The sequence below is a fragment of the Scomber scombrus genome, chromosome 13, assembly GCF_963691925.1.
Source record: "Scomber scombrus chromosome 13, fScoSco1.1, whole genome shotgun sequence".
Taxonomy (NCBI): domain Eukaryota; kingdom Metazoa; phylum Chordata; class Actinopteri; order Scombriformes; family Scombridae; genus Scomber; species Scomber scombrus.
Window position 1 is genome coordinate 12226344 of NC_084982.1, and position 72089 is coordinate 12298432.

The following is a 72089-nucleotide window of genomic DNA, read 5'->3' on the forward strand; positions in this document are numbered from 1 at the left end:
TTTTTTTTTTTTTTTTTACTGTTTTTGCTGTGCATTGATATTGGTCCCTATATAATAGCTTTCTTTGGGGGATATAAGTATGTTGACTCTTTTTTACTTTTAAATTATGAAAATATGTCAAACGGCTTAATGTTAAATAATTTGTAATACTTTTCAAGTGACAACATGTGGAGATACCAGGTTTCTGCCCGACATCGACATGTTGTACTGTAATACTGGGAAATACACACAATATACAACATAAAATATGAATGTAATCTAAATTTAAAAAAAATCTGACTAATCAAAAAACTTTTTTTGGTGTTGGTGAAAAGGTCACTCTTGACCTTAGTATTTCTAAAATCCTTGCCACAGAGTTAAGGCATTTAGCTGTAATGACTGCATGACTTAGCTCCAGTGCATGTATCTATGTCCATGCATTCTCTGCATGCAAATGCAAACGGAATGATTTTTTTTTTAAATTGACAATAACCCAACTGAGTGTCCACAAACTGCTTCATTCACAGTGCTGCCAGAAACAACATGTGACAAGTTGTTACTAAATGCTGGTGAATGTAACCATATTGCTGCATTAACAAAAACATGATAACAAACAATAACTGCACAAAAGAATACTTGTCAGAATTGATGTACAACAAAATAAAAAGACTTACCAGAGTCTTTCAGAGAATCCATGCTGATGACTTCAAACATCTCAATTTTCCTGACCAACAATCCAAAACCCAAAGATCTTCAATGTACAATAATAATTCAGTCAGGAAAGCCAACAAAAATGAAACTAAAATAATGATGATATGATATTTATGATTGTTAAAAGTCTTTGGTGTTTAGACTCAACAGAGAGATTTTGAGTTGATGGACAACAAACCCTAACCCTGAGCAGCAGCAGCATAAATTGCTCCATGGAGTCCAGAGGCTGGAGGTGACTGATGACCTCTGATAAGACTGATCAGGTTAATAAAGTGATGCACTGATAGGGAGGGGTGGGCACTGAAAACAGCACCATGAAAGCATTAAAGGCAGAGAGGGAGAAAACATATTTTAAAAAAATACAGCTGCAATTCAATTATCAAAATCATTGCTGATTAATTTCTGAGTCATCAATTAATGTACTACTTTTTCCCTACTACTTTTAAATAATGTGTTTCATTGTCCCATGTGTGAACTCAGTCTCTTATAATAATGTGCCTGAAACAGCTGGAAACAGTCTGGAGTGAGGTGTCCTAACTGGTCACAATTCTGTCTCAGCAGAAAGCTCAGGACCACAGCACCAAATCACAGTCTAGTCCCAGACCAGTTTCCTCCTCAGTCGGGGGGAGAGGTAAGAACAACTTTACACAATCAGGTTTCTTCTCCCTTTTCTTTTCTTTTCTTTTCTTTTCTTTCTGCACTGAACTTTATTTTTGCTTTCTATCTCTATAGGTGGTCCTTCCTCAAACGCAAGATGGTGTGGACCGTAGAACAAGCAACAATCAGAGGAGTCAGTACGAAGAGAGGCTCAATTCGATCTATGGTCTCTACTGAGTTGACAATAACATGAAATGTTTAAGAACAACTTCATTTTACCAGTTTTTATTAATAGTTTAATGTCTTAATGTACTCTGAGATTAAAACATAGAACAAATAAACAATAGGCGTCCGTGCAATGAAGTAGTAACTTGTAAGCAGATGTAACCAATTTTCCAGTTAGTTTAAATTGTCCAGCAGATGGTGACAAAGGCTCAGCCAAAAGATCTGACTGAAGGTACATGATGTTATTATGGAGAAGTGCATTAAGTTAAAGCCCCAATCAATTACTACTGCACATCATGGAATAGCTATGAGAATAGCTTTTTCTTTTTTTTTTGTGACTTTTGTTTATGTTCTTATTAAAATACTTTCTTAATTGTTTAAATGGTTTATATTTAATTTTAGAAAATCATCTGAAGTGCTCTTTCTCCAATTATTGAAAGACAATAAAAGATCATAAAGACAATGATAAAATAATAAAGATTTTAAAAAAGGAGTCTTATAAATTGTCCACAATCATTTATGATTACAAGATACTCTTAAAAATTACATATTCTGATGTAGACCGTGGTTCATGTTGAAACCAGCATGAACAACAAGCTATGAGGGGAAAGTGTGGATTTGATAGAGAGATCTTAACAGTATGAATGCATATAAACCTGGGTGTAACTTCATCATTTAAAGAAAAACACATTTTTCCCCCTTTGTGTCACAGTTCTGCTCTTACTTTCCTGCAACTCTGGTAAATTTCCATTCAGCCCACCCCTGCTCCACTCCTGCCAGTTTACCTGGGCACTCAGCTGCAACCAACCTGTAATCAAGTCAGCATATATACTCCTGTTGTTCATTCACTCCTTGCCGGATTGTTCTTCTACTACGCCAGACCTTCCAGCACTTTCTTATGGACTGATTTCCTGGGGTCGACTCTGCTTGCCTTTGACCTCGTCTCTGCCCTGGTGAACGCAACAGCCTTCTGTCCCTGACCGCAAGTATTGCCTGTTTGCTCCCTGGACCCTGTCTAGTCAGGAGAGCCCAGAGACCCCAGCTTGGTTGAACACCTAATCTCTGAGTGCTACTGGCAGTATCTTACCTGCTGTCTACTCTGTGTCGTTGGTGACCCTGAGCCCAGTCTGTCCCCCTATGCATCCTGCCAAATACCTGTTCTGTTACCTTGCTGACTATATAATAAAGATCACTTCAAACTGCTCCTGGGTGTTCTGTGCTGCATTCGGGTCTTACCCACCTCCACACCCCATTACACTGTGTACATTTAGTCTAGATGTTGACACCCACAGTGTCACATGATTGGCTATAAACCCGTCTTGAGAAGTAACTGTAGATTTATCCTACTCAAGTACATTTTGGACTTCATATTTTCCATTTATATAGAATCTAACAGTTGAGAAGGAAATAATTATTTGGTAGCTATGGTTACAATTAAGTTTTCATCCAAAACATGTGGTCAGGTTATTGAACAAGATGCAGTTTTAGAGAGAAAATGGCCCAACAATATATCAGATAATTAAAATGGCCTCTATCATATAATGGGTTCAAATTCCCCCAGTGCAACACAACACTGAGAAATGTTTCACCTCCCTCATTTGAACACTGGGAGATGAGATTATGTTCAAACCCCAGACCCTCAGCAGCTCAAAGGGTTGTGGCAAGTGTCTTGTTTAAAAAATATGTTTGAGTGTGCTTCACTACAGTAAGAACTAAAATGGTAAATGCCCTAACATGGCATATTTATTTTGTTCACCTGACTTTGAAACTGATTGTTTGGAAAGATCCTGGAAACAATTTACAGCTTTAATTGTGTGTAGGTTCTTTGTTGTTTGCCAGCTGACTGTCATCACCAAAGACCTGGTGCATTAACCTTACATTCAGACAAAAAAACAAAATCCTGTCCTGCACACACAAACACATGCAGTAACATCATGCACTCAATAAAGCAGAAAGAGTGGGAGTTGCATGCAAACCAGCATTTCTGGCTCAACAGACATCTATAAAGCACTGACATGCCTTCACACAAACATACTAAACACACTAAGACACACTGAACAGTGTTTCTACTACTGAAAAATATATTAAAGTAGCTTGCTTTTTTCTCTTTTGAACACCATGGCCTCTGCACACTTCTTGTCAAGCTTTAAATAGATTGTCAACTTAGTCAAATTTTGCTCCATCAGCTCTGCTATAAGAGAGAATGAGAGAGAGAAATAAAAGAAGACCAGATGGAAAGCAAAAAAGCTGTCTGCAGGGCAGCTACTGCACACTGGCCTTCATTAACTGACTGTATACTTGACAGAACTCTATGCGTCTTTAGCAATGCTAATATTATAACTGCAGTTTTCAAAATGCCATCACACAACCACTCCTTTCATATGTTGACCTAGTACTTTTCTGCTGTGAGAAGTAGTAGGAAGTAGATAAAAGAAGCCCCTTCTGGGGGTACAATTAAAGGACTTCCTGATTATTCAACATGTGCTCTTTTGCTGGCATCAACTGTGTCCCTCTTCCTATACACAGTGAACTCTGCTTTAAAAAAACTTGGAAAATGCATGAACTGGTCTTTATGAAGTCATATAGAGCGTTTCCTGGACAAGCAAAGTGACAGACACTGTAATTACTAATCAATCTGAATAGAAGAGCAAACCTGATCAAAGCCAAAGCGTAGAGTGATGTTATCATTTGTGATATATTTGTTATCCAGCTAGTGGCGATAAAAAGTAATGTTTTCTCTTTTTCTTTTGTTTAAATGTATTGTTCAATATGTGGCAACTGTTTGCCTCTGACACTCTTGTAAACTGTGAATTTCCTGTTGCTGTTTTGTTTTTTTGTGGCCACAAACAAAGGAAGTGAGATTCATGTAGTGTCATCATATGCATTGTATATGACTGTTTGTCCGTTAGGCTGCAGGCTAATGTAACCCCAGTTTTAAAACCAGAAACAAATCCTGTACAGGTTAATAGATCATGTGATGTCAGTGAAAATGAGTTAATTATTATATAAAATGTTGCTTGCAATAATAGATATTTGTCAATATTACACAGATAGGATAAGCTTTCTTCAACTTTTTGATTAAATGTTCCTAATTATGACCTTCAAGCTAATGCTGAGCAAAGCAAAGCTACAAGGTCTCATGTTCCACAGCAGGAAGAAAGAATGATAGTCACATGATGCTCGTCATTATTTTCTCCATCATCTTTATTTCAGTTTTGGTAATTATTCTGTTATATAGTGAAACACAGCACCTCACTTCTCCTTTTAGCCATAAATGTACTGACTTGCAGTTGGTTTAAAGTGTGGTTCAATATTGGTTTTGAGGCCAATTTGATATATTGGCCAAACAGTGTAATTGCAAAATTGGGTCAAAAATACTTTTTCTCACAGACTTAACCAGAGAGCTAACCTGGAAGTTAGCAGCCCTGACTGTAGTCTCTAGTGATCCATGAAGTGAGCATGCTTTAAAGAGCTAAGCACCCATTCACACGCTGATGGCAGGGACTGACTTGCAAAGTATCAAACTGCTCATCAGGAGGATATGTGGGCAAAATGTGTTCAGCACAATGCAGAGGTGGTTCTCACTGAACATGCATAATATAGTCATGCTACTGTATATGTTTATTACATGACTAACTACAGTGAAAAATGATCACTAATAATTTTCATGCTTGAACTCAATTTGAATTGTATTCTTGTATACTACTACTACTACTAATAATAATAATAATAAATAATAATCATTTGTACCACACTTTTGCACCACAAAGTTGCTGCAGATCATAACATGTGATTTACTTCATGTTCCACGACATAAAGTGATACACACCATGTTTTTGAGAATAGCCTAACAACAACTAACCACTTCCTTTTCTGTGCGCCTCCACTGTGAAGATGATATAAGCTCCAGTCTTTTCTTTTCATTCTGAAGGTTATCATGTTCAGGCCAGAACAAGCAGCTCTGCTCTCCTTCCAGCTATTAATAATGGGCCACGTCTTTGCAGGTACAGTGTGGACATTTGTGTTTGTGATGCACTGTTTTGTCTCTTGATTTCATTGCGGATTTAATTTTTAATTGATTGTTTCCTTCAGTGTTGGGGTCTCATACAGATGAATACAGGAACATACTGGTGTCCAGGGGAAATGACACCGTTTTAACTTTCAACTTAACAATGAAAAATACAACGCAAATCTTCTGGAAAAAAAGCAAAACACTTTTTTCTTTTAAAGACAATATGACATTATCACATTTCACCTCTCACAGACTGAGCATAGACCTAAACTTTCCTGCAAAGCTGAATATGTTTAATGCTCAGCAAGAAGATGCAGGACTTTACACGTGTGAGGTAATTGACAAAGACGGTGTAAGGACTATTCAGTGGAATTTAACTGTGTTGGAGAACCTTGAAAGTAAAGGTAAGGTAGAGCTTAAAGCAGGGCAAATCATTCCTTCACCAGGCACAGCACAAAGCACAAACTTCATGCTACTTAAATCATTTACATCTGATTTTATACAGAAATTGGTTCATCGATTCACTATCTATACATACTGACACCTGCAATTGGATTGCTTCTTTGTGGCCTCAGTTCAGCACTTTGTCTCTGCAGGTGAGTAACAGCTTTTAGATTTCAGGTTTGACATTTGTTTAACTTTTATTTGCTCTGGTGCAGAACCGGTCAACACTAGGAACTATCAATGATTTACCGTAAAAATCGGTGTAGCCTATAGGACGCACCTTTAACGCAATATTTTTTAATTTAAGTGTTGTGCGTCTTATACACCGGTGTGTCATATACAGCAGTAAAATGCAAACAGAGGTTGGATCTGCATATGATTATAGGTATGTAAAAGGCTGTCCACACTAAGAACGTTAACTATAACTATAACTTTAAACATAATGATGTGAGCGTCCACACTTATGAACTATAACGTCCTATAAACAGCGGTATCAATCACGCCCTAGGCACTCCAGCTGTGTCAGCAGCTAATGAAAATAGACCCGTTACTGCTGTAGGCTATGTTGTACGGAGAAATGATTGTGTGTTCATCAGAAGTATTTTGGGACACTGGTTGCTGTTGATTGTGTTTCAAATAAAGGTAAAATGAGAAAGTTTTGGAGTATAAATGTGTGTGTTTATAAATGAATACCTACTGGTGCATTCAAAGAAACCAGTCTTTAATAGAAATGTGTTTTTCCCAGCATGACACCCCCAAAAATAGAGTGCGACTTGTACCGGTTTTTACGTAAATATAAAGCTCAGTGACAACACACGTCTAAATTTAAATGGTCACTTTACAATTCAAACAAACTAATTACTAATTGACTCCTCGAGGTATGTAGCCATGCAGATAGCCTTTTGGTTTTGAAATTCTCAGAGTTCTGAGTGTATCCCTCCAGTGAAGGAAAGAGAAATCACATTTCAGTGTCTTGAAAACTTTGCATAATCCTTAAATCTATAAATTAAAATGTGCCTGTTTTCATGGTGGCTTTTTCTTCAATTGTATTGTAGTTCCATTCAAATCAGTTAACAGTGAAACATTTTAATTGTCCAAAGTAACCAGGATGTTTCTACAAAGACAAATGTTTTTAATGTCATGAAACACCTGGAAACAGTCTGAAGCGAGGTGTGTAATTGTCACAATTCTGTTTCAGCAGAAACCTCAGGACAACAACACCAAACCAGAGTCCAATCCTAGACCAGTTTCCTCCCCAGTCGGAGGGAGAGGTAAGAACATCTTCACACAATCACGTTTATTCTGCTTTTCTTTATACCTCTACAGGTGGTGCTTCCTCAGGCCAGTCGCAAGAATAAAACATCAGCATTGAACATTTCTGCAAACCATGGATAAAATAAATCTCTACATTTCAATCCGTTTAATATCAACATTTAAAGTGACAGTTCAGATGACTATATATATATATATATATATCTTCTAAGAGATGACTTTTCTGACTAGAAACTCAGTTAGAAAACTGATAAGCCATCAAAGCAGCAGAGAACACTGTTCAAGACCCTCTTAAAACCACTGCCCACTTCCTGTTTCAACTGAAAGGAAAAAAGTGTTTTTAGCAAGACATCTGCAGCCATTTTTATTTGTCATATACTTAAACATAAATGTTCAACTTATGAAATGTAGATATTCAATGTTTCCATGGTTTCCTGAAACATACAATACCAATGTTGTATTCTGCCAATTGGGTTGCTGGGAAACAACAGATCAAGAAAAGATCTTTCTAATAAATGATGAAAGCTATTTTTGTCAATCAGAGCAACAATTAACAGATTTTTAACTAGATATTGAGTCAGAAAACACATATAATATAAAATTTTGCAGTGTTATTGTGTATGCTCGCTCATGGCTCCTAACAGATTCTTCCTCGCTCCCCACTTCAAAATGGAAGACTAGAATAACATCTGGTTCAAGTGAGGATCAAGGAGCAATGAAATATCAAATAAGAGTCTTAAGATCTACCCACACTCTTTGTCCCTTTGTTTGTGTTCTTCTCTGGGACTTTGTTTTGCGACAGGTCAGCACGGTGTGTGTCTACAAACTTGCTGTTGGAGATGTCTGTATAAATCCTGATCAGCAGAGTCACAGAGAGTATGTATGCTACACCATAATGAGACATCTGCTTTGCTATGTCCTCTATATTTATTCCTAAAAATATAGGAATATATTTTGTACTTTTTTTTGGTACTTTTTTTTTGTACATTTCATGCCTCATACAAGTGGTAATTGCCCAAAAACTTCAGAATAAATAGATTTTGTTTTTGACCAGATATCATGACACAAAATAACCCTAATCCTACCAAACGGTTAAAATACTGAAAGTCCTCTTAGCCTTTTTGTTCTTCATCTTTGATTAAGGTTCCATACTGCAAGTTCGACAATAAACTGAGAGCAGGTCCCATGTGTGAACTCAGTCTCTTACAATAATGTCCCTGAAACACCTGGATATAGTCTGGAGCAAGGTGTTATAATTGATCACAATTCTGTCTCAGCAGAAAACTCAAGACCACAACACCAAACCAGGGTCCAGTCCCAGACCAGTTTCCTCCTCAGTCAGGGGGAGAGGTAATCATTTTCACACTATCACAATTTTCAGTTTTTCTTTTCTTTTCTTTCTGCACTGAACTTTATTTTCACTTTCTATTTTGAATGGTGGGGCTTCCTCGGTCCAGTCACCATAATAAAATGTTTTCATTGTACACTTCTGTAAACTTCTGGACACACTGAATCTCTACATTTCAATATGTAGCAGATCAACATTTAAATTACAAGACATATATGTATAATAGCACCTCTACGCATTTAAAAGTCCCCCCATTTTTATTTTTATTTTTCTCTATTTCTTCTTTTAAGACCCTAACTAACACTATCAAACTAGCTAGAGGATGAATTTGTTGCCCGTTCCTTTTCTGGATATTGACAGAGGATTAGTGGCCCCTAACCTTACTAAGTGGTGTTATGGAGATTTCCTTAATTAAGGGTGACAGAGAAAATCATGAGTCCAGTAAACAAATTTTAATCACAAACTAGTATTTTAATATATCTTGTACAAGATGAGTTCTGCACACTGCACATATAAGGTATTGTAAAGAGAACAGAACTGCCTGTATAAAGAAACAGAACCAAAGTTATAATCTCTTTTGGGCTCATCCCACACTTCTCTGAGAATCATCCCATTCTTCTAAGACATAACAAGGCCTCACAGGTGGTGTCTTATCAGTGCCTTAGTGGGAGCCCAGTCCACAGCACTTTCACACACACTATGAGAGAGATACACAAGGACATGCTAACAAGGCCTAACACAGGTTAACAGAATACTAAAATGCATATGTATATAATGAATATTATTTCTCCACTACAGTGGTTTTTGTGTCAAAACCTAACCAGACCGTAACCACAGCATTGTCACGTGATTAAATATAATTATACAACTAATAATGGCCAGCACTGAAACATAGAGATTCAACTTGTTAAATGTGTATATTCAACATATCTGTGGTTTGCAGAAACATACAATGCAGCAGTTTCTGCTGATTGGGTTGTGCAACTGGAAACAGATCATGAAAAGAAAAATCTTTCTGATAAAAGAAGAAAGTTGTATATGTTTCTTCTGTTGATCAGACTGAGAATTTGACTGAACATATTTTTATATTGAATGTGTTTTCACTCTGGTATGAAACTGCAGTGGGCATGTTGGCTGGTAAAAGCTACTCAGGCTCATCACAGATTCCTCCTCGCTCCTGATCAAATAAGAGACTGGAGATCTACCCAAACTCTTTATCCCTGCGTTTGTGTTCTTTCTTTAGCAACAGGTCAGCACGGTGTGTGTCTACAAGCTTGCTGTTTGAGATGCCTGTCCTGATCATCAGAGACACAGAGAGTATGTATGCTACATCTGTATGTATGAAACATCTGTATGTATCTGTCCTCTGTATTTATTCCTATTACCCGTTTTGGGAGAGTGTACAGTCTGTACACTGTATGTCGAAGCAATTTCACCACTTTTGTTTAGCTTGATACATTTAGTCAAAGTCAAAATAGGCCTATTTTTTAAAGTCATTCATGAAGTGGGGGAAGCCGGGTAGAGTATCTTTCATACATGTGAAAATGATATTTACCTAATAATACTATTCATCTATCTGTGAATTTAAATGATAACCCAGCGTATAAATCAACCAAGAGTTTCTGTGTTTTATCAATTTGCATATGTTTTCCTGAAGCTGCCACTATACACTTACCCCCTTTTCCCCAAAACTTTCTTTCTTTACAACAAAAAGGTTCAACAATTGTTCTTAATCTTCAATTAGGGTGCCATACTGCCTGAGTTCAACAACTTCACACTACCAGGTTTTTTCTGCTTTTCTTTTCTTTCTTTCTGCACTGAACTTAATTTTCACTTTCTATCTCTATAGGTAGTCCTTCCTCAACTGCAAGGTGGTGTGGACCGTGGAACAAATAACACTCAGAGGAGTCAGTACCATGGTTTAATATAGTTTTGAAATTTTTATTTTTGTTTAGTTTTTTATTTCAGTTTAGTTTTTCAGTTTTTAAAAGTTCACTTTAGTTTTTGTTAGTTTAACAAGTGTTTTATTTCTATTTTGAGGAATTGATCTGGTTTCAGTTTTTTAGGTATTAGGGCGAAAGCCTTGATTTGTAGAAGCTGAAAAGGATGAAAGAATGCATGACACCAAATATGGTTTACCATTGCATTGTTTTTTAAAGGTACCGTATTGTGCAAAGACATTTTATTCTTTAGTCAAAACAAAGCTGATTTGATCTGCAATTTTGTTTATTTTAGTTCATTTTGTAATGTTCATTGTAGATTTCACTAGTATTTGTTTTAAAAAACAACTATCACTTTTATTTTTACTTCAGTTAACAAAATGAATTTTTTCACTGCTAGTTTTAGTATTCACTGCTAGTTTTAGTTTTCATTAACTATAATTATCCTGGTCAGAGAGGCTCAATTAAACATATGGTCTCTACTGAGCTGACATTCACATGAAGGTGACCCCATTTTACCAGTTTTTATTAATAGTTTAATGTCTTAATGTACTCTGAGATTAAAACCTAGAACAAATAAACAACTGGTGTCCGTGCAATAAAGTATAAATTGTAGGCAGATATTGTCCAATTTTCCAGTTGGTTTAAATTGTCCAGCAGATGGTGATACAGCCAAACTATCTGACTGAAGATACACAATGTTATTATGAAGTGCAATTATTAAAGTCCCAATCAACTACTGCTGCACATCAGGGAATAGTATATGTAATATATAATAGCTATTTTGCATGTTCTTCTTAAAACACCTGCTTATTATTATATCAAGTGCAATTTTCTACTTATTTACTGTACATGTTTAACTGTAAAAAAAAAAATAAAAAAAAGATAATAAAAGACAATAAGAGGATAAAAAAGAAAATAATGGTAAATAAAATAAGTAAATTGTCTAAAATCATTTATAATTAGAAGATGCTGTTAGAAATTACATAATCTGATGAAGTGGGTGAACAACAAGTTTTCATCCAAGACATGTGGTCAGATTTTTAAAAATGCATTTTACAGAGAAGTTGGCCCAATTGTTAAAATATTATAACTAGTGGGGTAATGAGTTCAAAACCCCCTAACCTTGATAAACGTCTATTGTGTAATATTTAACTGCAAAAGGGAAGGAAATTACTTTTATCAATAAGTTCAGGTGGGTTTGTCTCAGTGTACGTCACAACTGTAAGAACTAAAATGGTAGGCCTACATGCCCTTACATGGCTCTTTTCCCAGAATTTAGGTTTCCTGCAGCAATAAATGCAATTATGTTGTTCATGATCATCTGACCTTCAAACTGATTGTTTGGTTTGGTGATTATATGAAAGGATCCTGAAAATAATTTAATAATTTAAACACATGTTTGTAGGTAGGTTATTTCTGTTATGTTTTTAACATTAGCAAAGGGTACCTTTAAAGGAGGAGGAGCACAACTTGGAGCAGCAGTAGCAGTAGATCCATGCAGCAGGATCCATGCAGCAAATGGCGACAGACGAATGAGCTGTGCCTAGAAAGAGGTGGATGGATGGAGACACAGTTTTTGTTCCCGTCCTCCTCCGGGACTTACTGCAGGTCATCAACACGGTGTGTCTTTAGAAGTTACAACCTGCTGGCTGTGATGTATGTAGGCCTAATTATCCTGATCATCAGAGAAACAGCAGGTACGTATAACTGGAGTATGATGATTCATTTCACTACTACGGAAATGACCACGAACTTTGCGAAAGCATCTATTTTTGAGTTCTGTAGCCTATTTGCAGCGATATCCGAAAACTGTAGGCTACGCATACATTTATCGGTGATATTTCTGGATTTTTTTAATTTTATTTTTGTGTGTGTGGTTTTTTTTTGTTTGTTTTTTATCCATACAGTAACTGACTGCGGTCAAGTGAGCCGGCGTTCGTCTTTTCGTGGTCAAGCCAGCCGCACCAGAATTTCAAGTGCGCTCGTGTTCCATAATGCAGGCAGATCACTGATACGGAGCGAGAAAACTTCCGGTTTTCAAAATAAAACGTCTCAGGACCATCCTGACTGTTCACTCACTCAGTATCAAGCATATTTACTGTATCATTTTTGAGAAACTCAGCTTCAAAGTTACTTCTTTTGCATTGAAAAAAGGCCTTATGCTCTATATTTACGCTACTGTAAAATCCCTTTGATCCATAATTTCTGACAAAGGTTCATACACGTGATCTCAGGACCATCCTGACTGTTCACTCACTCAGTATCAAGCATATTTACTGTATCATTTTTGAGAAATTCAGCCTCAAAGTTCCTTTTTTTGCATTGAAAAAGGCACTATGTGCAATATTTATTCTACTGTAAAATCCCTTTGATCCATAATTTCTAACAAAGGTTAATACACTTGACCCCAGGACCATCCTTACTGTTCACTCACTCTGTATCAAGCATATTTACTGTATCGTTTTTGAGAAATTCAGCCTCAAAGTTCCTTTTTTTGCATTGAAAAAGGCACTATGTGCAATATTTACTCTACTGTAAAATCCCTTTGATCCATAATTTCTGACAAAGGTTAATACACTTGAGTAGTAAACGCAGTCTTGAGGTGCAAAATGTCAAAAATTGGTATGAAAGCATCAAGCCTTTTCATAAGAAAATATTAGCATTTTAGTTCGATAGCTTCTAGACCAGTGGTCTCCAAACCTGCTCCTGGAGAGCTACTGCCCTGCATGTTTTAGGTATCTCCTCACTCTAACACACCTGATTCTAATAATCAACTCGTTATCAAGCCCTTTGACGAGCCTCAGCTGCTTGATAACGAGTTAGAGTGAGGAGATACCTAAAACATGCAGGGCAGTAGCTCTCCAGGAGCAGGGTTGGAGACCACTGGTCTAGAAGCTATCGAACTAAAATGCTAATATTTTCTTATGAAAAGGCTTGATGCTTTCACAGGCCTATCACATTGGCAATTTTGCTCGCTCCGTATCAGTGAACTGCCTGCATTTGCCATACATTATGTAATACGAGCGCACTTGAAATTTTGGTGCGGCTGGTTTGACCACGAAAAGACGAACGCCGGCTCACTTGACCGCAGTAAAAAACTGGGGGGGGAAAGTCTAAAAAAAAACTATGTTCAAGCTCTATGAGTCCATTAAATACATGAATTGTAAGACATTTAAGAGTTAAAATAAAATTAATCTCCTTTTAAAGTAGTGAGGGTCTCGTCAGCTTCTTTGTTCTTCACATCTTTGAAGGTGCCACGCAAGTTCAACAATAACCGATGACAGGGCTTGGAAACAAGCACAATATGCTCTATATTTAGCTTAAATATTTCCAACATTTCTTTTATCATGTTAAAGAAATGTTGAAACGTGTTTATGGGTTATGTGTCTACGTTTTATTTAATGTGAGTTTTAACATCTGCCTACCGGCTCATGGGAACAGCATCGAAAATAATAGGATTTTCTTTAGGTATAACAGGTACTATTTTCGATGTAATTCCGTATATCACAGTAACACCATTTTTATTAGCCATTGTGAGTGGGACTTTATCCATGGAAAAAATTATAATCCACTTAATCTTAAAAACAAAAAAAGAACAAATGATAGCTTCAGCACACCTTGTTCTTTACTGCCTCAAGTAATATTTTTTTAAGATAATGTTTTTTATGCTCCAAATATAATCATAAAACATTTGATCAAACTCCTAACATTTTTCAGAATATTTAGTGACAATGAGACAGACTGGTTTAGATATCCCTTCTGTTTATGATAACAAAACCTTACCATACATAGAAATATCTCTTATCCAAAATTCAATTTCATATTTTTTCAATAATACAGAGTACAACAGCATATTAACATTACCTTGCCATGCAATTGAGTACAGGATTATTCCAGGACATGAATTTAAGTAGTGTCCTAAATGAAACCTCTCCCTGAGGTTGAAAAAGGAGCCCATGATCTGGAAGACATCCTGTATAGTTCATGTGCCCAAGAAGGAACATCCCAGCTTTCCCAACGTCTCAACCGGTGGCTCTAACATCACACGTCATGAAAACCCTCAAGAGGCTTCAAGAGAGGAAAACCCCAGGCCCCTGATACTCGACTGCCTGGACCCGCCGCAGTTTGCATATCAGGCTGACATCAGTGTGGAGGAGGCCATCATCTAGGCTGCGTATCAGACATGGGAACCAGGGAACTGTACTGTCACCGTTTCTGTTCACTATATACACCTCTGACTTCTGCTTCAACTCCAGGATGTGCCAGCTGCAGAAGTTCTCAGATGACGCCTCCATTGTTGGCTGCATCACAGATAATACGGAGGAGGAGTACAGAGACCTAGTTGAGAACTTTGTAGGATGGTGCGACAGGAACCACCTACAGCTCCACATCACCTAAAATAAAACATACCTAATCTAACTTCACAAGAAAGAAATAAGAAATAACTACATTCTTATGAAATATGTTATTAGGACTCAGCTTCAGGAGTACTCAAGCTATTTGGTATTGCACTCCCATTAAAGTTGGAGGACTCACAAGAGACTAGAGAGAGAGAACATGTTTGTTTTTGTTTGTGATTGTGATCTGATTGCCTGATAAGATGTTATACCCCTTACAGGTGTCCAGGTGACTGGAGGAAACATAACTGTGGTGCAAGGAGGGACCATCATCTTACCTTGCAAACTCACTGACACAGTAGAGAGCCTGACACAGATTTCCTGGCAGAGGAGGACAAGAGAAAAACCACAAAATAATAACTTTTTTATAATTCCTGCCAAAAATGGCCCACGGTTTGTTGATGGACAAGATAATCGATTTCAATTTGTTGGGAGTGTTTCTGACTTCAATGGATCTCTCCAAATATCCAGGGTCACACTCATGGATGAAGGTGTCTACACGTGCATCTTTACTTTGTTTCCCAGTGGAAATTACAAGGCAGAGATAACTCTGAACCTGCTTGGTATGACAACACGTTGGAATAAAATCATTTGTATTTTGTGTCTGGTGTGTGTGTGTGTGTATGTGTGAGAGACAGAGAGAGAGAGAGAGAGAGAGAGAGAGAGAGAGAGAGAGAGAGAGAGAGAGAGAGAGAGAGAGAGAGAGGAGAGAGAGAGAGAGAGAGAGAGAGAGAGAGAGAGAGAGAGAGAGAGAGAGAGGAGAGAGAGAGAGAGAGAGAGAGAGAGAGAGAGAGAGGAGAGAGAGAGAGAGAGAGAGAGAGAGAGAGAGAGAGAGAGAGAGACTTGTTTTTATCGTCTTTCTTGCATGTTAACTTATCTGTGTACAATAACTCCCCCAGTGCCTCCCGTCACAAGCTTGAAGGATAATTGTCCTGTCTTGGGTAATGTGGAGGCTTCCCTCGTTACCTGCACAGCTGCAGGGTACCGGCCTTCTGCAGAGGTGATGTGGCAAACTGGTACCCTGAAAGAAAAGGTGAGGACTGCAACCAATTCCACCCAGCATGCCAACGGTACGACCACCACAGACAGCTCGCTGTTTGGAGTACCCACCAGAGAAATCAGCCAGCATCAGGTCCAGTGTGTCATCACCAGTGTAGCCCTGCAGAAAGAGGAGACTCTGCCCTTCACCATACAGGTTTACTGTAGGTATACATTTATTTCCCTAAATCAGATACTCATGTAATTCTTTTTTTCTGTTGAATTTTAGGTTATTATCCTCATTTTTTAAGTATCATGAACATTTCCAGGTTAATATTTATGCTGTGAGCACCCAACTTCCCAGTGCTTTAGGGGGCTATTAGTCTAGTCGTCAAACTGAGATAAGCTCAGACAGAAGTTGATCTTACCCTTGAAGAAGCTCCCCAGTCATCTTCTTGCTTTGTTGTGATGGATTTTGTAATTCAATTTTGATAAATTCCTTCTTCCTTTTTTTTTTAAACAAAGATCAAAAAGATTTTCCACAATTGTATATCACAAAATATCAGATAAGTCTTGTGTTAGAACTTGTGTTCTTAGTTTTTTCCGAGTCAATTGTAGAGTTGCCTACATAGAGAAGACAGATTGACGTCTAACACTAACTAGTAATATTATTAATATAATAACTTTTTGGCTATTTAAAATAATTCATTTTGTTGGAATTTAACCAGAAATCAATGGAGAAAAAAACTGGATGATTAAAAAAAAGAGCATGTTTGTGCATTTTTATGTGCGCAACAGCAAACTCCACAAATGCTTTGCCGACTGCAGCCTCACATAATGCACCCTCATAGATGGTTCTAAATGTGTATTGGTAGAAAGTCATTTCATGGCTTATCATAGAAAGTGGATCTGTAGCACTGAACAGACACCGCACCCAATAGTGATGCCATTGTTTACTGAGCACATTGTGGAATACACTCCTACGTCACAGCAGTACAATACACTTGTCTGTTTCTTTTGTGATTTACTTTTAAGTAAACAGCAAACAGCTGTTGATGTACATTCTTTTGGTCACTGGGTTATTTCAGTATAATTGTTGTTTCATGTTTCTATAATCAGGCTGTGAAAGAGGCTTTTCTTCCTTCAGGCAAAGATGACGACATTAGCTAGAAAAAAGACAAAGTCATAACAGAAAGATGCAGAGAAAAATGCTCTCTCAGGTCAAAGCTATGGGCAGTATCAGAAGCTAGCTAGCTCTTTAGTTCTTGCTTGCTGCCTTGTGAACTGACTAAAAACATTTAGTATAATTTTCAGGAGTAGACAGGGCTTTGGTACTGGAATTTGTACCATGTTCACTGGAAATAAAACCAAAACCCATATCATTCCACTGGACCATACCTGAATTTTCTTGGTAACAACAATCTCTTCAATCCACCAAACTGTGAAAGTGCTCTAAGGTGTGAGAAATATATTTTTAAAAGTGCAGTGTGTAAAATGTATTGGCAACTAGTGGAAGTGACTTGGGATGGAATATAATATTCATAAGTATGTTTTAGTTAGTGTATCATCACCTGACGATAGTAAGAATTGTTGTGTTTTCATTACCTTAGAGTGCACCCTATATAGGGAGCGGGTCCCCTTCCTCGGAGGCCACAGAGAGATATAGGTACCCACTTCATGTCAAATTTTGACAGGTCCCAATCAGAAGCTGGCACGTCATAGGCTATATCCCTCTGTTTAGGCGGGGTTTTGAACCAATGAGGTGTTGCCACGTCATCACCAGAAGTCCCGCCTTATTTTTGGTCCAATGAGAGAGGGTGTTGTGATTTTCCCAGGCTTTTGAGCTCCTGCCCGTATGATGTAATGAGTATTGATTGGTTAGTGTTTTGAGCCAATGAGAAGCATGTGAACTCCAGGCGGGGAGTTCCGGTCCTCTGAAGTGATGCCAACGCGGAAGTAACTTAAAACTGCATTCTATCAAAAGGCCACCAGGGGGCGACCGTTTTGGTGTCAAAAGGACTTCCGTCTCTATACAATGGAGAATTCACCAACTTCTCACTTGATTTATAACCTCAGTAAACGTTTTCAAAATATGTTTATGGTCTCAATCGCTAGTTTAAAGCCTTCTTCAATGCAGTATGATGTTCATTTGTGAAATTTTGGCCTCTCTGATTTTATATTTGACGATAAAGCAGGGTATGCATTAGGGCGTGGCTACGTCGTGGTTGACAGGTTGATTGGTTCACAGGTTCAGGAGGGCGCCTCTTGCTCCTCCTGATGCCCATATAAGTAGAATCCGTTTTTAGTTTTTTTACCTGGCATGCACCGGAAATTTTCAAGATGGCGCTGCCCAGATCCGAAACTATTCGCTTCCAAGCAGCAGTCCACAAACCAATGGGTGACGTCACGGATGTTACGTCCATTTTATATACAGTCTATGGTGAACTCTGAGAAACCAATGAGTTTTTTTTAAAATTTAGGTCATAACCACCCCCTTTCCGTGATGGGTTATAAATTATTTTGAGCAAGATACGTTTACTAGTAATGGTTTTAAACAACGGATTAAACTAAAAAAATAAAATAAAATAAAAGAATGGCTCCTAAATTTTTTAAAACATGTTTTAGAAGACATGCTGTTAGACCTGTCAAAGGAGCACTACGACAAGTTTTGGCGACGTCTTCTTGACCGTCCAGAAGGGGTTAGAAGAATTACGGTGGAGGGTATAGGCTATATGAAAATGCAGGGTTTCCGCTAGAAAAAATTGGCACCGGACAATGTGACTGGCAAGTTTTCAATTTACCAGACAAATGTTTGAAATTCCGGTCAAATATTCTGAATTTATTGAGCTTAAAATGATAAATGATATGCAGGCTATATAGGAATGATATCAAGGCATGTCAATTTATAGCGTAATCTTTTTATTGAAAAGTAGGCTATATCAAATAAAATGAGTGCCGTCAATTGACTCACATGCGTAACTCTGGTACAAAAAAAGAAAAAATTAAATTGTGGCCACATTATAGCTATAACGTGCGCACAAAATACTAATTCGTGGTCACAGGATACTAATTCGTGTGCACGTTATACCTATTTCGTGGCCACGAATTAGTATTTCGTGCACAGATTATAGCTATATTGTGGCCACAATTTAATTAAACGTGCACATGAGTTAAAAATGTGCACACAAATTAATAAAATGTGCAAACAAGTTAACAAAACTTTAGCACGAGTTAATTAAATGTGCTCATGTTTTATTAAATTGTGTGAACGAGTTAATAAAACGTGCACTCGATTCCGTCAACATTAAAAATATATTGCATGATCCTTTATGGGCTCCGTACTCTTTTAACATGAACATAAAACAATTGCAAAACAATTACAACTACAATTTGCAATTAAAAAAACACATCTGGACTGGCTCATACCATTTTAATAACACGGCGTGCTGCCAACTTGAAATCAAATAGATGCAATTAGCAACAGAAAGCTCTCAGACCTAGCGTCCATGTTTCTGGTAGAGGTGGTGATTTTGATTGACAGGTGACACCTGGTTGGAGGCGGGGTTTCAGCGGACTCGGTGGGCACTCCCACAGCATTTGGGAGCAGAGAAAAGGTTGATTTTTACACAACTTTGAAGCCTAATTTTATATATTTAGATATATAGATATAGATTTTTTTAATCATTCAAATTTGGCAGGGTGGTTAACAACACACTTTTCTTGGGTATATCAAACTCAGAACACATATTTATTCTTACTTTACACTGACTTTAAGGATATTATTGAGGTATTCAATTGCTAACCATTTGCTTCAGTCTGTATACCTGTGTATGTTTATGATTAGATGTGTCGCTGTGGATTTGATTTAAGGACCAACAGCTGACCAACTGACCATTCACTTCAGTCTGTGTGTGTGTGTGTGTGTGGACACTCCTGTCTTACTACAGCCAAAAGTTACTTCAAAACTTGTTGGAATTGTCCAACACTTTCTCATTGGTTTCTCAGAGTTCACACGCTTCTCATTGGCTCAAACCACTAACCAATCAACACTCATTACGTCATACGGGCGGGAGCTCAAAACATAGACATATATACGTATATTATATTATGCTTGCCTACAGAGTGATTGTTGGGAATGCTCCCACCTACTTAAATGCTCTTGTAAGAGCACATGTTACCCCCCCGGATGCTGTGTTCATCAAATGAGCGTCGCCTGGCTCTGCCGGCCGTACAACCACGGCAATCCAGATTATTCTCTTTTGCAGTTCCACGTTGGTGGAACGAGCTGCCAAAAACCACCAGAGCAGGGGCCTCCTTCTCTGTCTTTAAGAAGCACTTGAAGACCCAGCTCTTCGGAGAGTACCTTCTCTCTTAACTTACAATTACTTAGCACTCTTAACTTACAACTACTTAGCACTACTTAGCAGTATTTATTTATTGTCACACCAATGTCTCTGTTGCAATGTAGCTTGAATGTTATTCTCCCTTGTAAGTCGCTTTGGATAAAGGCGTCTGCTAAATGATTAAATGTAAATATAATGTAAATGTATATATGTCTATGGCTCAAAAGCCTGGGAAAATCACAACACCCTCTCTCATTGGACCAAAAATAAGGCGGGACTTATGGTGATGACGTGGCAACACCTCATTGGTTCAAAACCCCGCCTAAACGGAGGTATGTGCCCACTATGACGTGGCAGCTTCTGATTGGGACCTGTCAAAATTTGACATGAAGTGGGTACCTATATCTCTCTGGCCACCATTATACCCCGCCATGTTTCAACAGTAGTCCACGATGGACAAATCAAACACTGACTCTAAAGAGGGCCTGTTGCGTTTTTTTTTACAATTTTTACAGCCACTGTTGGTCCTCCTATACCAGGCATGTCCAAACTATTCCATAAAGGGCAGTGTGCCTACAGGTTTTTGTTCCAACCAACCAAGAGCACTCATGATTCAACTAAACAACTGTCTGAAGACTGAGATCAGTTGAATAGATAAGTTGGGCTAGGTGTGCTCCTGCTTAGCTGGAATGAAAACCTGCAGCGACATGGCCCTTTGTGGAATAGTTGGGACATGCCTGTCTTACACACTTGGAAGAAGAGGAGGAGGGAAGAGATATTCAGTTACTTGCAATCTGAAACCTCACCATGCAACTAAATCTTTCACACGCCATCTTTAAATTTTTATTTCAGGATCGATAACTGACCAGTAAGAGACTTGAGGTGAAGACCCACCTGCACACATATACTGCGCATGCACACTGTTACAGTTAAGAGGCAGTCAGTCATATTATGATATTTTATATATTATATTATGATTTGCAAACAGCAGAATCAGAACATAAACGTCAGCCAGCAGTTTCAAATAATGACATGACAGTGCAGTGTGAGCAGTGCATTTGTTTAACAATTATATGCATAAATATAGGTTGTGTGACATACCTTTGAAAAATTGGATGTCTAAGGATCCTTTCCACACACGTAAGACATAAGAATGCTCTTCTTGTTACAACATGTGTCTGATATGGTTTTTACACAGTTAAAAATGTAGTTAATGCAGTTGTCTTTATTTTTGAAAAGTTTCATTTTAAAAGTTTAAAGCGGCAGTGCAGAATTTTTACACATTAATGAATGTCTGTTATATTTAAGCCCTTTACTGAACAAGGTTACACAATGATCCCAGGCTGCTGAAGCCTCGTATACTGTAAGCGCCAGATACAATTTTTAAAACATATTTGCACAAATGACTGTGTGGACACACTGTGGATTTTGACCCCAATTATTTACATTACATTGTTCATACATTATGAAGGGTCCTTCTAATGATCAGTGTCAATAGCAAGGAAAACCTCTTTCAGTCACCACCTTCAAAAATTGTCAATCTATCATTTAAACCAAAGTTCCATGCTTATGTTTCATGATGACAACTGAGCCACCTCAATTTAATGATGACTGTGAGATATTATTGAAAGCTCTGAATGTTAATAAATGAAACTTGGAGCTTAGAATATTTTGTCACATAAGGGCAAGAAAAACAATAAGGAAATATGACGAAAAGAAAGGATATGAATGACATATGTAAAAACGGCTTGGTGTGGTTAGGTTGCTAAATGAAGACTAAAAAGAACAATAGAACAACGGCTATTTCAAATCAGGAGAGACAGGTGAATGGAGACACGAATAATATTCATTATACGAATAGAAATGATACTCATAATATCTATGGTGCCTGGACTCCACAAGGACATCCCAGAGCAGTCGCAAGATAGTTCTCCTCATTGGTTGATGACTTCGGATGGGGCTGATAGCCGAAGTAATGGGACTGCTGAATCCGCAGAGACTGGGCGGAAATGGGAAGGTGCAGGGGTGTGTATATTAGCAACCAGATGATAGGCTAACAATGAAAGTGTGTTGTTGTGCTGTTGGATAGTTGTGATCAGCAGATGACAATTCGAACTATAGCCCCTACAACTAGAAAAGAAGTGAACATGTGTGAGATAAGCATAGGGCAGGGCAGTATGAACAACAAACCTGGTATGCAAAAGACAGTCCTCAAGCAACTTCAACAGTTGCATCTGCTGATGTAGAAGGCAGCTGATCCTGTTTGGTAGCTGTTTGGAGCCATAGATTTTTTTTGTACTGCTAGTCTTCAGGGATAACTGGTCTCTCTGTTTCTAGCAGGATTCCTCCAACAACTCACTTAACACACTCATCACTTTCTCTAGACAGCTTCACAATGGCATTTTTATAAAGCTAGACAATGACCACCTTGACTGCAGGTAAAAGAACCAGTGATGCCTGTCTGTGATTGATTAATTTACATTCCTGAGTGGTGATATGGTGTAACATTAACCCTGAGATTATCTGCCAGTGTCAACAGCAGTTTTTCAAATCCAGTTTAAGCAAGCAGATGGCTTGCTGGTATGTTTAAAGGTATTTGTGAATTGTGGACAATGTAATAAATGCAACAAGAAAGTCTTCTGTAATGTCCAACACTGAGCAGGTTGTAGATTAAAAATGAAAAAACCTTGTTCAAGTTCTCTAATGTATTTTGATATCATAAATACAGTCATGGTAATAATACAGCTCTTTCTCTCTTCCTGTTTCTCACAGTCTCACCGAGAGAAGTGACTATCAGCCACAAATCCGATGACTCATTTCAATGTTTATCTGAAGCTAACCCACCTGCCAACTTTACCTGGAGCAGGTAAAAAAAACTGGTTTCAATGTAAATAATATATGACCAAAGTTTGAATAACGCTTAAAGAGTCTTGCTGATAGTGAAAAGAATTTGAATGCTGTTATCTGAGTTTGAGTTCTGAAACTGGATGGACAAATAGAGGAGAAAGAAAAAAAAAGCTTCTTTTTTTTAATCACATAGAGAATTTTCATTTTAATTTTCAATTTAATAACTGGTGATGGTAAATTGGTGATCTGTCAGTTAGGCCTCATGTACTCTACCAATAAAGATGCTGTCAATCCTGCCTTTCACCAGGTGTTTTTGACTTGAGTGCAAATGTAATTAATAGAAACAATGTGCATAAAACTAATGTTTGTGTTTTATCATTATTGTTGAAAATGTACACATCTGATAATCCTGTGAGCTTTGTGTATATTTATGCTGGTTTTTGAAGGCATAACAACCTGACTGACAAGTGACATGTTTTTGAATACTTTAGGTGGAAAATGTATAGCAGTGCGATGTCAAGAGAAATATTAGAGATAAGATAAAATAGATTTTATTTGTCATTCAGATTATACACTATACAGTGCACTTCCAAACAAGATTTTGTAACAATGGCTCAAAATAGTACAGAATATTTTTAAAGTGCTGATATTAAAAATAATAAAACAGGAGAAATTTAAAAAACTGAACAAAACAAAAACAAAAACTATGTATATATATTAAAAAAGATACATTATACACACAAACACAGGCACACACACACACATATATATATATATATATATATATATATATATATATATATATATATATATACATATGTATTTATTTGCATGAGTATAATTGCACAGCAGTAGTCTGTAAATGTGTATAGTCAATGGAGCCGTCCATTGTGTGTGTGTGTTTTAGGAGGGGGGATTACTAGGCATTCAACAATCTGATGGCTAGGGGTAAGAAGCTGTTGCAGAATCTGGCTGTTCTGCTTCGAATGCTGCAAAACCTCTGTCCAGAGGCCAGCAGGGAGAACAGTCCATGGTGGGGGTGGGAGGGGTCTCTGATGATGTTGTGAGCTCTGGTCAGACAGCGTTTTTGTGCAATGTCCTGGATGGGAGGAAGTGAAGTCCAAATGATCTTATCTGCTGTCCTCACCACTCTCTGATGGGACTTACAGTCTGAAGGAACTGCAGGCTCCAGAAAAAACAGATGCAGCTGGTCAGCATGCTCTCTATAGTGCCTCTGTAGAAAGTGGGCAGGATGGGAGGAGGGAGGTGTGCTCTCTTCTCATCTGGCGTAAAAAAGTGCAGGCGCTGCTGAGCTCTCTTTACAACAGCTTCAGTGTGAAGAAACCAGGACATAGTGTTTGTTATCTGCACCCCCAGGAACTGGGTGCTGTTGACCACCTCCACTGCCCTGTTGTTGATGAGGAGTGGTGTGTGACTGTGCCTGCTCCTCCTTAAGTCAACAATGATCTCCTTCGTTTTTTCGACATCTAGGGCCTGGTTGTTTGTATTACACCAGTCCACCAGTTGTTTCACTTCCTATCTGTAGGCCAGGTCATTGTCATCCCGAATTAGGCCCACTACTGTTGTGTCATCTGCGTATTTCACAATGTGATTAGTAGTGGACCTAGTGGGGTAATAATCATTGAGACATGGTATTGCGGATTTTTTTGGCTCTGGTATGATGGCAGCAGTCTTGAAACATGATGGTACAACAGTCTGGTTCAATGAAATGTTGAAGATGCCTGTGATAACCCAAGCCAGCTGGTCAGCATATTCCTTGAGCAACCGTCCTGATATGTTATCAGGGCCTGCTGCTTTCCATATGTTCACTCTACTTATGGCGCTTTTCCACTACACAGTTCCAGCACGACACGCCTCGGTTCTTTTTGCGTTTCCACTAGGGAAAGTACCTGGTACCTGGTACTTTTTTAGTACCTGCTCTGGTGAGGTTCCAAGCGAGCCAAGCCGGTACTAAAATGTGACATTGACACACTGCTGGCAGCTGATTGGTCAGAAGAGTTGTCGCTGGAAGAGTCATGAGCCGTCCGGCATTTTTAAATACCAGCAGCAGCGTTACAACCATAGTTACAGCTATACGGCTCAATTTTCTTGCTTTGTGTGTGACAAAAAGCCTCATACAGCAGCAAGTACACCACTGCCTCAATGTCCTCCATTGTTTATGTGTTTTGTGTCGCGTATAAAAAGAAGGCACGGCAGTTTCGCAGAGCCGTGCTATGACGACCCCGCCCACGTTGAGTAGGTACTTTTTTGTAATGGAAAAGGTCTGTCCTGGAACCGTACCGCGTTGAGGCGAGCCTAGTCGTGCTGGAAATGTGTAGTGGAAAAGCGCCATTAGGGTCCTCAAACTAAGTAAAATATCAGTTTGCATTGTTCACACAGGGTGGGGGAGCAGCTTTATAGTCTGTAATGGCTTGGATACCCTGCGACATGTATCTGATATTCATAGGGTCACAGAAGAAATTCTGTATTTTTTGACTATGGGCATGCTTTGCTACTCTTATGGCATGGTTGAGGTTGGCTCTTGCTGTTCTGAGCGCCACCATGTCTCCAGTTTCAAAGGTGTCATTCCGTGCATTGCAAATGACCCTTAGTCTTCCAGGGTTTCTCGTTGGCCCGTATGGTGATGGTCTTGATGACACAGACATCTTCCATGCACTTATGAATATAAGCAGTCACAGACTCAGCATACTCCTCCACACTCGTGTGTTGATCATCAGTTGCAGCTGCCCTGAACATGTCCCAATCAGTGCACTCAAAGCATTACAGGACTAATGCTTCCATAGCTCCTGCAGGCCTCACCCTCACCTTCTTCACAGTGGGTTTTTCTCTGATTAGCAAGGGCTTGTATACAGGATTAACATCACAGCAAGATTGTCAGAAGAGCCGAGGTGGGGGCGTGGTGCTGCCTAAAATGCCTTCTGGTGTTCGTATAGGCTAGCTTGATCCAGTGTGTTCTCTCCCCTAGTTACAAAATCCACATACTGATGGAAATGAGGGAGAGCTGTTTTCATGTTGGCCTGATTTAAGTCCCCCGCCACAATGAAGACACCCTCTGGATGAGTATTTTGCAAGTCACTGATGGAACAGTAGAGAACATTCAGGGCTTTCTTTACATTTGCACTGGGGGAATGTACACTGCTGACATGGTAATAATAACAACAGTGAATTCCCTGGGCAGATAGAAGGGCCTACATTTTACAGTCAAAAACTCTATGTCTGAAGAGCAGTGACTTGACACCACTTCAGCATTATTGCACCAGCTGTAAATGCACACACCGCGACCCCTGGATTTACCAGTGAGAGCGTAGCTCCTGTCCAAGTTAAAAAAGTTGTTAGCCCCTCCATGCCAATGGCATCATCTGGAACAGATGAGTTTAACTATGTCTCTGTCAGAATTATGGTGCAACAGTCTCTCATCTCCCGTTTGGTTGTTAAATCCAGCCTCAGGTAGTCAAGTTTATTTTCAAGGAGCGGACGTTAGCAGGCAGGAAGCGGTTTTCTGCATGGGTTAGTCTTTAGCTTGTTTAACCCCCCTCGAGAGCCCCTCTACTGCTTTCTGTCGCAGCTCCTCCGTCTCCTGCTGATAGAAGACTCGTTTGCTGCGTTGGATGCTAGGTGCAGCAGTCCAAGGCTATGTAAACAGTTCATAGTAGTCGCACCCATGGCTCCCAAACTGCTGGATCCCCTTAACTGCAGCATGGACTGAGGGTCATATACAAGTTTAGCGTTACTACGCTGCAAATTAACTATGAAATTTTGCGGCCTAAGTTGATCATTATAGTCATTAAATGTCTGTTACAATCGAGAGCCGGTGCAGCTGCACCTGAGCGTGGCACTAACCAAAATGGTCCATTTATTGAAGTAATTGTTGTTATTGGTGTTTGTGCAATAATGAGGGCAATAGTGGCAATAGTTAATACACAATGTAATACACTATATAATAGTTAAAGCTATTAGATTAAATAGCTAGTCTTATTGTAGAGCATGGTAGTATAGATTTAGTAATATACACATCATACACATTTCTATCTTAAGCTAGAAATAAACAACAGAATAACTATTGTTTGCTAAATAAAGAAGTTAAAATAAAATAAGACTTAAGATTTTTTTTCACATTGCTAATTTCAATAGGGTCTGAGTTGGAAATCCGCAAGAACACAAGTAGAAGTAAGTAAGTAAGAACCAACAATTGAAATCCAATCGACATTAGGGACAGCTCTTTACAGTTTTGTCAATATGGTATAAAATGTTTCTGCCTCATGGCTGTAAGTCTTAAATTGACTTATGTCTGTGAGCTTTGTTCCTCTTTGTTTCAGAGCTGATGGGTTGTGGCCTAAATCTGCTGTTGCAGAGGGTGCAACGCTACACTTCTCTAGTATGACCTCTGACCTGAATGGCGAGTACCAATGTGAAGCATCAAATCAATACGGAAGAAAATACAGCTACCTTTATTTGCATGTGCCTTCAGGTAAGATCAGGTTTAATTTGGCAATTTGTTTTTTTTCTGTTTGTATTTATCTTTGCATTTGATCTTGTTCTGTGTTTTTGAATTTGAGTCTGTTTGTTTGATGAAAAGCTTGTACATCAGGTAGAAACTCAGAGTAGTGTAGATGGTTCTTGCCTCTGACTTGGACACCTCCCTTTGAACGTATTTCAACTATGTTAAGCTGAGAGGCCAAACTAGGACACACACAGAACACATTGGACATTATACGTTCCAGCTGGCCTCGGAATGCTGTGTTATTCAGTTGTCACAAGTGGGAGAACATTTGTGACAGTATTTCTACACACACTCCAACCAGTGCACTACAAGAAAAATATAATAAGAATTGAAATACAATAAATAGACGTAAATGACAACAACACATAATGTAAAGTGAAGAAAGAACACATTGCTTTCATTAGTAAAGAATGTAAATTAGTAAATGCAAAATTAGGTTGTTGTGTTTTTCCAGTAGCAAGAGATTATAATTATTAAAGGAATGATTTGACATTTTATGAAATATGCTTATTCTTGCCAAAAGTGGGAGATGACGAGATGAGAAGATACCATTTTCTTGTTTGCATGCCAAATTTGAAGCAGGGCGATTTTAACTACACCGTTCCAATAAATATCATACAGATGTCTTTTTATGATTTATTTCCGCCTTTCCTTCATCAGACACCTTGAAAACTACAAAAAATAAAACATATTTAAAACAATGAGTCAAAATATACATCTGTCAGTCATTTTTTAAAGTCTCTTTGAGCAAGTGTCCATTATTAGACAGGTCCAAACAATTAAGTCTCTCATGCTAATATCTGTTAATAGACAGGTCCCAGTAGGTGAGCAAAGCAACAGAAAATATATCAAAAGTACATACAAAAAGCATTTCAACAAATATTATGCATAAATATGACACAATTAAAGGTACAAAAAACAAATTACTCTGTGCGTCTCGGGAACCGTGCAGGATATTGTTAATTTCTCAGCAGGCATGTTGTCTCTCTCTATGCTGCCGTATTGCTTCTGACCCATAATGCAACAGGTGTGCCCTTCACTAAACTAAAGGTCATTTGGCCTGTGACACTCAACATCAAAATAACACTTGCAATCAAGATTTTTTTAACCAAAAATTATTTTTTAAGGCAATGTATTGAAGTCAAATTTTAAATTAAAGTTACCCTTTTAAACACCTTATTTATTACATTTTAACACAATTTTAATGACGGAGTTGACTGGAGTTTTATTGTTACCATGAGGTTGCCTGGCAACCAGTGAAAACTGTCTTTAGTGTGGAGTTAACCTTTACAGCATTCTGGGCTACGTATTATTGATACCTGTTTGACATAAGCTGGATTGTACGTGTTATACATACAAGAATGAAATGTAGTCCACTCTAGTGCAACATATTTATTTCTCTTAGGAAATATGGAGATATAGTTTTGTCAGAAGTGCTCTCTGTCCTGTGCACATTTGACTCACTCATCGCGTAATGACAATTTCTTCTGCTTTGTGTGTGCTAATATTTCCCTGTCTTTCCAAACACCGAGTGCCAAACACAGAATAGTGTAAAAGTCTTTCCATATCATGAAATTCAGTTTAACGGCACTATAAACTACAAAAGGTAAGACTGGAGAGATGTTGTGTTCAACCGTATAAGATTTAGGAAGATGCACCTAATAAACAGACATATATACAGTACATTATAGCTGTATTAGAGTATTCTTCTTTCCTCTGTCCTGTCTCCCTACAGGACACTGCAGTGCTTGTTGGACCCTATTCAGCATTTTGCTTTTCCTGATTGTCTTTGGAGCTGCTGCAGTGTGGTACCGACGTACCAAGGTACCAAGTACAGCACAAAGCATGGATATACTGTATATAGTACTTTTTCATATACATGTAGCCTATATATGTAGTTCTTTTGTTGTATATTAATTGGTGGTTCATAATCCAGTACAGGGGGAGCGAGACAGTCTCAGCAGGACCAATTGAAGAGATACGAGAGCTAGCAGAAACAACATGTAGGCCTGTATTTCATTTGTTATAATGCTTTATGGCTATTTTAAATATTCATCAAAGTAAAATCTGTGCCTCTAAAATTCTTAAAAGCTTTAACTATTTTTTCATTTATGATTCAATGTAAAGTACAACAAATATCTCTGATACAGTTATTAGAGGTACATTTGTGATATGTTTTAGTGTTTGTTTACAGTATTACATGTGTTTTTGTCAATTTTGTCTTTTTTACATTTTTACATTGAGCTTGAAAAATATTTTCTTCATTGTACTCATTTGAAATTGAATAGTACCAAAGTGTGTTGCATTGTCTCCTTTAGAGATCTCCTTGACAACCGCAGAGGCAACAAGACGGACAACGGCGGGACTGCAGATAGTTAACTGGTCAACACTTCCTGTCAGTAGGGGGCAGGAAAAAAAAACGTTAGATTAATTAGCTGCGCAGTACTTGGTAGCCTTGTCCGCCTAAATGAATTATAAATAAACATAATAAACTAGTAGGCTATTTGCAGTATATTAAATTGTTTTTTACCTAATTATTTTGCACCCTCTGACAGCGTTGCATCACGTGCACCTGCGCAATATCATAGCCTATGATTTGGGGGGGGTGCGCGATCGGTGTAATAAGCGGCAACACAGAGGACGCTTTGCTCTCTCACGCGCTGCATTTATAGTCACACAAACACACACACACACGCACGCACGCTGTCACTCTCTGGTGCGCCCTCTTGCTCGTTCACTCCAGATTCCGGGAGAATACGCCTCATTTGCGGGCGTCCGTTATATATTTTTGTAAAATGCTGCCACACTGCCGATGTCTTTGACATGGTAGAGGAGGACTGACTGTAAATTAAATGCTCACAATTAAATAAAGGCAAAGGCTATTTGCCCCGTCTTGGTGCAAATATCAATGAATGCTATTTGCACCCCAGTACAATTAGAAGTGAATGCTATTTGTACCCTGGTATCAAAGTGTTTTATTTGCCCCGTCTTGGTGCAAATATCAATGTATGCTATTTGCACCCCAGTACAATTAGAAGTGGATGCTATTTGTACCCTGGTATCAAAGTGTTTTATTTGCCCCGTCTTGGTGCAAATATCAATGTATGCTATTTGCACCCCAGTACAATTAGGAGTGCATGCTGCGGGACTGAGTGTCGGAGGGGAGCGTTTGGAGATGTGGAAGACTCCCGTATCCCACCGGGACAGCAGGATAAATATACGTCGCTGTTCTCTTCTGTATATCATATAATAATTTCGGTCCGGTGAGATCTATCACTTCCCGGCGTGAAAAAATGTCAGGTGTGGCGTGTGAGCGTGAGAGCAGCTTGAAATGCGTGTCTCACGGCCAATGCCTGAGACTTAAGAGGTCTGAAATGTATTTGGTATCCATGGCAGCCATAGACTTATCTGTCAAGATCTGATTTCCATCATATAACAACCTGAAGGTTGTAAATTCAGATATTTTCGGGTTGTATGCATTTACTTAACAAAGTTATGAAAATGTAGCAGATTTTTTCCGTTGAAAACATTATCAATAGGCTAAATAACTGCTGCTGCAAAGACTCGAACCCGAGTCTCCTGCACTAATTACGGACACGCTGCCCATTACACCACCCCTTTGGTTCTATGTTGTGACGTGACAGCTCAATATCTTTGCTTACTACGGAAGATAGATATTGGCGACTAATTATTTCTAATTAACAAACTGACGCTTGTATGCATTCACTGAGGAAAGATTATGAAAATATAATACAACTTTCCCGCCAGAAATGTCTTTAGAACAAACATTAGATATGAAACCTTTCTAAATTCGCCCTTTTCTGCTGGCGTGGAAGATGAATGTCCGCCATGTTTTCACGTTGTTATATGTCTAGGGTGCAAATAGCTCAGCTGTGTGGCCGAGGCTATTTGTACCAGGGGTGCAAATAGACACTCTGTTAAATAAATATTCAGCAAACCACCAGACCAAGGCCTTCTAGTACTTTCTTCAATCTGTCTCCAGTGGGTTGGGCAAATCCAAGGGGGGTGTTCTGAAGACAGACTGTTAACTGTGAAACAGGGGTGCTCTGAAAACACCCCCATTAGCAATTAGTGCTTTCCACCTGATGAAATTAACACGGCAAAAAATCGACCAATCAGAATTTTGGTCGAGCCAGAACTTATCGACCAATAAATCGACCAGTCGACTGGGAGATTACAGCCCTACCTGTCAGTAACATTTATTGATAAACTGACAGACCTACAGCAGACCTGTTTATCTGTTCACCCCCATTCTGTGTAGAGTAACTTGTGAGTGTGGGTACAGGCCTATTCATTAATTTTAAAATGTTGGTTTGCTGTATGCTGTGTTTCTTCATTTATTTGTTTTACAACTAGCTGCTGCATTTCCCACAGTGTATTAGAATGGACCAGATCTTGTTTTAGTGTTTATTTGAGTTGATTTATGTATGTGATTTATCACTTATCAGCTGTAGTTTCTTGTTTTGATTGTTGCTTTTTATAAGACCAACGTCAGGAAAACCCAGTGTGGAACAGAGTTTATCTTTTTGACGTCAGTGTGATAACACATGTGCTGCTTTGAAGTCTATAATTAGGAGTTTTTCACTGAAGAAATCAACCAAAACAGCATTACATGATATATCCTTGTTCATTTAAGGTCAAAATGACATTGCACACTCCAAAAAGAATATACTATAATGTAAATGTGCAGCAGTTTATAATGTAAACTGCTGCACTGTTTCCATCTGCTGACTGATCTGAGAAAGACTTGTACTTTATTTTATTGTATTTATTTTGACTTTCTCTTCAGTCAATGCCAACATGGGAGGACTGTAAACAACCTTGCTCAAGCAGAGTTTACATCATACTCTTCTGCTACACTAGTACTCATAGGCAATAGTGACTTACATCTACACAAATATCTCTATCAGTCTGAACAGTCGATACACATTTGATTCTTTAATATTATGTTTATTAATTATGTTTTTTTAATATTTACATTTTTAAATATATATATTTTTTATTTTAATTTACCGTTTTGGTGGCTTCTTTTTCTTTTTCTAACTTTTTTTCTTTTAAACTTTTCCACTGTGTGTTTTAATCATCTCTCTTGTTGATATTATTAACTGTCTCGCCTGTATTCTAAATAAAGCCAGTGCACTTGAGTGTTTCTACATTTAATGTGTGTATGCTGCCACGTTCCAAAAAGCAGTAGAGGAACAGACTACACCCTCATGATTAGAGACCATGTGGGAGCGTAATGACTGTCATGAGACTAGTCATATGAAAACAAAATAACCTCTCATTAAGTCACTGGAACAAAATACTTCACTTGGAAGCTCTTTACAGGTACTTCTGTGAAACCAGAAAGCTTAGGAGCAGATTTTCACTGAAGTATCTAAAGAAAAGTGGGTCTTTATGTTATATCCAAATTACCACACTTTAAAGTACAGATTTTTTCAAGTCATTTTTAATACAATACTCACATACTGTAATGTCATTATTGTCTTTTAGAATATATTTCAGTCATCTTTGTTGTTTTTATATTATTTTAAGAGATAGCTTTTATTGTGAAACAGCCACTGTTATTTTGAAATCCAGTTGCACTGTTCTGGTGTAAGCGAGAAGGTAGAAATGAGCAGGAAAAGATGCGCATGTGCCCCTGCTAAGAAACATGTGAAATATCGTTCAATTTAAGTGGTTGTCAAATGTTTAAGGACTTTCCATGGGAAACCGGTAACGCCATTCTTTACAGCACAGTTCCCTCGTAGCACAGGCAAACACAAGGGGCTTTCTTTCAACGGGTGGATTTGGAGAGAAGGAGACAAATAAACCCGTTGAACTACACATACCATGTGTCTGGTCTCTACTGGCGGAGTTTGCCAACTCCGATTAGTTCAACTTCATCTGAACTTTGAGAAACTTTCATGGGGATGAACAGGCCCTGCCTCCAACGCTGTGTCCAGTTCTCTTTATACATCCATGCTCTACAGTAGGGCATATTGGATTTACACTCTCAAAATAGTTAAGTCTTGTGGCATAAACGAGGAACTGAATTTGTCATGTTACCGCTGAGTTTTCACATGTTACGGATGGTATGGAAGTTTGTGTTCTTCTGTTCTTTTTTTTTATATATGTGTATTGTTAGCCATTTGACATAAATGAAGAACTGAGTATGTCAAGTGTTTGTCAATGGTTAACCTCAGCAATGAAGAAAGTGCTCAGGAGAACAATGTCTTATGCTGAAAATGTTTATTGAAGCTTGGCCAAGGAGAATCAAAGTATTATCAATACACCCGTCTGATGCATGAATCCACCACAATTCTGAGGAAACTGTCCTCCGTGGATAATCTTTAAGCCTTCACAGATAGTACCAAAAATACTCTGTGCTCAAAAATGGTCATACTCAATGCATCTACAGTAATGGAATTAGCCTATTGGTTTGGTATTCTACAAACAAGGAAACACCAAGAGTCACATCAAAATAAAATTTGAATTAAGATATATTAATTACATATAGTATGTATTTATGTATATATACATGTGCAGTATATCCTGTGTACTTCTCCAAGGAGTATTTTTAATTTTAGAGGTCATTAAATTAACTAATGACAACTGCAAACCTGGTCTTGATTGATTGCAAATGTTGTTGGCCTCATGTCTTTGTCCACTTTGACTCTGATGGAGACACAGTAGCCTACTATTGAAACACTGGTCAGTTTGCACAATTAAAGGCTATGAATTGGTGTAATCCAGTCTGCAGTTTGCAGTCCTTGAACTGAGAAGCAATAATAAAGTTGCATTTTGCTGGAACATGTGTGAAGAACCATGTTTCAACTCTTCATACTTCATATAAGTGAGTGGGGTTGTAACTGGAAGGCTGATCACTCCTAGTTTGCAGGCAGTTTTCATATATATCTTCTGTTTTCGCTTGCTGTTGAAAAAAAGATAAAAATCAAAAATGTAACTCTAGGCTTACAGTTGCTGCATTGAGCTCACTTTGATCTCTTTGCAAACTGATTTTATCTTTACTTCCTTAGGTTTTCTCTGAACTCAAAATGAACCAAGTCCATTCTTTATACATTTACATACTGCATATAAAGTGAAACCTCTCAAATGACAAAATGATTATTATTTTACTTACCCTTACTGTGGTGGGGAATTGATGGCTGGTTTTGTAAAAAAAAAAAAAAAAAAAAAAAAAATCCTGAAATTAGAGCTAGAACCAAATTTTACAGCTTTAAAATGATAATGATTTTAGTTCATCTTGTGTATATTTTGCAGTTGAATAAATAAAAAAGGTGATAAAGAATTACTTGAAGCAAATGCAACTTACTTTGCACGCCGTTTGCAGACTCTTCTCAGACAGGTCAAAGAAAATATGAACACCAGGCAACACACACCAGGAACGATAGCTGCCACAATAATAACCAGCTCGTCCCTGCTCATTTCAGCAGGAAATGTTCCAGCTTTACCTCGGAGGAAACAAAATGCACAATTACAATTACAACAAGCCCAGTATATACTTAAATTAAGTTCACCATCATGGAAAGACAGTTTCATTTGTAAGTTTCACAAAGGAAGCAGAAGGGTTGTTCACATTTCCTATGGTTTCTCAAAATACCAAAGTACCCCTTTGCCATTGCATCATCATTATTATCTTGAAACATGAAAATCTATTTAGTACAACAAAGTAATTAAGAACATTTTTCTGTGGCGCTTTGGTGAGCAGTGTAATGTATCTAATGTCATTAACTACCCCCAGAGACTATTTACAGCGAAGTTACTAACCAGCCAGAGCTGTCTCAGCTTTTGTGTTTGTGTTTTGAGTGCAAATAAATGAGTGTTTTTGAGTTCCATTTGTGTTTAGTGTGGTAAATTTCCAGGGTGGGGTCTTTGCTCGTAAAGGTAACAACAGTAGCATAGTTTTTATTGGCTCTGTTGTCAAACCCCACATTCAGTCACTTTGTTTTTCGGATGTTGCCACAGGGATTACTTTTATTTCCTGTAATTCAAGACTGATCAACACACCTGTAACTATCAGCTCCCACATAGTTTCCCGAGGTCCATTAGGGGTGGTCACCTCACATGTATAGTTCCCTGCATGAGACTTCTGAACTTGTTCCATGACCAGTGCCCACTGTTCACTCCCTGACACAGACCTGTTTAGGCCTATATTCAGTCCGACAACATCAGCTAAGGTTTTAAAGCCATGTTCCTGGCTGAAGCTGTACAAGCTGACTCCATTCATTTTCCATGTCAGCTGCTGGAACTTGCCAGACTCGTTACAGGGTAGGACCACTTTGCTGCCAACCGATGAGATGGTTCTGTATCCTTCTAAGAGGGAAACAGACATTTCAGATGATGGATTCAATTCTGCTACACAGCAGTTAAAGGAAGTGTTGGCGACGTATGCTTCTTCGCTGTCTACCCGGAGTAAGATGAGAGGATCGATACCACTTTTATGTCTGCCCATTCAAGGAAGCCGGTTAGCTTAGCTTAGCATATAGATAGGTGGAAACAGCTAGCCTAGCTCTCTATGAAGGTTTTGAAATCCACAAGCACTTCTAAAGTTCACTAATTAGCTTATGTTTTATTTGTTCAATTCATCCAAAAACTTGAGAAACATGAGAGAGTGATATTGTTGTAAATAAATTTTACCTGCTGGTGAGAAAATCCAGAACACAAAACATATCAGAGAAAAGGTCCAGTTGACGCCCAAATATCTAGATAAATCCTCCATTCCACCTTGAAACAAAAACCATTTTGCTTTAAATAACATATTTTCTGTATCAACTAAGAAAATAGGATTTGGATGTAAGTGGTATGTTACCCACATATTTTTATTTTCATTTCTTTAAATTTAACTGCTAACTAAGACAACCTAACTGAAATTAAAAATCTCCCTCTTGGGAGTGCTCTGGTCAATATAAGAAGCAATGGCTATACAAAACACACAATAGATATACACACAATATACATCAAAACGACCCAAATTAAACAATAATGTGGCTGTAACACTATAAATAAGAATTGCCATCATATAATCATATAAAACATCGTCTCCCAACACAGATATGTGTGTGATCAATTTCGATGAATAATGACATTTACTTACCGGTGGTGAGTAGGATATGCATCCTATTTGGGTTTTTTTGGGGAGGGGGGGGTATTCCTCTTGTTCCTGAACTCTCAACGACTACTTCAATGTGGTAAATTTATATAGGTTTATAGCACCAGTAATGATGGCTATAACTCACATCAGTATGACACTTAAGCTGGCATGCGTGTGAAGTGTCAGTGTTTATCCAGGCTGGGCCTCATATACACCAGAAGTGGTTTCTACACAGGAAGTGTATGTTCCTATGAACATTCACTTCAATTGGTGGTCTCTGGCCATTTGAGTTATTGCTTTGTGTTTGTTTTCTTCGAGGTGATAAAGCATGCATTTTTGCACGTCTTTAATCAAACATTGTTTTGCAGACAACTTATTGCAAAATATCAGTAAACCCAAGTTGTACTGTTGTGCTCGTAAGCCTTCCTGAAAATGAAATGATTTTAATTTTCTTTCTCATGTTTAAAAATGCATCATTACCACAATATGAACCCTACAAAAATATATTGTATGTAAAACGGATGGTGCAAACTTCAAATGAAAACTTGGGTTTTGCATTTGGATTTAAGACATGTAACAATGATGGCTTACATCAAATGAAAATGAAATGGAAATTGCAGTTACAATTTTTAGTTGTGCAACAGCATTTTCACAGGCTTGTTTTGTGAAATATGAGTCACCATCTCATCACAGCTCATTTATCTTGAGGAGATGTCTGGTTTTCAAAAGCCATAAAGCAAACAAAACCCATATCTAATGCAATGACAGTGACACAGTTGGAACAACTCACTACACTTGTGAGTCAATAACATATTTCAAAATGAAAAAAACAAACATGTTGATTCACAGTCTGAGTAGACTAAATACAGTCTGTATGACAATAAAATAGTTTTTGTCCTAAAACCTAGCTGCCTCAGAACAGTCCAATCTGGCAGAGACAGTGTCATTGAAGATTGTATAATCTGCTGACTTTTCACCTTGAATCATGGAATGTGCTCTCAAAACATTTTTAGTGTGTCAGCAGGTGAACTACCTGCATCTGACACACAAGGAAAGTACTGTATGTCACGTCCTCTTAAACAGAAGTGTCCCAAGAGATTGGACTTTGTTAATGAATGTGACTATTCTTTATACCAGCTTCTCTGCAGGTTGATTTTGTCCAAATGACACAGCATGTCCACTAAATATCCCAAATCTAAAATGTCCATGCGCTTCTCTGTGAATAAAATTCTTCACTGCATTTAAAATTCTGTGATGTGATTATTGAACTGTCAGTAAATAGCAGTATGTGTTTAAAAAAGCACAGGATGTTATGTTATGATCAAAAGTCAGCTTTGTACACATTGGTTCCTCTTAATGGTTAATTCAGTGGTGAGCCAACTATGAAAACTTGTTGTTAGTCTCACTCAACCATAAAAGGCCTCTCACATATTACTCCTTTCCAGCTTAATGCTAAAATTACCAGTGAAAAACAAAGATGTTTTTTTTCCTGTTACTAAAGTAGCAGCTTCTGTGGGAACAGCTGTATGAGGTCAGTGTTCACCGACAAAAGGTCAAATGGCAAATTTAAAAAAGCCACAACGGAAGTGAATTGGTCCACGCTACCAGGGACTATTATTGGGGACAGGAGAGTTTTTGGCAAAGAAGAAGTAAGAAGAAGTAGACCAAAAAAACGCTATTAGTTATTGTTATCAGTCGCTATGTGACTCAATTTTACTTTTCAATGTGTTATATTTATAGTTAGGCCATTTAGCATCAGGTTTTTTTCATTTTTATAATTACTATATTAGGCTATCATTTACTCTGACAAACATTGCTCAAAGTTAACCTTTGTGTCGTCGTCCCGGGTCAAATTGACCCTGTCTGTTTTGACTGTTCCTTCTTTCCTCCCTTCCTTTTTTCCTCCCTTCCGTCTGTCCTTCCTCCCTCCTTCTTTCCTTCCGTGCTTCCTATACACAAAATGTATTATACTGTTTAATATTATAAATGTCTAACTATTTCATCATACATTTTTGGTTTCCTGTTGTCAAGTTGACATTGGCTGTGACATCTGCCCACGGTGGTACCACAAGAGCTTCGCCAAGAAGCCACACACAAGTATGACATGTATTTATGCAGCATACCAGTCATGTAGCTACTCTAATGTGTATAGTTTTATCTTTTTAGCGTCTTCAGACAGTTTACGATTGTTGTGTTTATGTATGTATGTATGTATGTATGTATGTATGTATGTATGTATGGATGTATGCATAAAATAATTTTATTTTGTGCCAAAACTTGCAAAGTGGCTTAATTCTTATAAAGTGGTATATGGTCATGAGGTAGAAACATTGTTTTAGACAATGAAGACATTCACCAAGGTCTTGAGATGTAGATCATTTCATTTCATTACTGGGTATGCTATCATCTTAAAAATATAACTCTGATGAGTGATATGAGTTATTTTGAAGCAGAAAACCCCTTTCAGTTCCAAATTAGGGGAACTGTATTTAATGTGTTGTACTGGCCCTTTACACAGTTTTGTGAGTGATTTAAAGTCATTTTTCAGACAGAAAGACCCTTTCAGTCCCAAATGTCTTTATTGCACACATAGGCCAGACATAAATCATGTCAATTACAGTCATACCTAACACAAACTTAAAAAATAACATTATTAACTATGATCACGTTAATATGCTTGATTAGGAGTATTACTATTGGAAATACAAAGATGCTGCAGTGTTGTCATTTGCAATGTCTATCCATCTTTTCAAAAAATGAGAGATTTTCAAATAGGAATGCATCTTAATAAATATTGATAAGTCGCTGCCATAAATGAGCAGATGTGCAGATAGCCATTCAAGCAGGTGATGCAGTTCACTTTTTTCACTGTACAATACTGCCACTTAGTGGTTATTTAATGAAGATCTATACAGTCATTTATCACCGACTCTGTATCTTGTAGGAAATTAAAACGGTCCGTTTGCATTGAATGATTTTAAGATGTTCTGTCCTGACGGAGAATGAATTATGATTTTAATGTAATGGTTACAAGGGGGAGTTTACATTTCTTTTTGTCTGAGACATGTCACCTGTGCCCCCCTGCACAGTCCCCTACAATTTTTCAGAAAGCAAGAGGGAATTGAACTCCACCACTATTTTAAGTCCGAAAACTAACTTTATATTAAAACGTTACCTTAAAATATACATGAGAAACTGAACGCACTAACACCACGCAGACTCCAATCCCACTGCTTGGTACCCGTCATTACCATACAGTCTGGTCATTACCCGATGAGAGTCGCACATGCGCAGTCGGGTCCGCCATCTTGGACCGCAACATGTACGGCAACACTACTTGGAAAAAACACATTACTTGCCCGAAGAGAGAAAACGCAACGCAAAATATGAACTTTGGAGTGCTTTCAACATCTGAAGACGAAGACTGAAGTTAAAAAAAAAAAAAAAGGTAATAGTCCAACAATTAACAGCGTAACATATTTTTAAAATCCACACACCCTAACATACTATAATTAAAAAAAAAAAAATACAAGTAACATAATTTGTATTATTATTATTGAAATCAAACATAACTACCACCGCCAAATTATCTATTTTTGTCACAGCTCTTCCTCTCATCACCTCCCTTTGCTTTACCTGTTTTTTCCCCGCAGTGAATGTAGCCAGGACTGCCTGTTTTTGTGTAAGTAAAAATGTATTACATTGTTGTATGCTTGCCTCTCATTTACTGTAACACCATACACTATTTTTTTAAAAAGCACTATATGTGAAAGAATTCGATTAAAGTTTTTTGCTTACCATACAAGTAAAGACAGAGATTAGGTTTTATTTAACCCTGCATTTTGAGAGTTTATCGTATATTCTATATCATAGAAACAAACATGAAGGAAATACATCTATCCAACCTATAGTAACAGTAGTTTGTCCAAGTGAAGTAGCTGTACGTAAATGTCCAAGATGTCAGACCTGACTGCGCATTTGCGACTCACATTGGGTAATGAAACCTCTCCCCTCTGCTACTGCGGTCAAGACCAAATTCCCTATTAAGAAATCACTGACAAACTAGCCAACATGTCACTTCCTCCTGCACATATGTTGCTTTGAAAAAAATAGCCTATAGCCTACTGTTTATCTAAATATATTATACCCTAAAGCAAGATTTCTGCTCAGAAATTATATATTTGATAACTTATGAGACTTTAAGGTTCTGTATTTTCAAATTCCACAGAGAATTTTCCTGAGTCAAAAACTCCTTATTGAGTCAGTGAAATAAATATTATATAGGATATTGTATTTTTTAAATTTTACTTTCTGTCCCTAACCCTTAAATTATTAGTTGACAGTTAAGTAAATGAAAGCGACAGTAAACTGTTAGGGAATTTTCCATATTTAGGGTCTCTCACGTCCTTGAGATCACAGTAAAGGCTTTACTTTCGTCTTGGCAGAGAGACATCTCTCTCCTCGAGATGGTGAAGGCAATTGTCTGTGGTGTTTTGGGGAAAGCAGAATTCACTTTGATCACGGTGGCGCAGCATTGCTGTGGCGACCAAGTTCAGAGGATATGACAGTCTGACTCCCTAAACCAACAGGTGGGCAGCTGTGTTTCCTTGTTTGTAGAATAACAAACCAATAGGCTAATTCCATCCATTACTGTAGATGCATTGAGTATGACAATTTATGAGCATAGAGTATTCGTGGTACTATCTGTGAAGACTGAAAGACGGAGGACAGTTTACTCAAAATAATGGTGGATTAATGCAATGCACGTAATAACCCAAGTATATGCCCAGAAGGAATTGATTACCTCTACTCTCCCGCTCCCATTTAAACCGATTCAAACAGTCAGTCAGCAGCTCAGCAGAAAACCAAACCACCCAAATTATAGGAAACAGAGGAAATGAGAATTTAAAACAAAAAGATCGTGTGAGTGATGTCTTCAGACACAATCTATCAAATTCACCTATGTTACTTTGAAACTACACCAAAGTGGTGAAGTGCAGTGAATGTGGCAAGCTGCCATCCAGTCTCTATGGAAAAAATAATGTATTAATGTAACTTAAAAGAGACATAACCTGACTTTGTAGGTCAGGTTATATCAGGCTGTAGACCCTTTTTTTCAGAGGCCAGGAACTCTTGTAAAATCCAAGGGCTGTGACATTTTTGAGCGCTCCCGAATGCTTTGCTTCTCTCCTGCTAATGTCAACAAACAACTGGGATAACAACACAACACAACAAAAACGTGCTATCCGACTAGAAAGACCCTGCAGATATTAGCTCTCCAGCTAACGAGACAGCTAGCTGCTGCCTCTGACCACAACACATTTCACAAAACACTGCTGCAATGACCAGTCGCCAACTCCAAAGCACACAGCTACAACATTATTTACTCAACAAAGGAGCAGAAAACAAACTCCAGAACAAAAGCAGAACATAACTTGCCCTTTTTTCCTGTTGGTAGTCCAAAGGTGGTAATTAACCCACATTTCACAACAAAACCACAGCTCACTGGATCGACTGGTGTTTAGTAAACGTAAAAAAAAATCTTCCTCTGACGTGTCGACCTATGTTTCAAATAATTTCCTCCCACTCAAAACACATTAACAATGGGAGATTAACTGAATATAGCTGTTTGTTCACACCCCTTACTGTACGACAACACGTTGCACAATTATAGAGATGCAGGAAAAAACAAATGAAAGGACCCGTTCCCCCCAGCCACCAAAAAAAGGTAATTTTTCAGTGTTAATATTCACAGTGAGATCATGTTGGAATATCGATATTACTTTATAAATACGTCTTCGATTTAGCTAATGTTAGCCATAGAAAATGTCATTGTTAAGTTGCTGTGTTAATGCAGTGTTCATTTTTTTCCTGTTATGTTCAAATGAGCAGTGTCAGTCCACCACTTTGCTTCTGCACCCATCACATTTATTGTGCCTGTAACTTAGTAGGAACAGCAACTGCCGCAACAGGTGATAGGCAGGGAGCAGGAACTGAGATACTGTGATAATTATAAATTATTAAATGAAGCAATAGTGTACCAGAGGCTGTGGTCGTATGTTTTACCTTGGCTGGGGGTATCTGAAGCCCTTTGTCGATGTGTGCCTGTGTCCCCCGAAACTTTTAAATCCAAATTGCACTGCTGTGCACAGCCATGCATATTAGGTAATTTGGAAACTCTGAATACTCCCCAGATGTGAATGTAATTACTTGTCAGTCTTTCATGCCTGTTAGCCTGATAGACAGTTAACCTGTAACCTGGTCCAGCCTGACCCAGCTTACTTTGCAGCCATGAGGGACATCAAAAGCCAAAGGTGAGCTGGAAGCAATCCTCGGCATGATTATCTACCTGTCTAAGTTCGCCCCTGGGCTTTCCTACGTCAACGTGCCAATGCGTAACCTGTTAAAAGAATCCAGTGAGTTCAAATGGGATGCACAGCAGGTAGAAACAGTCAAGAAAATTAAGGAGCTGCTCACTCAGGAACCAGGTCCTGTACTAAGGTATTTTGACCCCAACAAGGAGCTCAGACTCCAAGTTGACGCATCAAAAAATGGATTAGGTGCAGTCTTACTACAAGAAGGAAAACCCATAGGCTATGCATCTAAGTCACTCACTGACAGTGAAGTCAACTATGCTCAGATTGAAAAGGAGCCTTATGCCATTCTGCATTCTGTTCAGATTCAAACACTTCCACCAGTACATCACTGTGGAAAGTGACCACAAGCCGCTTGAGTCCATTATGCGAAAACCGCTAGCGGTAACGCCTCCAAGGCTACAAAGAATGATGCTTCAGCTACAGAGGTATGAATTTACCATCTTTCAGAGACCAGGCAAAGAAATTCCTGTTAGCTTGACAAGCTAAACACTACCACAGCCTCTGCTGTTATCCACAAACTGAAAGCTTCCTTTGCCAGACATGGAATACCGGAGACTGTAATATCAGGTGATGGTCGGCAGTACAAATGCAGAGAGTTTGAGATTTTTGGCAGCACATGGGGGTTCACACACATTACCTCCAGCCTGCACTATCCTCAAAACAATGGCCTAACCGAGAAGTCAGTGGATATTGCTAAATCTCTTATGGAAAAGGCCAAAGCTATAAAGACCCTATTTGTACTACTGTAGAAGTTTGATAACAATCCAGGCATTATTATAGGGGTAATTTACGAGATACACTGGTGGGTCCGTTTGCGCCTGTACTAAGCCATTCGGCTGATGGCTCTAACTCCACCAGTTTGTGACAAAATGAAGAAAAAAAAAGCGGAGCGGGTGGTTAGATAAACATCATGGTGCATATGACGCTAGGTCGAAATTATGCCGAACCATCGCTTTAAGTACACATTGCACAGAACAAGACACTTTGGACCATCTTTATTGCCAGTTATGTATCATATTGTATTTCAGTGAACTAGGACACTAGTGAATAGTTTAGCACACAGTATTCTGGAGCGAGAGACAATGGTCCATGCACAAACTGTGTATGGTGAACCAAACATATTCGTCAGCCTTAAACCACCTTTTTCTCATAAACCCAGGGGTTTCTCATTATTTACAGTTTCAGGCAAAAATCACAGAAATGAAACTCATGTGGTTAGCACTTGTGGCTAATACAGTTGCATTTTGTCATTTCCACACCCTTGCCAGGCTGTCTCATATTTAAGCAAGTTTAAGGAAGTGGGTTGTTGGTATTAAAGGTTGTGCTTTCATGAAATGCTCTCTTGACCTCTTGGCTAGAGTATATAATCCACACATCTGCATGCCTACAATACGATGGAGTATTAGGGCCATACTAAGAGGAAAAATAAATAAATAAAATGTTGGAAATTATGAGAATAAAGTTGTAATATTACAAGAATAAAGTCATAATATTACCAGAATAAAGTCGTACTAATACAAGAATAAAGTCGTAATATTACAAGAAAAAGAGTCATAATGTTACGAGAATAAAGTCGTATGAATGGCACGCAGATGTAACCACCAATAGCCTTGCAGTCGACCACTACCAGACAGCTCCTCTTCCACAAAAGGTTCTTTCTTCGAAATAGACACAGTCATTGCACAATCGTTTCAAAGTCCTGATACTGATAATAATTTGATGCTGATGTGCCAAAAGATTAAGTATTTCCTTATTTGTGAAACCGATACCAAAGTATAACTTCAAAAGATGCTCAACATTCCTCATTTTAACGCAGGGGGAAGACTGCTCTTTCTTGTAAGAGTTTTCATAAAATTACTACTTTATTTACGCAATATTATTACTTTTTTCTTGTAATATTATGACTTTATTCTCGTAATATTACGACTTTATTCACGTAATGTTACGACTTTATTCTTGTAGACCTAATATTATGATTATTTATTTTTTCTCTTAGTCTGGCCCTAATAGTACAGTACATTGTGAACAAAAAAACAATTCTGCTAGTAACAATTAGAAACCAAAGATATATGAAGTATGACTGTTGTTCCATCTTGTCTTAGAGTATCTATCATTAAACTACATCAGACTTTTTCATTTTTCTTGCTGCACCTGTTCACTTGTTGACAAATCATGATTCATGCCAGATGCTGATTAATGATGTAAAATCTACCTGTGATGATTTGACTCTCAGTGGCAGTGGGTGACATTACTGAGTGCTAATAAAATATTTCAATATGTGTACTTTTTTTTAAGTACAATTTTGAATTTATAATTTATAAAGGAATCGTAGGGCAACAACTAATATTTGTTTTCATTATCAATGAATCTGCTGATTATTTTCTCCATTCATTGATTAACAGTTTTGTCTATAAAATGTCAGAAAATGCATAGAGCTCTTGAAAGTGACTGCACTTTCATGTCATTTACTGTTTCTGGCAAAAACAGATTTGAAAGTGAGTATTTTACTCATGCTTATATTCTTATATTTATATTGCTTATGGTCCCTATGTTCTTATGTTTTGCATATGTTGTTTTATTTTTGTTCTTGCAATGTAAATCACATTGACCTTACTTATAACAAAATGTGCTATATAAATTGCCATCGCCCCCATCGCATCCACTACCTGAGGAAGCTCAACTTTTAGGGCAACTTTTAGGATACATCTCTCTAGGAAAAGTCTTTGATTCAGTGTTTTAAAGCAATAAAACATGACAGATTTCAAGAATGATGAATACTTTTTGCAGGCACTGTATATTTGTGTACTGTGTGTAATGTAATGAGTGCGGACATTTTGTAAAATAAATACTTTAACTTTTCCTTTTATTTTAAGTGTTGTGTTGTTGTTGTGGTATTGCTACTCTTACTGAAAGGTGCAGTGTGTAGAATTCAGTAGTATCAAGCAGGACAGACTTGGCCGAAATGGAATATATTATTCACCATCATGTTTTAATTATTGTAAAATCACCTGAAAATAAGTATTTTTGTGTTTTTGTTACCTTAGAACAGTGGTCTCCAACCCTGCTCCTGGAGAGCTACTGCCCTGCATGTTTTAGGTATCTCCTCACTCTAACACACCTGATTCTAATAATCAACTCGTTATCAAGCCCTTTGACGAGCCTCAGCTGCTTGATAACGAGTTAGAGTGAGGAGACACCTAAAACATGCAGGGCAGTAGCTCTCCAGGAGCAGGGTTGGAGACCACTGCCTTAGAATGACCCCCTTTTATCTACAGGGGGTTAGAACAGAATGGACTAACCAAACACTTGCTGTAGAGAAGACCTTTCATGTTTTGCAGCCACTGTGGATCCCCCTCCACACTGGGAAAGGGAGGGAATGGGAGGGCGTATTCAGTTGGTTGCAGTCTGCAACCTCACCACTAGATGCCACCAAGTCCCACACATTTGTTATTTATGTAAAAGGTCTCAAAACTTTCTCCTTGTTGTCATACATAGGGCTCAAGTCCGTAATGACAGCAATAGTTGTTGCGAAAGTATTTTTAAATTAATATACATATTAATTTAAAAATATACATATATTCATTTGAATTTAATATTAAATTAATATTATTAGCATGGTGTGACTCATGGAGAACAAAGATCTTACAAGTCAGATGGTAGTGATTCATTTGCCATTATCATACACTATGTGAATTTAATTACGTGCATATGTATGATCAGCAAAATGTATTTTTGTATCAAAAATGCAAGTATTGTGCTAAATGGTCCTAGTTAGGGTTATATTATTGATAGGGCTGTCAATCAATTAAAATATTTAATCACATGATTGTCATGAGTTAACTCGCAATTAATCGCATTTTTTAGTTGTTCTAAATATATTTTAAAGGGATATTTTTCAACTTTTTAATACTCTTATCAACATGGGAGAGGACACATATGCTTGCTTCATGCAAATGAATGTTTATTATTATTGAAAAAATCCAGAACAATGAAATACTGTACTGCATGCTTTAAAAAGCATAACATGACAAATTCAAGCCCAACATGAAACTGAATATAACATTACTCAGTAATATTAACACAATGTAGTGTCCACCTTTAACTTGTAAATATCATTCCCTGGATCCTTTACATTTCAAACAAATAATCTCATACAATATAATTGTGTATAACCTCACACTCTGTTGCAAAGGGCTCTCTGTATTAGCTGTATACTTGGCCAGCAGGTGGTAGTTGAGACTCAACATACTTCTGTGGTAACTCAGTTCACATCGACAATAAATGTAAATAACTTTAGTTATGTCAACAGAACATCTGGTAGGGCTTTGGAACTGAATTTGCTGTTCATAAGACCCTTTTCTTTAGGATCCATATCTGCTTGTTATTCAAAACATTACTGCTGCATTGCTTCCTTATCTCCCAAACTACAGGCCAGAACAAGGGTCAAACACAATGTGCGTGCGTTAAAAACATTAGCGCTGTTCAAATGAAATTGCGGTTACCCGTTATTATCGTGTTAACTTTGACATTTTAAATAGGGTAACTAGTAATCTGTAACCTACTACATTTCCAAAGTAGCCCTCCCAACCCTGATAATAGGTGTGGATGGCTGTGCTCTGTTGCACCAGTAACCACACCCAACAGTGATGTCACAGTGCACTGACATCCTTTTCATGAGCATTTTAATCCTTTTATTACAAACCATGGGGAGAGATAAAAGGAAACAATCGGCAACAAGATCCCCTGACAGATCCATACTCAGGCCATTGCAATTTATATTCAGCATCATGACCTCTAACTTACAGTACAGGGACACTCCCTGACACACTCCTGAGTACACTTCTACATCAATGAAACAAGGTGAGAGGGTCAGCAATAATTAAATTAGATCCATTGGGGATCATTTGCTCTAAATTTACCTTTCAGTTATTGTTAAGTTGTTGCTGTTTTTAAAGACTAATGACAGAACAGCATTATTGATTCTGGTCCATTCATATTTTGTGAAATGCAGCGATATTTGCCTTTTTCCAGAAACATCCTGTAAACGTATTGTCTGAACCAAATATTAAGGTATTTGGAGAGGTCTTTTGCAACTGAGAGTAGATAGGAGACTGCAGTAGCTAGATTTATATATATAAAAATACCCCTTCCGTGGACCTTGCTCAGATCTTGTTCTTGCCATTCAGACGACTTTTCAGGATCTGCCTTGTCCTGCCTTGGTTCTTCACCATGGCAGCTGGATTACAAATATCCAGCGTGGTCCCTTGGGCAAGGTCTGTGATGAGTTAACCATGGGTTAATAAGATACATCAGGTGTCGAGGAGACACTGAAACAAGTGGAGGATAATGTTGCAATGCTACTATACAAGTAACCCCAGTGAGAGGTGTAACACGCAGAGCTTGTGGGATATATGGAAACCTTGAAACTCACCATCTAAACTAACAAAGGAACAACGCGAGGTTCCTTGATTGGGGATCAATCCCCAAAGCCTTACAACACTGGAACGCCATAAAATGAATAGGCACATGGAAGGAATTGGGTTTTTGTCATTTCCAGCTTTATTTAAGCAGCAGCGCTCTTCATATGCGCACTTTCATGTTCTTTCAAAACTGACGAGAGTTTGAAGTAATATATCACCAATGGCCACACATGCAGGCTCAACTTTGATTAATAATTAGTTATATGACTTAACTTTGAGTTATAATGTAGCCTGCCTTTCTAGCTCAGAGTAACCAGGAACAAAATATTAAAAAATAATTTTAAAAACTGGCACCTTAGGATAAATCCTGTTGAAATTGTGGCATTTAATAGCAGTTTGGGCTTTCCATACAAACACAACATGCGCATGTTAATCGCGCATTAAAAACATTAGTGCCGTTAAAATGAATTTGCGTCGACAGCCATAATTATAGCATTATTGTATTTGATGCATTAACATGTAAGAAGCCTTTCCAAATTACAGCTGGTCAGAATTGATTGTAGTAGACTAAAAAAATGCAGTGTGTCCTGCTAAAATATTGTAGACTGGAAATATAAAGTTGCATAAAATTGAAGTACAAGAACCTCATAATTGTAATTACAGTTCACCGTTGTCCAACCACAGGTTTAGCAGTGTGTGTGTGTGCGCGCACACACTTTGCAGAGAAACACTGACACAACACTTCTTGACCACGTGTGACTTTTTATTGCGTTGGTTCACATTCCAAAAGAAGATACTGCCACACATCTATCAGCAAAGAAGACTACAAGTTAGTAAAAAGGATTTTTTTCTTTTCTTTCTTTCCAAAGATTAATCATGTCTTCTTACAAACATACAGGCAATGCAACAGTTCTCAAAATACAAAAAATCATACATTACCAGTCATATTGCTTTATAGATGTACACAAGGACCAGAATCGTGCTTCGATTGTAACACTGTCAAATGCTTTCATGTGTTCAGCAATTTGGTGATTCATTGAAGGCTCTCTTTGATTCAGGTTCCACAGCATTGGATTATGGGAGGCAAAAGGATGGCTGGGGGTCACAAAGGGGTCAAAGCTGCCTTCTCTCTCAGAGTTTCTCTAGAGCCATTTGATCATACCCCCAAAACCAACACTGTGAGGTGTGTGTCTGTGTCTCTGTGCATACAAAGGCACATGTGTGAGTATAAACTGTGTCATTCTGGTCATGTCTGTAAACACACAACTTTGGTATTTTCTTAATATCAGATTATGATGTTAATACTTTGAATAATTTGTATTTAACTTTCTGAGCTGCATACAAGAGACATGTTTTATGTGGGTGTGAGGGGGTTTGTGTGTGTCTGTGTGTGTTGAGGGGTTGCATACAGAAATGTAAATCAAATTTCAAATTTAAGGGGAAAAAAATAAACATAAAGTTCTACTAGGTCACATCGCAATATAAGCACTTGCTACAATCTTACAACATTTGAGAATTTACATTTACAGGTAAGGCACAAGAAATCATACAGTGGCAGCTGTTTGAATAAACAAAGCCAGAGAATGTGAGAGAAGGAATTGTAAGGCATACTTTGTAACACACTGTATTTCAATACTTGATAATGATTTGCAAAGAGATTATTTTTCTTCTTAAATATATACCGCAGCCTTGGCATTTTCTGTCTTTATAAAATTGGGTTTGTTAAATTTAATCAATTGAGTATCTTGTAATCACAATTAAAACTTGTGTGATTCCTCTAGACAGTGAAGTAATTAAAAACAGCAGTTCTGCACATTATGTACATTATTAGACACGAGATAGGGTGTTATGTACAGTGGGAGTTGCTAGTTGTTTGTTTCTCTCTAAGTTTGTAAGTATGTCATGAGTATTGTGTTTTCTTGTGGGGTAAGGACCACTATGGTCGAATTAAAATCAAGTAGAGAGATTTTTTTCACAGCCAGGTCAAGGATGCTTGTTTTCATTGATGAGCGCGGTTTCTTTTATTGTCTCGGCTCCAACAATACTTTGTGCTGATGGTGCATGATCTTTATCGCCCGGACGCCTGTTTGTACAGCGCGAAAAGAGAGGATTTGGCCTGAGGTCGCTACTATAGTTCATTCTCTGATAGGGCAAAATGAGCCCTGCTCTCTTCCATGGACAACTGATATCACAGTACAGTACACAGTTCTACTTAAAGGCTACAAAACATAAGCAAATCTAAAAGAGGTGCAGAATCACATTGAAAAAGACATTCAACATGTGGTCTTTTTTTTTTTAGGTTTTTTTTTTTTTTAGGTTTTTTTTTTGAAAGTTTGTCCTCACTACTCAGCTCTGGCTGTGCTACCTGGTATATAAACATGAAAAGGAGAGAAATGCTCTCAAATTGATGCACATCTCTCTTCACTTGAAAGAATCCTGTGTAAATGGATGCATAGATGAGGTGTTATGAGGGTTAAAGGCCTTGCACAGAGTCTAAACCTCTGAATGTGCAAAAAGGTATGCTCCTCTTGACCTGAAAATGGACTTTTCTTCTTCTCAAAGAGCTGTATACCTGTATATGTACCGGCACTTATTTGTGTGATTCGTCTGTGCGAGAGACCTCTCACCCACGCCGATGGCAGCCACATGCTGCAATTGCAGTATGTGGCCATCTGAATGGGAATTAAAGTCAGTGCCTAACTACAGCGAAATTACTGATTTGCAGACACACAAGTATATTATAACTCTCTTTCCCTTATCTATTCAAACCCCATGTAAAAATGTCTAATCCTCCATTGTATATGATTAAAACTCTTTCAATAAAAAAAGATGTTTCTAAAAATTGAACATGGATTTTCATCAAGTAAAAACATTTCCCCCCTGCGTCCTAGCAAATGTGTCCTTTCCACATTTTTTAAATATAAGAACACACTTAATAAAAAAACTATTCCTCCCATCTTTAACCTCTACTTTTTATATTTCATTTTTATCACAAACACTCAGATTTTTTTTGTCGCTCGGTAGAATTGTTGCTTGTGTCTTTGTGGGCTTTTTAAAAATCTATCCCTGTTGATTTTGTTTTTCATCCATTTGGTTTTTGACCTGCCTGTTCAACAGTGTGCGCTGAGTTAGGTGTGTGTGTGCTTTCTTACATTTGATATTTTGTGTGTGCAGGTGTACTTGTGCTCTCTCTCACAGGTTCATACAGTGAGATCGTCTGACCTGGCCCTGCTGCTGGCTTTGCTCAGTCGGCTCAGCGGTCTGGTGTCTTCTATCGTATCCGTGGCCTCCATCCCTGCCTCAGCTGGAGTTACCACCTCCCCGTTCACTGCCTCCTCTACCTCCACATCTTCATCCACAACCTCCTCCACTCTCTCTGGTTCCACTGGTTCCACCACTTCCACCGCTTCCACTGCTTTCACCACTTCCACCACTTCCACCTCGGCCAGCTGCACCTTCTCGGGCTCCTCCTCGTGTAATGTCACCCCCACTGTCCCAGTGGTCTGGGCATAGGAGGGCAGAGTCTCGTCATACACCTTAGAGATGTCCTCCATGGGCAGCACCTCCTCCGCCTTCTCCTCCAGCGCCTGGAAGGGCGGGGCCCCTCTGCCAGCCTCCATGCCCACCTCAGCCAGCGGGTAGAGGTGAGTTACGGGGGGAGCTTTCTCCTCCTCCAGCAGCCTGTAACCTTTAGCTCTCGGCAGGGAGGGCATGGCTAGGGGGGGAAGGCTCTTCCCTTGTGGCGGCAGGGGGGCCGATCCCTCACCTTGGGCTGGGGCTGGGGCAGGCTTGCGAAAGACAAAGCGAATCTTCTTCAGGCCCAGATGACTGATCTCCACAAAGTTGAGGAAGAGTGAGACACAGGCCACAGCCAACATGAAGATGATGAAGACGGTCTTCTCAGTTGGGCGGGACACAAAGCAGTCCACCGTGTTGGGGCACGGCCAGCGGCTGCATTTGTACAGTGGCAGGATGCGGAAGCCATACAGGAAGTACTGGCCCACCACGAAGCCCACCTCAAACAGTGTCTTGAAGATGATGTGGCAGATGTAGGTCCTCAGCAGGGTGCCCTCCAGCCGGAACTTCTTGCTTCCTTTTGTGCTGGTCTCCTTAGTGGTGCGGACACTTCCCTGGTCTGGTGCCAAAGGGAGACGCTCCTCGCTCAGCTCCTGCTGCCGGCTAAGTTCTGCCTCCTCACGCTCCTTGCGTTTCTCCTCCATGTGGACATGGTGCACGGCATGACCCACGTACACCAGAGACGGTGTGGACACAAAGATGATCTGCAGCACCCACAGGCGGATGTGGGAGATAGGGAAGGCCTCATCGTAGCACACGTTCTCACATCCAGGCTGCTGTGTGTTACAGACATAGTCAGACTGCTCATCGCCCCACACAAACTCTGCCGCCGTGCCCAGAATGAGGATACGGAAGATGAAGAGCACTGTGAGCCACACTCGGCCGATCACCGTAGAGTGCTCGTTAACTTCCTCTAAAATATTACCCAGAAAGCTCCAGTCACCCATGATCGGTCCGTAGCACTGCAGAATGAAGGGTGGGGTAGGGAGGGACACAGAGGGTGCAGACGGACAGGGAGGGTGGGGTAGACAGGACAGACAGGGGGAGGGGAATAGAGAGTGCAAAAAGTAAGAAATGCAGAAGAGAAAAACTGGAACTTGTCAAAAATCAAACCTAAGCCTTAATTTCATGCTGTCACACTTATTTATGTTAGAAAGCCCTGAAAAATTTCGCAATTTCAAAAAGTTGAAAGCCTGGTGTTCAAGCATTCTGTTTCCATATTTACATTTTTAAAAAAGAGTAACATTTTCAATTAAACATATTAGCACACTGATTTCTTATACTAAAGGCTGCCCTTTCTAAGTGTAAACACCATTAACTATGTTGAACATTACCAGAGGTGCAAACCCAAAAATCTCTTTCTCTAGCTTATAAAAATTCCACACCACAACTGCCAAATTAAATCAATAAAAATATATCAGTTAGTAATATGTTGTCCCCACTTCTATAAACTATCATATAGGTTAAATGTAATCAAACGGGCAACTTGCCACAGCTGCGGCTCCGGCGAAGTTGAGTCCTGTCCCGTTCTCTTGGCACCCGGCAGGGAAAAGTGAACTTTTTTCTGCCCTCTTTCCCACCTAAAGCCCTGTCCTTGTCGCCCCACTGAGCAGATGTGAATGAATCGGCTCTGATGGTTGGTTTTTAGTTTGCTGCAATATTTAAGCTTGGAGCCAGACGGCCTTTATTTGCTGGGCGACGTGTGGTGACGCAGGAGACAATAGGATCAACAGAGCCAGAGCGGGGATGTATGGGAGCAGGCCTCAGGCTCCCACACCAACATGGACACTGTACGGCCGGGGCACTGGGTCCACAGCAGAGCAGTCCAGCTGCATACATGCAACTTCCTCACACATATAAAGTATATATGTATACATACTGTATGTAGAATCACAGTAGATGAATCAACAGCAGCAGCTGATGTGCCTCCAGCTGTGCTGCCATGCCAAATGTTAGTGGCAGGTCAGTGATAAACTCAGGCAGTGGATGAAGGAGAGTTTACGTCCTCATCAAACAACCATCAGCTTTGTTGTTCATACAACTATTCAGTGCAGGCAGCAGTGTGTTCATTTTAACAATGATTAAAGGTTTAAATAAGATAAATGATCTTATGTCAGGAATTGGAATGTATTTTCTTATTTTAGGCAGTTTATTTAATAGTATAAATTGACTAATTATATGTTTAGTATTCATGTCATGAATACAGCTTTTCCCAGATTGCCAAAACACCACAGATTAATAAAAGTCACATCCAGGATGCACACATTTTCACAATCAGATTTTCAAATCTTCAGGTCTACAACTAACTTATACATCACTAAAAAAGGCATTATAATTAAATATTCCACACCAAGTCTTCTTTCCCAGGCTTTGAGACAAAGTGAGAAAATTACCCTTTTGGATCATCTGCACATCACAATATGTTAGGGTTTTGTTGAGCCATTATGTGGAAAATTGGCATTCTTCATAGTATGTGTAGAACAAAAGAAAATGGTCACTCACTTTTCACTTCTTCCATATCACACAGCTCACATAATCTGTTTTCCTCCTGAATAATTGTGAATCTGCCAAACTTAATTGCCAGAGGTAGAATACCAGCTCTTAACTGTGCCACTTGATAAGCAAGAACATATGAATCAGTGCCAAGCTTTTGTTTGAGCTCAGTTTCTGTTTTGTGTATTTAAATCAGGTGTTTCACCGTGTGTTTGTGAGAGTTTCTGTAGCATTGTGTTGTTTGTTCTGCTCTTTCTATGAGGTTAAAAAAAAAAAGTATTTAATTTGCTTTGTAAACTGTGCAAATTATCAGTAAAGTTATTTTAGAAAATCAATACTGTTATCAAAATGGGAGTTTTCATGTGGTAGATAACAGTCCATGTCTGTGTGTGTGCTTGTGTATGTGTGTGTGTATCATCATATCTGTGCCACACAGCTGGAATGTGAAGAATGTCAACTGTTGAGTGAAAGGACACAGTGAAATGTCCCTGTTAGGGAGGTTAATCAAACTTTGGCCGCTCATGGAAGAAAAACATTTGGGTATTAATCTTTGATCTCTGAATCATTCCGCAGATGTTTGACATTGGAAAAGCTACCACAGTGTCCAAACAAGCTTGTCTCTACTGTCTGTCTTTATATCTCATTATGAAATCGCCTTCAGGTTTGCACAGATAAAATTAACAGCTTTATTATAACCCCTGTATAACTGCAAATAATAACAACAAATGTCTGATGACAAACCTGCTTGATTCTGACTCAGATTCGAGACCTTAACAGGCAATGCAAATCCACAGCTTCATGGATCAGAGTGGCACGTTTGATTTGACAATTACAGTTGTATGTGTGTGTGTATATATATATATATGAACACACACACATGTTATAGTTACTTTGTAGGGGGTTACAATTCATTAAGACAATTGTATACAAATCAGAAAATTATAATTATTGTAATATAATCAATAATAACAAAATAGCCTGAAATAATTTCTCATTGAAATTATAGTAAATATCCATATTTTGAATAAAGATATTTAAAGATACATAAAGAACATAATTTAATAAATATTATTTTAATTTATGTTATGTTGTAAATGTTACTTAATTATTATTATTACTTATTAGGCTGCAATAATTGTTATTGTTTATAATAATGTTTCATAATGTTAAGATTGATTGTGTTAGTTTATTGTAAGTTCATTTTCTATCTTTAAAGAAAATTCAGCCTCAACATGCTCAACTAAAGGATTAAACTTAGGTACATACACATGTAAGTTATTAACTGTTCTAAACTTAGAAGACACAAAGAGACAAATAATTACCTCTGGTGAAGTATTTTCATCACACCTTAAACAGAATATTGTTACAATATTATGGTTTCTATGAATGATTCCATTATATTGAAAGTAATAGTGTATTCTTTTCATAAAAATAAATGGCTTTAATATCCATCAAAAAAAAGTTGAAAAAACATTTTTCCACAGTAGCATTTAGTCACAACAGGATGTTACATACATTAGAACATTATGATTATCTTTGTGCCAGGATTTAATACTTTCATCATAAACCATACTTTGATTGTAAGATGTGGAGAGGTTTGTGTGAAGAAACACTTTTTCTGTCATCTAACCTGTTGTAAACGTGTTCTCCCGGTGAACCACTGATTGACCAAGTTAAAGGAAGAAACAAAACAATTACATAGTACTCAGAAACAGACTGTTTATTTAAAGTTACACAACTTGTTTCCCTTTGCACAATCTAATTTCCACAAGTTCCACAATTGTTGTATATTCCAAGGAACTTGGACTTGAGCAGTGTTTTCGTTGAAGGTTGATATGCCAAATACTTTGATACTCTGATATTTCTCGGTTGAAAATATCCAATACCGACACATTATTCTTATATTCAACATATTCAAGCTTTGCCTTTTTATTAGAAAATAACAAAGGAATTTTAGTTTTTTGAGCATAGAAAACCAGTGAAGCAGCATTTAGACCATCATGGCATCCAAAAACTGTATAGTGTCTTTAAATGTTAACTACTGTTCAAGGCTTAACAACTCGCTGTGTCTATTCAGTAGTAGGGAAACTATGTGATAAATTACTGACCTACAGAAAATATTACTTAACAACTTAATATAGAAATAAAAAAAGGAAAATATATAAATATAAATGTATGATATCTAAAAAGATGATATTGTATTGGAGGTGAATTCTTACTATAATAGATAAATCAGTGGTCAAAATTAACAATCAATTGAAGTCATGACTCCTTTTATGGATGTGTCTCCACTCTGCCCATCTCGTTATGTCCAGCCCCATTGTCTCTCAACCAATAGCATTGACTGTCGTAAGTGACATCACTGGTTTCATGAACTAGAAAGTCCACCTCCTGATGTCTGCTCTGTGATCTGTTGGTTAGAGGCAAATGGATCATTTTATCTTAGAGCACTTTGTGGCACTATCGTAAAGTGTTAAATGTCCCCAAATCATTTCTACTGTTTCTGAATGATATGCCGTCCAAGAACATCACTGTGTTATGTTAGCTGATTGGATTGCTATAACTTGTCTCCATATATCCAGGACCAGTGATATCTTCTCATATTCTTAAAAAAAAATGTCCCCAACAAAAAGCCCAAATACTCCCTCTCCTCTGGGCCCTGGATGGCACATGTGCCCCGTTGTGTCGGAGAATAGAAGCCATGTTCAGAGCTCTGTGGAGGCATCAGGGTGTATCCACTGAGCTGGGGGACCAGGGGACTCCCTTTAAAGAGCTGTGTGTTGCTATAGTGGACGCTTGCATGCTAAGCCCTACGATGGGCCCGTGAATGGCACCGGGATTTCACACAAAGACATGATGTCATGATGTAGGGTGCGGACCCTATTGAGCACGTGCAGTGAGGCGTGAGGCCAGATTAGACCTCCGAAGCAGGGCACCAACTGGCCGTTAATCAGAATGCTAACACGCTAACAAACATATCGTACGGCGATCTGCCTACGGCGCGATGGTGCCACACGCTTCCTGCTCGCAGAGCCTTTGAAAGACAGGAAGTAACCGGTATCTTACTTTTATAATGACCTTATCGATGTGATAAGATATGTTAAACATGTCTGGTTTCATCTAACAATATGCATTATATGATTCTCACACATGTTGGCAGGCGATTGGTTTGATTTGGCCTCCTAGTTCACTCTAATACAATGAACATCTCCACCACTCCCTGAGGAAAAACACATTCAGGAGAACATTCTTGTACTGAGAAACATTGCACATACTGTAACTGAGCCCGTAATGAAAACATGTGTAAGCTTTGATCAACAATGAAGGTACAAAGTTGTTTCTGATGGTTTAGGGGAGCTCTTGGTTTAATCCCCAGCAGTGTTGTGTCTCGTTTGGGCACAAGGGATCATGTCCTTGTTGCAGTCTCCTTCCATCCAGACTCCTCTCCTGACAAAACTGGGCCTTATCAATAGCCAGGACTCCAGTGCAGTAGGTATGGGTAACTTCAAACTGCAAGCAAGCAAACTTTATTTATATATCACAGAAACAAGTGCAAGAAACAAGTGTCTCACAGAAAGAAAAATGGAGAGAGAGAGAGAGAGAGAGAGAGAGAGAGAGAGAGAGAGAGAGAGAGAGAGAGAGAGAGAGAGAGAGAGAGAGAGAGAAGACAGAATGAAAAAATATAACAAGCTGAATTAAGTGTAAGTACTAAGATGGCTGTAGCTAGGTGTGATGTCACCCATTGGTTTGCATTGGAGCAGGTTTGAAGCATCCATGGGTTAACATTAGCTACTTTAGCTAAACTATGCTAACAGATCAGGTATCATGAGGTATCAAGGCATCAAGTAAAATTAAACTTATTGAAGTATTGTGACTCAGTGTCAATCAACACCCACACAGCAGACAGGAGCAATAATTTCCATAATGACCTTCAGCAAATGTATTAAAGGGCCTGAATTTTGTGATTGAGACAGTAATGATTCATTGAAAATAATTTTTGACTTAATGTCTAGAATGAAGCTGATGCTTTTTGAATGGGAGTCAGTTGGATCCAGCATCAAGCAGCCATCAGTGGCATTGCACTTTAAGGGAATTCTGCATTGGCTTGAGCCTCAATTCATAGTAGTTTCTGCTTGTGTACAACACACACAATACAAATTGAAGTAAAGGCAAAATACATGGGGTTGAAGATAAATTTAAATAACCCACCGTCATATCAAATGTGTATTAATCTGCATCTGAAAATAGTCCACAACAAATTCTCTATTAACACCAATTTTAATAAAGCCAGCTTAAAAGCTACAGTGCCCAGCCATTTTAGGAATAATGTTTTAAAAAGCCTTAAAGAGAGAGAGAGAGAGCGAGAGAGAGAGAGAGCGAGAGAGAGAGAGAGAGAGAGAGAGAGAGAGAGAGAGAGAGAGAGAGAGAGAGAGAGAGAGAGACAGAGAGACAGAGAGAGAGAAATTGTTTATTAGTGTCAGGTTTTGAAGATGTATGTCTTCTGTAATGGGTTTCAGTGTAATGTATTAATAATGTGTGGGTGAAATTTAGGAGGCCTAAAATTTTTACAGTCAGCTAAAAATACTTCAGTCATAAGACACAACAGTCTTCATGCATTACACACTTTAATGTGAGTTGAATTGTCTGTTGAAGCTGATAGGGGGCATCCTTGAATCAAAAGAAGTCTTACACCCACCAGATTTGAGCCTGTCGAATGCATAAGAGTTTCATTTATTCTGATCCCTCTCAAAATGAATGTTAATATTTGCTGCAAATGTCCATGATGGAGACTGTTTAAGTCAAAGTGATTCCTCGCTCCTTTGTTGAAGCCTGTACGAAGCTCTCATCCTCTGAGCAAAGAGCAGAGCTGCAGGACAGAGCCCATACTGTCAGCTGCAGCAGCTGAATAAATGCTGGCACAGCAGAGGAGACTCAAAAAATATCACTATTCACTTTTTCATTGTTATTGCTTTTCCTCGTAACATGGCAACATGAAGGTTTTCTATTTTGTGCAACTGCACATATTATAAAATACCACATCACTCATAATAATCCTACATAATAACACTCTCACAGAGGCCATGCTGCTGCTTCATGAGCTACTTTTAATACTCTTTATTTCTTGTGTAAAACTAATGTGAAAAACATATACTCAGTAGCATTCCTTAACAGCAAAATGCAAAACACCCCCTGTGAGAAAATAAATATTTATAACCTTATGTTTTCAGTGTCTTTTGTCAAATTTATTTGATCACATGAACTCCTCATGAATTGTCTGTGTCATACATAGTTTCACGTGCACAGAAAGGAGGCATTCACAGCGGGCTTAAATAGATGGTATCAACGATGCCCTTCACAGATACAACATGACCTGGGGGCAGTGCTGAGTGAGTCCCATGACATAGCACAACACTAAGACCTCAATGGTATAAGGCTTATGCTTAAAGACAGAGATACGCTTGTTTCTAAACACTTGTTTGTTTAGCCTGCAAACATTAGTCCATACATATTTGTGCCCACATGTGTGAGTCCTCATCATTTCTCTTTGTGTTTTCATGACCTACTGCCTCAGTGACAAAGCCTTCTGTTTTCCTCTTCTCTTCTGTTTCTCATGAGTCATCTGTTTGGAGACGCTTCTTTTGTTTTTTAAAGGTAGATATTTGGCGTTAAGATACCAACCATTTATTGGCAGCTTTCTTCTTCTCATGCGCAGACCTTTCTCACTTTCAAGTGTGAACATTCTCCTGCAGCAATTTCTCATTTCCTCTGAGAACCAGGCAGTTGTTTCTTTCCTGCGATGGTGTGAAAGATTGAAACCATTCACAAAGGCATCCAAAATTCACTTAGTAAACAGCAGTGACACTGTAGCCACTCGCTTTGGCCTTAGCCAAAGGAAACTGTTTAGTAGATTGATAAAAGCTGTACTATAAGAGCCTGAACTAGTGATCTTTAACTGGGGAAAAAATGTATGCCAGCCAGTCAGAATGAAATATATGCTTATATATACACACATACACAGACGCACTCACATAAGCTATTCACACTCACAGGCCCTACAGCATGTGTCATATCTGGTCCCGGGCCATTGCATTGTGTTTTTGAGGGCTGAGTTCTTGTCGCCCAGCTGGGCTTGGGTTCTGCCATTGTGTTTGGGAGGTCAGATTTGTTGAATTTGGATCGACCCTCCTGTGCTTAACCACTCACACGGACGACAGTCTCATGGGACAAGGTCATTTGGGGATTGTATAAGTGCATAACCAGGCCTGTTAAACTTTACTACAGAAACAAACACAGAAAAACACAGAAAAATGCTCACATACCTAACATTTTAAGAGTTTATAAAGTAAAATGCGTCACTGCGAAAGAAACGTGCTGCACAAAAATTTAAAGTTTTGTTCCTCCATAAATATTTTTCACCGGCTATTGTATGACAGTTTGTTGGAGAGTTAAATACAGATTGGTTGTTGTAAGATTACAAAATAGAGCAGTGTGTTGAAATGGTGAAAAGATTAAACTGTTTGGACTCACTACCTGCATTTGTGCTTAAGGCTTCCCCTTCCATGTCCTGTTACAACAACAGCACACACCACCCTCATGTGTCTTTGAGGGGACTCGATGTTCAAGGGGACGCTATTGTCTGCGGCATGTGTTTGAAAGACCTGATATCCCTTTAAAATGTGATCAGCAAACATTAGCTTCAACTTATAGCAAAAACCTAGTAGAACTTAAACAGTATCTGTTTGGTACAGTGACATTCTTGTGGGAAAAGGACCTGATTTTATGAGAGCACCCCCATATGCCAAAATGGAATATAGCTTCACTCAGGCATTGTAAATGTGATATATTGACCCAAAGTTGTCATTTGTTATAATATAATGTAATTTTATTGCTGTTGTTTAACCTAAGAGAGCTTTAAAGACATGGATTTCTGAGCAGTAGTACTACATTTGCAGCAAACAGTTTGATATTGCTTGTCATTTTAATGAGCATCAACATGCCCACATGTAGGGGATACAGGGACACATGAAAGACAGGGCTCCTGGATTAACTGTTTTAATACTGTCACACAAAATGATCATATAGATCCAGTATCTTAGAATTCATCATGTTTCCCAGTTTTTAAGTAAGGACCTCCAAACAGGGTCACAAGATGAATCTGAGGACTCAGGTAATGATTAAGAAGAAAATGTATTTATCTTGGAGGCTGAAAGGCTATAGGATATTAGTCTCACACATTTAAAACAGTTCTTTCACTGTACATGTGTTGTTGTAAAGCTGCTACAGTTCACAAATGAAGTCAGGATTTCTGGCACAACTTCACCCATATCCAATATGAAGAGAAGCAAAATAGTTTTAAAGGGTTAAAACTCCAACAAAGTTGACGTATGAAGAGCAACTCTATTGTGTGGCCTTCATCAGGGTCATCCATGTAGTTCTTAATAGCATACAAACTGCACACACTTTCCCAAAACTATTTTCTCTCCTCTGAAGTCTGATATGATGTGTAAGTCACAGACAGTCTGAGACCTTCACCCAGATTTTTCTACGGATTCACAGGACCAGGCCATGCTTCAGGAAACCTGGCAGCTTCATGTAGTCTGGACCAAAGAAAGAGAGAGCGAGAAAGCGACAGGGGTGAGAGACAAGGCAAGAATTGTTCTCACCAGTAAAAAAGGAAGTGGAACGGCAGCTTCCTCTCTGTGTAATGCCGGGCACCATGGGAGGGAGAGGAGAAGCGAGGTGCATACAATGGAGACAGGGTGGGTGGAGGGGCAGACAGGAGGCGTTAATGGAGGTAGGATGTAAAAGCTGTGTGTGACTGGATGAGAGCGACTGAAGTATTATAGGATGAGTGTTGTGGACTTAAGAAAATGTTGGAGGCAGATGGAAAATTCCTCTTCGACTTTAAGAATTGTGTGGTGTTTTTTGTGTTGTTTTGGAGAACCCACTTTCCCACCATCGTCTTGATGACTTTTTATATGTTTCCGATAATGGTCCATGCCCTTGCCCTAAACGCAACATCACTTGTGGCTTCCTTGCATTCTTGTGAATTAAATTGATGGTGAAGCCTCTTTAATGATGGATTTAACAGATTTCCCTGTTTATAATTAAGGAAGAAATCCTTGATTTTTGATGCTGAATCAATACAAAATACGACATTTAGCATAATTTCTTGGAGATTTAAGTGTTAATTCTCAATGGGTTCAGTAGTGTTGCTGACATTCATTATACAATGTGTTAAAGTGCCTGAAATCCTATTTTGCCAATCACCCTCTTACAGTGGTGGCGTCCGACATGAAAACACTATTTTCTGCCAAACTGAGAACAATTAAAGTTATTTCATATGTTTCAAAAGGTTTTTTCTTCAATATGTTTTAATTCCACACAAAATGAACCTAGTGCATACAGCATATTTGGCACAAGAGATTGTTTTGACAAGGAAATTATGGTGATTATTTCCTTTTTTGTTTGTTTTTGTTTTTGTTTTTTACAAGGGGTGTCACTTCCAATAAATCTAAAAGATAAATCTAATAAACCACAACCACACACTCCTGAATAGCTGCATTTTTGAAAGTTCTAATTATTATGAAGCTTATAAATGTGGGGGAGCCTGTAATTAACTGATTGATTCATTGGACACTTCACAAATACACCGAAGAGTGGCGAAAAACGGCCTGCGGCAGTCCATATCAAGTGTGTAAATGGTGTTCTTTATCTATTATGTTAAACCTACAGTAACTTTATTTGAGCACTTGGGGGCAGCAGAAAAAAGATGGAAACATCACACTCACATATCATCACCTTTTAAGTTGATAGGCAGGCATGTCACAGTCACAGGTGTTTCACAGTGTTACACTTAGAACCTGAGTTCCCCATACATAAATATCAATGGGTTTTCATGTTGGATTGACTGAACAGCCATCCAGCCAGTCCCAGCCATTTGACCAACCCACCAGGCCAGGGAAGACTAAACAGTTGAATATGGTAAAGTTATATGCATGCATTCAGAAATGCTGTTTGTGTCACTCACTCAGTTTTGTGGAGACTGGAACGGGGGCCAAAGGCAGGATCGTTGAAACGCTGATGTCCCATCCGCTGGACCCCCACATTTTTAAAATCGTTGCTCCAACCCTGTTGATGATGCAAACGTATTAGCAGTTGCTTAGTACAAAGCAACATTAGCATTTATTTTATTTTATTTTATTTTAGAATGTTTCTGGCCACTTGGTAAATGTAATGCTAATAGTCACTCACTTTTCAGCTCTGTTTTGGTCTCCCCCGATTCCTGAGAAGACTATTAGGTTCTATAGCTGCTAAATGCTCCACTATGTTCACTGGTCTGCACTTTGGTGCTAAGCAAGTCATGCGCAGAGCCTTTTTAGAGCTTTTTTTGTTGTCGTTGTTGCTGAAAACAGCTCTCTGCACAGCTACAAATGATGCTGATGAGAGCGGTAAGAGTGAGCCGAGAAAAGTTAAGTTCTGAATCAAAACAATAAACTGAAAGACACTATAAGGCTCCTTAGAACTGAGTGGAGGAGCAGAGTTTCTTTGGGTTTGTCACTATGAATGACACCTTTCACATTACATGTAATTAGTTAATTGTTAATATTTGATTATAGCGGCTTTGAGAACTAAAAGCTATTTTTTAGGTGCTTGAAAATGATAAATATTACTCAGCGGTGCTCAGCACAGTACACTAGCCATGGGAAACAGTCAGATGTTGTTAAAGCACTTCAAGAGTTGTGAGAAAACAAAACAAAAGGAGGATGAAAGAGTTTAGAAGGTTTCTGATAAAAGTGCATGAAAGGTGACTGAGGTTCTTGATAAATGCAGTGTAAGAACACTGTGGGAGTGCATATTGCTCAGGGCAGGAAGAGCTCTTCGAAGGCCTGGAGGTAGATTTCAGAAGAGGGTAACACCCTCTGTGTCAGGGGAACATATGTCCCGCCACAGGATGATTTCATGCCTCCAAGTCCCCTCAGTCTGCCGGCTGCCCAACACAATGTTATCTACGGATAGGAGTGCCGGCACACACGGTCAACCACCCACCGCCACACACATAATGAAGTTTCTCACACACGTTCACAGAAGGTAAGAGAAATGATTTACAATTTTATGTTGTTTCCTGAAATGAAGCTCAGTTACTTGAACAATGACCTGGACGGATAGGAAGTCATAAAGCATAGCCATAGTAAAGTGTATTGGTCAGAAAACATGCTAAGCCTCCCCAGAAAATACACAACATCCATTCAAGACTTTTATGGAAATTTGTCGAAACAGCTATAAAACCATCTCTTGGGTTTTATTTATTTGATTTAAAATAATTCCAGCCAAGGGTTCAGCAGAGAGGAAGAGGCTGTATTGAAAGCTTGAATGGCCTTTTCATGAAAAATATTGTCGTTTCATTCATTGTTTGTTTTCAGGGATGTATGGAGGCACATAAGCACACATACACCCCTTGTCTCTCTTCAGTCATCATACGAACAAAACATATACACAAGACAAAGTCAATCTGTTCACACACGCGTGCACGCACACACACTTCGCCCGTCTGTCCTCATGTCTGATTTAGTTGGTTGTCTTGGGTGAGGGGTCTTGTAGATATCCCTCTTCCTGCATTTGTTAGGCTGCTCCTTCTCCACGGCTGCACACACGGATGCTGTAACTCCACAGTGGTGACAAGCATGAATATATTGCATTAAAGTTCATATTTCCTCTGACTCTCTCCTCATCTTGATAACTTTGTTCTTGGTAAGGTAGGTGAGGAACTAACAGTGTCCACTATTTAAGTTTTGCTTGTTTTAATTTTGTTAAATCATTAGTTGCTGATTGTGTACAAAGAATAATATGATAAATAATATGAAAACTTTTGGAGGATTTTAACTGAAACATGACTATTACTGGATCACTGAGGCCATTTCACACCAGACTTTAAGATTTGAACTCGCCATAGTATAGGAAGAGCACAGGTGTTACTAATAACATTCAAGGGGACATATAATGCACATTTCCAGGTCTATTTTTTTATTCTGAAGCTCAACTTAAATATGTTTTAATATTTGTATTTCAAAAATGTCCTTATTTATCTTATACTCAATCTTTATGCAGCCCCTCAGTTCAACCTCTGTCTGAAAAAAGGCCATTTTAGCTCCTGCCTCTTTAAGGCCACCTCCCAATGAGCTCATTCTGATCTGATCAGCCAGCTCTTGGATGCTGTTGCTCAGCAGACTTCCGGCCACTCTGTTTTTTACTCCAACTTTTAACTTCTCAAATATATTCATACATGTTCAGGCCAGAATCCGATTTGAAATATGAGAGTAGACAATACAAAGAACACATGGAAAAACCTGAGCAACAGTCTTAGTAACAAAGGCTACAGAACGGACAGTCGTTTATGGGCATGAGAAAACTGCCACAAACAAAGTTTTCAAAGCAGGCTGAAGCCCTGGCTTGTGACTTGCAGGGAGCATTTCTTACATAGGTGAACACATGTTGAAGTGTTCTTGGCCCTGTTTATACCTGGCATTAACACGCGTCTTGGGTGATCCAATCACAAGTGGACATTCTGTGGAAAAAATGTCATTACCAAAGTTCACGGGAATCCATTTTGTCAATGTTGAAATGTTGCCATCCATCACACTAGCATGGCTAAAAATATACTTTCAGTACAGTACTTTCAGTGCTGTCTGGGCAAACTATATTGTTACTTATCCACCTACATATACATACCTATATTGGCCTATCAGCAGCTTAAATGAACCTATAATACTGGCCATACCAATATATTAATCAAACCTTAGTTTTAGCTTCTTCTTTTTTTTTTAATTACTCATCTAAAATTAGACAATATAACATTTCATAGAAGAAATAACAATCTTTATATTATAAATAAACCCCAACCCTAACCCTAATCCATAAGAACAAACTTCAGATAGATATGTATGTGTAACTGACTTTGTGACTCCTCTGGTTGAGGTATGCTCACAATACAGTATATGAGGTATCAGATAAACATTTCAATAGTTTTATCACAATGGTAAAGCAAGAAATAAAGAACTCTAACTCATCAGGAGACATGTTTGTTGTTTCCTGCTTGTGGTCTGGCAGGTTGTCTAATACTACCTAATTACTACTCTAATTGAATATGCCACTATCCTACAGGTGCCTCTTGTATCCACAGTGGCTGCTAGTTCAGCAAAGTCTGGCTTTAAAGAAGTAGTTACATTTCTTTTAAATATCCAGAACATCCTCAAGCAGACACACACACAGTGCTGATGGAAAACAGGAATAAACAAGGAGCAAGCATGGAAACTATCATCCTTGATACACATATTAATGAATGTGTGACCTATATATGCATCTATAACCTATTCATCATCAATGCCTCAGGTCTGGCACAGCTTTTCAGTCAGCAGCGAGGTCAGCAATCAGCTAGTAAGAATAGCATCAGTCTAAATGTGTCTCAAACAGGGTTGGAGTCTTGAATGACAGGAGTCTAAAATACACATCTGTCATGTCAGCTTCTCGCAATCCCTCAGCTGTTTACACAAACCTTTGTCACCCTAAAATGAGCAAATGGGGCAACTAATCATTTACTGCCTGTGACCATGTGCTTTCACCTCTGGACTGACTTGTCAACAAAGCAACACTGGCTTAATAATAACCTGGCCCTCAGTAGTGAAGATGTTGATGAGATGATAGTGAGGATTGATGGTGTTTTTGTACATTCTCTTACAGTGAGACTAAATAGAGATAAACACACTCATAACATCACCTGGACATGCACTTCATTGAAAAATTGTCTCAGTACAAAACTGTCTGTCTGTTCAGTACCACTTTCTAATATATTATAAAGATTTTGTAAACTGTAACTCATAACTTTTACTAACTATTAATGCATAATAGATCAACATTTTTTTATTCCCTTTTGCCATAGAGTTTCAAACTATTAAAAAAACCCATCAAAGACCAACATTACCCTGGTAGACATGTTGCTTCATTGCAATGAGCAAGAGCAAGTTTATTTTGAGTCAATCCCAAAAACCCTGTCTGGGTACCGTAAATACTTACTAACACACCAAATATGTATTCATCCACTGCTAAAAATAGTTCCCAACAGATGCACTATTCACTCATGTTTGAGTATCATTTGCTAAAAACTAGAGTGCCCTACTTTTGACATTGCCTACCTTTCAAGAAAAAAGAAACCACACCATCCTGGGTGTGGCACACACCCAGGATGGGGAAGTCAGAATATATTGCAAGATGGATGCGTTGTTGGCTTTCACTTACCATAAGTGAAATATAGTATAACACCTGCCTTATCCTTTATTCATCAGGAAGATTTCTCCAATAAACAGCCATATCCATTTAGTCTACAGTTCTAGATAAGTTAATAAGTTGGTAATACATTTTGCTCTAGATGCTCTTAAGTGGTCAAATAGTCTGTTGGAGATGTTTTATTGTTGGTTTATCTAGAAAGCATTATTTACTTATTAATGAACCATTCATAGAGTCACGATAGTTCATTTCTTTCAATCAAAACAGAGACAAAAAGAGATGAAAACTGTGGCTGAAGCCTCAGCAGAAAACTGAAGAAAACTGGATGTTTTTCTATTGATAATCAGTGGAAAAACCTGTTAATGCAAAGTACTGTAAATAGGTCTGACTGACAGGATGTCTGCCACAACAATATGTTAGTGTTGTGGATCACTCTTGTCAGTGAGTTAGGAAAGGTTTGTGCTGAGAGGAGAGTAATAGTCCACACATTCATATATATGAACTCAAACAACCTTGACTTCCTCCTTTTAGCATTTCCCTCTCTGGAGTTTGACTCTACATTTTATAGCCGTGTACCATCCAACAGTGGATTCAGGGGTGAGTTAGGGTGTATATGAGGTTGTGTTGGCCATTGAGGAGTATGTGTCCATCAAGCCTGGCTTCCCGCGGATGAGGCAGGGCTGAAATGGGTTTGTGTCACGAGCAGTATAGCAGTCAGGGGTCAGGCTTGTGGGCAAGCAGGGAGGGTTTACACTAATGCATCCTGGCAGTGTGGGCTTTTTCCATCAAACACTTAAGTACACATACACTATATTTACACACAGACACACACACAAACACATGCAGTTGTTGTTTCTTGCTGTTGATCTCCCTGTCACACACACACAGTCAGACCTCATCCTGGCACTGCCGAAAAGCTGATGAGATTAAGTGAGGTCGTGGAACATCACTTCTTTGTTACAAATCACTTCATGCTGTTACACTATGTGAATGTTGTTCCACTTCTTAATCCATCCTGATGAACAGCACAATGGAAGCGTCAGAGTAGCCTTTAAACTGAGGAAGGCTTCGTAATTAAGAATTAGCAACAGCTTTTCCATCCCTTCAAACACTCCATTTAGCAATGTCACTGGACTGCCTGAGGCCTGAGGGGTTGTTAGGTGCTCCATGGGCTTTTTGTTTTTAGGAACATCACTGTTATAGGAATCGCAGTTAATTCTTACTGATGAGTGGCAACCTTTTCAAAATGCAGAAAAGAGAAAAGGTGTTTTAGTCTTAGCATGAATTTGTGCTAACCACTCCTCACAAAGAGGCTTTACATGGGGAGAAAAGGTTGTATCTTATCTTATGAGAGCACGAGAGGACAAAATTAATACAAGCACAACAGATGCACCAAAATATTTTAGAAGGGATACAGTGCAGATGAGATTGCAGGGTCACAGCTCCTGGCCAGAGGTCTAGAGTTTGTCATGAGATGCTTATCACTTGGTTTTCACTGCTATTTATACATGCAAAAACATTTTCTCTGCTCCATGGTCAAAGGCGCAGTTGTTGAAGGGGTGCATTTAGCCATTCAGATCACTGATTAGGCCATGACACTGGCAGGACGAAGATAATTGAGTGTATGAAAAAAAAGAAAGAATGGTAGGTTTCTTTGATTGCATTAGAGGAATAATTCACTGAAATAACTGATGGAAATAACTCTTTAAGAATACTGATACCACTCTTAGGTCTGTCTATTAAGCTGCTGGTTAATTTAGCTTAGCACAAAGCCTGGAAACAAAGGGATACAGCTAGCCTCCAAAGGTAACAAAATCTGCCTACCAAAACCTCTCAAACTTGCTAATGAACAAATCATGTTAGTTTAATCTGTACAAAAAGCAAAGTGTAAAAACAACACATTGCCATTTACCAGGGGGTTATGTGCCAGACTATTGAACAGTAACTTCCTGTTTCCAGTCTTTGTGCTAAGCTAAGCTAACAGCTGTTGGCTGAAATGCGTTCTTCTAATCTAACTCTCAGCAACAAAGTAAATAAGGGTGTTTTAAAGAAAATCCAGAGAGCACATTTCACACACCTTGAGGAAAAGAGAGACGTGAGGTGTGTCAAGTCAAAAAATGATGAGAACAAATGTAGGCATAAAGTCACTGTTAGTGAAAGTCTGTACATGCGTGCCTGTATGCATGTGCCCTCACTACATAATTACAACCATATGAATGCCTCTGAATGCACGTGGGCCCTTCAGCAAGGAGGAATCAAACCTAAAAGATTCCCATTATGTAATATGGCCTGTATCTGCAAGCGTGCTGCAGAGCAGAGAGACCATCCAGAGCTGAAACACCGCATATGGCAGAACAGGAAAAAGAGGAGGATGGAAGGATGAAGAGAGGAGGAAGATGAGTGACTTCTTGTGAGCATCACAAACTTCAGCCAGTAGTAGTAGCAGCAAGTAGTTCAGGAAAGAGGAGTAAGCCCAGACAGAAGAAAAACATGAACATAGTCGGTACAGTATTTCCATCAAAGTCTTGAAGGTAGTTCCTGACTGCAAAGGATCAGATTTTTACAGATTTATTCAATTCATATCATTCGTCTTCTTTTTGTTTGAACTCATATAAGCATACAATCATCTTTAGAAAGAAAATACAGAAACAAGAGAACCAGATTACTGTTAGGTTATAGAATTAAATAGATAACAAACTGTCTTTTAAATCTTGCGTTGTATAGATTTCAGTGTGCTTGGCCCTGCACACAATACAGACAACTGAGCTGTAAACGTAAAGGGACTCTCAGTAAATAAGAGTACTCTGGAAGTTTACTCTGAGCGGAATTGCCATTGATCCCACAAAACAATTCCACTTCCCCTCCTCCTGCTGAATAATGCTTCCCAGCAAAAAATAGAGCACCAGGGATGTAAGAAGAAAGGGGGGAGCAGAAGGGGAGGAAGAGGAGGAGATGGAAGAGGAGGAGGAGAAAACGAAGGGAGGGCTATGGAGAGGGGGGGGAAACTCTCTGGTGATGCCCTTGCTTTTCTTCTCATGCCCCATGTGCGGACTAACAGTTTGGTGTTGGTACGACACTACGCTCAGAATCTGTCCTCAAGAGTTGGCTCCTGTTCATGTTCAAAGAAGAAGAACCATCGCACTGATCCTGTGATCGTCTGCTTATCTCTCATGTCATCATCACCTGTCATTTGACTTTAAGGAAGACACCGGGGCAAATAAGGAGCCTCTACTTCATCAGAAACAATCTTCAAGACAAATAATCTGACAGCAGAACAGTAGGTAAGCAACTGAATCATCTATAACAGGTTGTTATCAACTCTTACTCAGTGAAAGACTGAAAGGATACAGACATTCTGATGAATCTTGTGAGCATCCTACTAAGTAGTGGACTCAGGCCTGCACTCAGAACAGATAGTCTATGAGGAAAAGATGAAAATGTACAATAGTACCTGCCTGGTACTATAATAGCCATTCTTTCTGCTCATAGCTCTCATAAGAAAACGAAGATAGTGCAGACAGCGCAGCACACAACATAGATCCACTGGCCATGTACGACGTATGAAGACTTTGAGGAATTGTTATATTGTGGCATCCAAGGGGCAAAAGGTCAATTCTAATCACACATTTTCCTCTGCAGTTTCTTTTCTCTGTACAGAAAATTATAGAAAATACATGAGATGGTTAGGGCAGGTGCTATTTTCCTCTTAAGAGACAGCACTGCTCCAACTTTCACACATAAGATGCAACAAATGTTTTTTATGGGATGTTTTAAATATTAAAGGACAGGTTCACAGTTTTTCAAAGTATATCTTAAAACATCAGTCAGGTATATGATCAGTGAAAAAGGTTTTCCTCACTGTAATCATTCTTCCTGTTCATACTGGCTGTTAAAAGACCTTCAAATGTGCTTTCACTGTAAGTGATGGGGGCCAAAATCCACAGTGTGTCACAGTCATTTTTTGCAAAAATGCATTTAAAGTTGATCTGAAGTTTATATGAGGCTTCAGCAGCCTGAGTTTGTCATATCAAGTGGATATCTGCCAAATGTACAGTCTTTTTTATCATCAAATCCCCCTTTTGTGTTTCCTCGGACAGTGTTTCCCTGAAGAGCTGAAGAGGAAGTATAGTAACATAAAGAGGGACCTTGGCACTAAAAAAACTGTAAAAGATATCCATTTGACACATTTGGATGTCTGACGCTTCTTAT

General features: G+C 38.6%; 2 protein-coding genes across 4 annotated transcripts; one reads left to right on the plus strand and one right to left on the minus strand.

Moving 5' to 3' along the window:
• The first annotated feature begins 12059 nt into the window (after positions 1-12059).
• On the plus strand, positions 12060-32711 carry si:ch211-214p13.3 (nectin-3-like protein). Of its 3 annotated transcripts, XM_062432114.1 has the most exons (8): positions 12060-12228; positions 15150-15491; positions 15828-16130; positions 23022-23115; positions 27434-27585; positions 29354-29442; positions 29555-29621; positions 29937-32711. In XM_062432114.1, coding segments are annotated over exons 1-8 (1185 nt in total). In that variant the 5' UTR covers positions 12060-12092; the 3' UTR covers positions 29939-32711. The 3 variants fall into 3 exon arrangements, with proteins under 3 accessions (XP_062288098.1, XP_062288095.1, XP_062288096.1); XM_062432111.1 differs by lacking the exon at positions 29937-32711 and having other exon boundaries at positions 29555-29745; XM_062432112.1 differs by lacking the exon at positions 29937-32711 and having other exon boundaries at positions 29354-29612.
• Positions 32712-33627: 916 nt separating this feature from the next.
• On the minus strand, positions 33628-53062 carry LOC133993217 (gap junction alpha-8 protein-like). The gene is given in 9 exon segments (XM_062432104.1): positions 33628-34552; positions 34763-34787; positions 34955-35087; positions 35650-35955; positions 36280-36366; positions 51158-51208; positions 51211-51230; positions 51753-51904; positions 51956-53062. Coding segments are annotated over 9 exon segments (1965 nt in total). The 5' UTR covers positions 53054-53062; the 3' UTR covers positions 33628-34459.
• Between the last annotated feature and the right edge of the window lie 19027 nt (positions 53063-72089).

Coding starts and splice junctions, on each gene's coding strand:
- si:ch211-214p13.3 (XM_062432111.1), top strand. CDS start 12,093: ATGGAGACACAGTTTTTGTTCCCGTCCTCCTCCGGGACTTACTGCAGG. Junction 23,116..27,433: donor GCCAACTTTACCTGGAGCAG/GTAAAAAAAACT, acceptor TCTTTGTTTCAG/AGCTGATGGGTTGTGGCCTA. Junction 29,443..29,554: donor TGTGGTACCGACGTACCAAG/GTACCAAGTACA, acceptor TTCATAATCCAG/TACAGGGGGAGCGAGACAGT.